General features: G+C 43.7%; 1 protein-coding gene across 1 annotated transcript; it reads right to left on the bottom strand.

Annotated features, from left to right (window-relative positions):
- Nucleotides 1-43,217: 43,217 nt before the first annotated feature.
- Nucleotides 43,218-44,573, bottom strand: LOC127346766 (uncharacterized). The gene has a single exon (XM_051373037.1). The coding sequence runs from the start codon at nt 44,404-44,406 to the stop codon at nt 43,411-43,413; it is 996 nt and encodes a 331-aa protein (XP_051228997.1). The 5' UTR covers nt 44,407-44,573; the 3' UTR covers nt 43,218-43,410.
- Nucleotides 44,574-72,089: the final 27,516 nt, after the last annotated feature.

The raw sequence follows: 72,089 nt of genomic DNA, 5'->3' as shown, positions 1-72,089 counted from the left end.
ATAAAATCACGCAAAACATGGTTCATCAGTCATTACTAACCACTCATATAAACCAAATTTTGTTTTAAAGGCGGTTTTCCACTCATCCCCTTCTTTCATCCTAATTTGATGATAACCACTACGCAAATCAATGTTAGTGAAAATAGCAGCACCACTCAATTCATCTAACATATCCTCTAAACGGGGAATAGGATGACGATATCGAATAGTAATGTTATTTATTGCTCTACAATCTACGCACATACGCCATGTACCATCTTTCTTAGGAACAAGAATAACAGGAACAGCACAAGGACTAAGTCTTATGCGGATATAACCTTTGTCGAGTAGCGCTTGTACTTGCTTCTGTATCTCCTTCGTCTCTTCGAGGTTCGTTCTATATGGTGCCCGAATGGGTAGCGAAGCTCCGGGAATCAAGTCGATTTGATGCTCAATACCTCGCAATAGTGGAAGTCATGTGGGTACCTCGTCCGGAAACACGTCACCAAATTCCTGCAAAACATTAGAAACACCAAAAGGAAGAGGGGTCATGTCGTTAGAAACCAAAACCGTACCCCTGTACAAGAGCACAAGAGGCATGGTTGTAGGATCCTCACTAAATTCTCTCATGTCTTCTTTGGTGGCTAATGAGACTAAGGAATTCACTCTCTCACTTTTCGTTATATCACTCACAACATTACAATTCTCTCGCCTATCTAAAGAAGCATCCTCCAAGTTAACTTCAACTTTCTGACGAGACTCATTGACAATTTGCTGTGGTGTCATAGGCTGTAAATTGATTTTCTTGCCCTTGAACTCCAAGTGATATGTATTAGCACGGCCATTGTGTTGCACAGAACGGTCATAGAGCCAAGGCCGTCCCAATAGTAGGTGACACACCGTCATAGGAACGACATCAAAATCAATGCAATCCTTATACGGTCCAATAGCAAACTCAACACGCACCATGTGGTTTACCTTCATCTCACCATTGTCGCTCAACCACTGAATATAGTATGGGTGCGGGTGCGGTAGATACTTCAACTTCAGCTTGGTACATAACTCCTTGCTTGCTAAATTGCGGCAACTCCCGCCATCAATAATGACCTTGCAAGCCTTGTCAGGACCAACTAAAGCCTTTGTTTGGAACAAATTGCAGCGCTGAGTAGATGCACTAGGCAACACATTAAGAGCACGCTGCGACACAACAATGGTGCGAGCATCAGACGGATATGCATCTTCACCATCAGTGTCATAGTCATCATCTTCTGGAGCATTAGGATCAACATCATCTCCAGTCTCATATTCATTGTCCTCATTGATAATCATGATTTTGCGGTTAGGACAATCTCTCTTAAAGTGACCCTTGCCACCACATGTATGACAAATCATATCACGGTTACGCGCAGTAGACACATTAGAGCCACTCGTACTTGCGGCAGATTCGGACTTCTTTGTGTTAGACACATTGGAGACCGGCTTACTAGGCGGAGTAGAGTAAGGTGCGGAGCGCGTCGAAGGCGCCGGCGCCGAAGATGGTGCCGCGCGGGGTGTGAAACGCCCAGCTCCTGTAGTTCGACCTTTGATCTTTGCTTCGTCAGCCAACTGTGATTCAACTTCTCTTGCATGATGTAACAATTGATTCATATTGGTGTAGCTGTAGTGATGAACAATGCCTTTGATATCATACTTCAAACCGTTGAGAAAATGCTGCATTGTCATCTCAAGAGACTCACGGACACGGCCACGCTACATAAGCATCTCCATCTCCATGTAGTATCCATCCACAGTCTTCACACCTTGTTGATGTCTACGGGTGCTTCTATTCTTGTAGACAGTGTTGGGCCTCCAAGAGCAGAGGTTTGTAGAACAGCAGCAAGTTTCCCTTAAGTGGATCACCCAAGGTTTATCGAACTCAGGGAGGAAGAGGTCAAAGATATCCCTCTCATGCAACCCTGCAACCACAAAGCAAGAAGTCTCTTGTGTCCCCAACACACCTAATAGGTGCACTAGATCGGCGAAGAGATAGTGAAATACAAGTGGTATGAATGAATATGAGCAGTAGTACGGCGCCAGAAAAGTGCTTGCTGGCGTGCAGTTGATGGTAGTAATACTGCAGGAAGTAAAGATGCAGTAAAACAGTAAACAAGCAGCGATAGCAGTATTTAGGAACAAGGCCTAGGGATCATACTTTCACTAGTGGACACTCTCAACATTGATCACATAACAGAATAAATAGATAGATGCTAGACTCTACACCCTCTTGTTGGATGATGAACACCACTAACTGTGTAGGATTACACGAACCCTCAATGCCGGAGTTAACAAGCTCCACAATATTCAATGTTCATATTTAAATAACCTTAGAGTGCATAACAGATCAACATAACCAAACCAAGTACTAACATAGCATGCACACTGTCACCTTCACACTACGAAAGGAGGAATAGATCATATCAATACTATCATAGCAATAGTTAACTTCATAATCTACAAGAGATCACAATCATAGCCTACGCCAAGTACTACACGATGCACACACTGTCACCATTACACCGTGCAGGAGGAATAAACTACTTTAATAACATCACTAGAGTAGCACACAGATAAATTGTGATACAAAACACATTGCAATCATAAAGAGATATAAATAAGCACTTCACTATGCCATTCATAACAGTGAATAAGTATTCTGTGAAATATAGCCTAAGAGACCCACACGGTGCACACACTGTCACCTTTACACATGTGGGACAAGGAGTCTCCGGAGATCACATAAGTAAAACCCACTTGACTAGCATAATGACATCTAGATTACAAGCATTATCATATGAATCTCAATCATGTAAGGCAGCTCATGAGATTATTGTATTGAAGCACATAGGAGAGAGATTAACCACATAGCTACCGGTACAGCCCCGAGCCTCGATGGAGAACTACTCCCTCCTCATGGGAGACAGCAGCGTTGATGAAGATGGCGGTGGTGTCGATGGAGGAGCCTTCCGGGGGCACTTCCCCGTCCCGGCGGCGTGCCGGAACAGAGACTCCTGTCCCCCAGATCTTGGCTTCGCGATGGCGGCGGCTCTGGAAGGTTTCTCGTACCGTGGCTTTTTCCGTCTCGTGTTTTAGGTCAGGGACCTTTATATAGGCGAAGAGGCGGAGTCGTAGGGCTGACGAGGCGGCGACACAGTAGGGCGGCGCGGCCCACACCCTGGCCGCGCCAGCCTGGTGTGTGGGGCCCCCAGGGCTCCCCTCTGGCGGCTCTCGGGTGTTCTGGAAGCTTCGTGGGAAAATAGGATGCTGGGCATTAATTTCGTCCGATTCCGAGAATATTTCCTTACTAGGATTTCTGGAACCAAAAATAGCAGAAAACAGGAACTGGCCCTTCGGCATCTCGTCAATAGGTTAGTTCCGAAAAACGCATAAAAACGATATAAAGTATGCATAAAACATGTAGATATCATCAATAATGTGGCATGGAACATAAGAAATTATCGATACGTCCGAGACGTATCAGCATCCCCAAGCTTAGTTCCTGCTCGTCCCGAGCAGGTAAACGATAACAAAGATAATTTCTGGAGTGACATGCCATCATAACCTTGATCATACTATTGTAAGCATATGTAATGAATGCAGCGACAAAATAATGGTAATGACATGAGTAAACAAATGAATCATAAAAAAAGACTTTTCATGAATAGTACTTCAAGACAAGCATCAATAAGTCTTGCATAAGAGTTAACTCATAAAGCAATAAATCAAAGTAAAGGTATTGAAGCAACACAAAGGAAGATTGAGTTTCAGCGGTTGCTTTCAACTTATAACATGTATATCTCATGGATATTTTCAAGGTAAAGTAATATAATAAGTACAATATGCAAGTATGTAGGAATCAATGCACAGTTCACACAAGTGTTTGCTTCTTGAGGTGGAGAGAGATAGGTGAACTGACTCAACATAAAAGTAAAAGAAAGGTCCTTCAAAGAGGAAAGCATCGATTGCTATATTTGTGCTAGAGCTTTTATTTTGAAAACATGAAACAATTTTGTCAACGGTAGTAATAAAGCATATGTATCATGTAAATTATATCTTACAAGTTGCAAGCCTCATGCATAGTATACTAATAGTGCCCGCACCTCGTCCTAATTAGCTTGGATTAACACGGATTATCATTGCATGACATATGTTTCAACCAAGTGTCACAAAGGGGTACCTCTATGCCGCCTGTACAAGGGTCTAAGGAGAAAGTTCGCATTGGATTTCTCGCTTTTGATCATTCTTCAACTTAGACACCCATACCGGGACAACATAGACAACAGATAATGGACTCCTCTTTTAATGCTTAAGCATTCAGCAGTTAATATTCTCATAAGAGATTGAGGTTTTATGTCCAAACTGAAACTTCCACCATGATTCATGGCTTTAGTTAGCGGCCCAATGTTCTTCTCTAACAGTATGCATACTCAAACCATTTGATTGTGAAAACCGCCCTTACTTCAGACAAGACGAACATGCATAGCAACTCACATGATATTCAACAAAGAGTTGATGGCGTCCCCAGGAACATGGTTATCGCACAACAAGCAACTTAATAAGAGATAAAGTGCATAAGTACATATTCAATACCACAATAGTTTTTAAGGCTATTTTGTCCCATGAGCTATATATTGCAAAGGCGAATGATGGAAATTTAAAGATAGCACTCAAGCAATTTACTTTGGAATGGCGGAGAAATACCATGTAGTAGGTAGGTATGGTGGACACAAATGGCATAGTGGTTGGCTCAAGGATTTTGGATGCATGAGAAGTATTCCCTCTCGATACAAGGTTTAGGCTAGCAGGGTTATTTGAAACAAACACAAGGATGAACGGTGCAGCAAAACTCACATAAAAGACATATTGTAAACATTATAAGAATCTACACCGTCTTCCTTGTTGTTCAAAACTCAATACTACAAATTATCTAGACTTTAGAGAGATCAAATATGCAAACCAAATTTTAGCAAGCTCTATGTATTTCTTCATTAATAGGTGCAAAGTATATGATGCAAGAGCTTAAACATGAGCACAACAATTGCCAAGTATCAAATTATTCAAGACATTTTATCAATTACTACATGTAGCATTTCCCGATTCTAACCATATAACAATTAACGAAGCAGTTTCAACCTTCGCCATGAACATTAAAAGCTAAGAACACATGTGTTCATACGAACCAGCGGAGCGTGTCTCTCTCCCACACAAGCATTTATTCAGAGAATGAAAATAACAAAACGAAAATAAAAGCACACAAACGCTCCAAGTAAAGTACATAAGATGTGACCGAATAAAAATATAGTTTCAAGAGAAGAAACCTGATAAATTGTTGATGAAGAAGGGGATGCCTTGGGCATCCCCAAGCTTAGATGCTTGGGTCTTCTTAAAATATGCAGGGATGAACCACGGGGGCATCCCCAAGCTTAGACTTTTCACTCTTCTTGATCATAGTATATCATCCTCCTCTCTTGACCCTTGAAAACTTCCTCCACACCAAACTTTAAGCAAACTCATTAGTGGGTTAGTGCACAATCAAAAATTCACATGTTCAAAGGTAACACAATCATTGCACAAAACTTCTGAAAGTTAATGGAACAAAGAAACTCATTCAACTTAACAAAAGCGGTAATGCGAAATAAAAGGCAGAATCTGTAAAAAACAGAACAGTCCGTAAAGACGAACCTGGAAGGGGCACTTAACTTGCTCAAACGGAAAAACTCAAAACTAATGAAAGTTGCGTACATATCTGTGGATCACACACGTAAATTTGCAGATTTTTTTGATTTTTTTACAGAGACTTCTGCGCGAATTCGTGACAGACAGCAAATCTGTTTCTGCGCAGTAATCCAAATCTAGCATCAACTTTACCATAGAGACTTTACTTGGCACAACAATGCAATAAAATAAAGATAAGGAGAGGTTGCTACAGTAGTAAACAACTTCCAAGACTCAACAAAATAAAAGTACTGTAGCAAAATAAACTCATGGGTTATCTCCCAAGAAGTTCTTTCTTTATAGCCATTAAGATGGGCTCAACAGTTTTAATGATGCAATCGCAAGAAATAGTATTTGAAGCAAAAGAGAGCATCAAGAGGCAAATTCAAAACAAATTTAAGCCTAACATGCTTCCTATGAAAAGGAATCTTGTACACAAATGAATTCATGAAGAACAAAGTGACAAGCATAAGAGGATAAAACAAGAGTAACTTCACAATTCTCAACATAAAGAGGGGAAACTTAACATTATTAAGATGCATACAACCATGTTTCCCTCTCTCATAATAACTTTCAGTAGTGTCATGAACAAATTCAACAATATAAGTATCACATAAAGCATTCTTATCATGAGTCTCATGCATAAAATTATTACTCTCCACATAGGCATAATCAATTTTATTAGTTGTAGTGGGAGCAAATTCAACAAAGTAGTTATCATTATTATTCTCATCAAGTGTAGGAGGCATAGTATTATCATCATAAAAATTACTCTCCATAGTAGGCGGCACTAAAAGACCAATATCATTATAATCATCATAAATAGGAGGCAAAGTATCATCAAAGTAAATTTTCTCCTCAATGCTTGGGGGACTAAAAATATCATGCTCGTCAAAGCCAGCTTCCCCAAGCTTAGAATTTTCCATATTATTAGCAACAATGGTGTTCAAAGCGTTCATACTAATATGTTCCATAGGTTTTTTAATTTTCGCATCAAACCATCCATGTCTTAAATCAGGAAATAGAATAAGAAGCTCACTGTTGTCCATTATGCCAAACTAGTGTAAACAAGAAACAAAAAGATGCAATTGTAGGATCTAAAGGAAATAGCTTCGAGCACACACACAACGGCAACAGAAAAGTACTTTACCTGGGACCGGAGTATGAGTGCCTTTTACCTTTCCTCCCCGGCAACGGCGCCAGAAAATAGCTTGATGTCTACGGGTGCTTCTATTCTTGTAGACAGTGTTGGGCCTCCAAGAGCAGAGGTTTGTAGAACAGCAGCAAGTTTCCCTTAAGTGGATCACCCAAGGTTTATCGAACTCAGGGAGGAAGAGGTCAAAGATATCCCTCTCATGCAACCCTGCAACCACAAAGCAAGAAGTCTCTTGTGTCCCCAACACACCTAATAGGTGCACTAGTTCGGCGAAGAGATAGTGAAATACAAGTGGTATGAATGAATATGAGCAGTAGTACGGCGCCAGAAAAGTGCTTGCTGGCGTGCAGTTGATGGTAGTAATATTGCAGGAAGTAAAGATGCGATAAAACAAGAAACAAGCAGCGATAGCAGTATTTAGGAACAAGGCCTAGGGATCATACTTTCACTAGTGGACACTCTCAACATTGATCACATAACAGAATAAATAGATAGATGCTAGACTCTACACCCTCTTGTTGGATGATGAACACCACTAACTGTGTAGGATTACACGAACCCTCAATGCCGGAGTTAACAAGCTCCACAATATTCAATGTTCATATTTAAATAACCTTAGAGTGCATAACAGATCAACATAACCAAACCAAGTACTAACATAGCATGCACACTGTCACCTTCACACTACGAAAGGAGGAATAGATCACATCAATACTATCATAGCAATAGTTAACTTCATAATCTATAAGAGATCACAATCATAGCCTACGCCAAGTACTACACGACGCACACACTGTCACCATTACACCGTGCAGGAGGAATAAACTAATTTAATAACATCACTAGAGTAGCACACAGATAAATTGTGATACAAAACACATTGCAATCATAAAGGGATATAAATAAGCACTTCACTATGCCATTCATAACAGTGAATAAGTATTCTGTGAAATATAGCCTAAGAGACCCACACGGTGCACACACTGTCACCTTTACACACGTGGGACAAGGAGTCTCCGGAGATCACATAAGTAAAACCCACTTGACTAGCATAATGACATCTAGATTACAAGCATCATCATATGAATCTCAATCATGTAAGGCAGCTCATGAGATTATTGTATTGAAGCACATAGGAGAGAGATTAACCACATAGCTACCGGTACAGCCCCGAGCCTCGATGGAGAACTACTCCCTCCTCATGGGAGACAGCAGCGTTGATGAAGATGGCGGTGGTGTCGATGGAGGAGCCTTCCGGGGGCACTTCCCCATCCCGGCGGCGTGCCGGAACAGAGACTCCTGTCCCCTAGATCTTGGCTTCGCGATGGCGGCGGCTCTGGAAGGTTTCTCGTACTGTGGCTTTTTCCGTCTCGTGTTTTAGGTCAGGGACCTTTATATAGGCGAAGAGGCGGAGTCGGAGGGCTGACGAGGCGGCGACACAGTAGGGCGGCGCGGCCCACACCCTGGCCGCGCCAGCCTGGTGTGTGGGGCCCCCAGGGCTCCCCTCTGGTGGCTCTCGGGTGTTCTGGAAGCTTCGTGGGAAAATAGGATGCTGGGCATTAATTTCGTCCGATTCCGAGAATATTTTCTTACTAGGATTTCTGGAACCAAAAACAGCAGAAAACAGGAACTGGCCCTTCGGCATCTCGTCAATAGGTTAGTTCCGGAAAACGCATAAAAACGATATAAAGTATGCATAAAACATGTAGATATCATCAATAATGTGGCATGGAACATAAGAAATTATCGATACGTCGGAGACGTATTACTTGTCTCAATAGAGTCAGCTTATCATATATATTCCGCAAGTAATTTGTAGGCACAAAGCGAGAAGTCATCGCCTCCTTCATGGCACGCCATGTGCGTATAGGTTGCTCACCATCCTCGTCTCGGTTACGAACAAAAGCATCCCACCAACGCAAAGCGTAGCCATCAAATTCGGAAGAAGCAAGCTTGATCTTCCGGTCTTCGGTATAATGTGGATGTAAGCTCCACAACTTCTCAATCTTCAACTCCCAAGTGAGGTATTCTTCAACATCAGCTCCTCCTTCAAACTTGGGTATAGAAAACTTGGGCTTACCCAAACCATCTTCCTCATCTTGTCCACGACCATTGCGGCCAAGTGGAGCCCAACTGCGAGGACGATTACCACGTGGCGCACCACGAGCATTGTGTGCGTCATCTTGAAGCTCAGGATCTTCGTCATCGTCTTGTTGTTGTTGCACGGTCAAATTCTCAACAGCTAAGCGCAAATCAGCAAGACTGCGTTGTACATCCGTCATTTGATCTTGCATTGCAGTGACGGTCACATGAGTAGCATCCAGCTTTTGGGAGATCTCTTCAACCTTCCCATTAAGCACATCATCCTGAGCGCGGAATTCACGTCGCATCTCATTACGAAGAGCCTCATACTCCCTCCATGTGATGATATCTGCAGCACTCTTGTTTTCCTGGTTAACAAGTTTATGATCACTAGTAGACATCGTTAGTAGATTAGTGCACTAAATCAAAAATATATGGTGGTACTCTCACAACTCACTCAAAACTGATAAGAAAAGTAAATCTTACCGTTCCAAAGTAAATTAGTGTTGCTTACCACTTGTAGTAACAACTAGTGCACGGATGTAGCGAAGTGAATATCAAGGGTATAAGAACAAATCACACGACAAAGCAGGGTATATGTGGGGCTGTAGGTGGCTACCTATTTGCACCAATAACAAGCTCTAGCGCTGACCGTAGACAACCAATGATACTCACACAAGGCGATATAATGGGGCAATGCAACTATTTGTAGGAAAGGTTGCAATGCACTAGAGAGACGCTAGCAAAGCTCAACGAGACAGGCACAAGATTGCTCAACTACGGGTGCAGTAAAGTAAACTTAGGCCTTCACTTGATTCAACTAGCACTTCACTTTTCTTTTTGGATTTTTCTATTGTATAACACACGCAGCTATGTAGCTCTTTTTGCTTCTTTTCAATTTTCTCTTTTTTTTTTGATATATGACACAACTCCTTGATAACACGGCCAACAGAAATATGCAAAGCACCGATAACCTAACGAGCAGCCTGTCGAGCGGTAAACTAGTCTCTTCTGGGAAAGTTCCTAGTCACTTTATATCGATAGGCTGTGTCTATGGTTGGGAACAAGCACACTGTACGCTATGTGGACTCGGAGTAACAAAACTGACACCACTAGATAAAGTAACACAAGATGATAGAGTAAACTCAAACCCTAAAATACTAGATAGAAAGAAAAGATACGCAAAAACAACTACGAAAAGCAACTAAAACTCGAAATTAGTGCAATCTAAGGCTATGGCAAACCCTAACCTAACTTTTTATTGCTTTTTCTGGATAGGAAACACTCACAACTCAACTATGGGGTGGATTGTGGATGGCTTACCGAGGAAAACTGGAAATCTGATACCAAGATGATATGCGGTGGCCCGATCTTCTCAGTAAGCAACGGTGGTGATGATGATCACGGGGAGATGGCAGCAGAGGAATACGACGATGAAGTGGATGATAACTTGTATGACGCAACGAGATCTCTCGATTGGTCCCTGTCGCCAATGCAACAGCTCTCAACCCTGCAAGATATTCGCAACTCCACACACTTGCGCACGTAGCCGCCGACCACGAAGCGGTAAGTTGCAACCGTCTAATTCCCAATGGAACAGCAGATCACACAAGACTTTTTCAGGATCTACACAATATCAAGCAATATGGTGTAGGGATTCAATAGTTTTGCTAGAGCAAACAACTAAGAACTAGGGTTTATCTTAAACGTGGTCTAAAGCAGCTAGGGGGGCGTCCTGGGCACTTATATAGGTGTCCGGGACGAGTTCTGGTCGAAAAGATACAAGAATAACCGACCCAGAATAGATCTGGTCGAGACAGACTCGGACGAATCCGGTCTGGAATCCGGTCAACCGGGCCAGGGACCGGGTCGGCCGGTCTGGCGTCCGGTCAACCGGGCGGCAACCGGAAACCTCGCAACTTTACGGTTTTTGCCCGGTACGATGCGTCCCTTCCGGTTGGCGACCGGTTGGCGCCCGGTCAACCGGGCCAGGGACCGGACTGGCCAGTCTGGAGGCCGGTCTGACCGGGTGCTGGACCGGCCTGGACATCGTCTTCTCCTCTCGCGCATGCCTCCCGCTCCTCCCTCGCGCGACCATGAGATATCTTCATGTCCAGCTCCATGTCCAACTTCACGTCTATCTTGACGTCCGTCTTCATGTCCAGCTGCTCCTCTACTCCTCGTGCGATGCTCGTCTCCTCTTGATACCTGATGATACATAAGTAATAGGACTTAGGCAGTATAAAGTTCTCATCAATCAAAGTACCGTTTAGAAACAAGTTCACCTGTTGTTTAAGTAGCTTCACACGAGCCCTTGTAATTGGTCCAATCCGAACTTCATTGGACTTGAGCTTCACAGCAAGTTCATCTTCATTAATCAATGACGGAGGTAGTGGTGTAGTAGGGATGTCCGCATCAGGTACCATGTGACTCAATTGGTCTCCGAATTCCGGGATCGGGAACCACATTTGCTAGATAGAACATTTCCTGAACATTTGCCTACAACGATGAAAATAAAAAAACTATGAGGAAACAAACTAGACATATATGTATCAAAACTAAAGACAAATGGGGGAAATACAACCTCTATGCGTGCCCTCTTGCGTGCTTCTTCTTCTGCTGCCTCAGCAGCCTCCTCTTCTTCAATCCAGGTAGCCAGATCAGCCTCGTCGCTGGAGTCCATCGAAGGAGGCCGCCGGGTCAAGCAGAGATGAGGGAGAGCGTAGTGCCCAGTGCCGCAGCGCCGTGGAGAGGGGCGGGGGGGCGAGCAGAGGATGGGCAGCCGTGCGCGGCGACGGTCAGGGACGGGCGGCCGTGGGCAGCGGTCGGGAACGGGCGCACTGGCCGACGACCTGAGGGCGGCGGCCGGGATCGAGGCGTGGCGGCGCGTGCTGGAGCGAGCGAGGGCGACGAAGTTGGGGATTTAGGTCGGGGCGTTGGGCTTTCGTTCGTGCGGGGCAGGGAAAGAACGATCGTGATTTTTTTCTCCAAAAAACAAGCTGGGTCGGTTGCCCAGGCTCGACCCGGTGTTGGCTCCGCCAATGCTCTCTACTGATGTTGTTGCCACATGCAATGTCAAAGCTAGTGTAATAAGGCGGTAGACCATGAAAATGTCAAATGATATATTTTCTGAACCAACTTGAGAGCAAGATCACTCAAACTATCATAAGCTATGAATTCAGGAGTTCTCTTCATGACATCAACATATATGTTCAGTTCATCAACCAATAGACAACAATCATGTGAAGAGAAATCAGTAGAGTATATGGTAGCAAGCTCAACTATCATATCATTGTCAAAGCTGTTGAATGAGTCTCTAGGATCAAGGCATGAAGTGCATAATAATAGGCGTGTAGAAGTTTCCGAAAATATATGATTCATCTCAACTATGTTTTTGTCAAACACCTCAATAAAGATTTGTACCTTGTAATGATGCAAGCAAGTAACCATCTTGTGTGAGCTCCTTGGTAACCCCTAGCTGCAATGTTATCATATATATTCGGTACCATAATTTTGCGTGCACCACAAAAGTTAGTAGTAGCAAGCAATAGAGGCTCCATCCATCATCTCTCAATTTTTGCAATGCACTTTTCACTGAGACAATCATATTCATAGCACTCACTATGTTCTGATCCTTGGCTTGCAATGCATTTGACAAACCATTTGTTATACCAAGCAACCGAATCGTCAAATGCAAGATAAGAACAAATTTAAAGGTTTCCATGTATATGATATAACCTGAAGCCACACCTTTCTCCTCGGCATCTCTCCCATCATGAGAAACACTACATAGTGCTTTAACCACATCATACCACATTACTTGAATCTGAACTAGAGTTTTATGGTGTGACCCCCAACGAGTATCACCTGCTCTTGCTAAACTTGTCTCTTGATTTTGGCCTCTTCCCGACGAGATCTCCCCACTCTCTAGTTGTGCTACCCCTTTCACAACCGCCACAACCACCAATTGTAGTTGGTGGGCAAAACAATGCACATAAAAAGCATAAGGTTTGTCGGCCAATACCAATGTTTTTAAACCATGTAGCTCTCCACGCATATTAGAGGCACCATCATATCCTTGACCTCTTAAGCTAGACATGGACAAATTATGTTTCACAAACATTGCATCTAGATGTCTTTTTAAAGAAGCCGATGTAGTATCAAGAACATGCTCAACACCAAACAATATTTCCATGATCTCTCCTTTTTGGTTCACAAACCTACAAGCAATAACATATGAGAATTGTGAGAGTATGATAATTGAGTTGTGGGAGTATGAGAATGAATTGTGAGAGTATGACTAACCTCACCATCACAACCATTTGCTCTTTAACAGATACATCACGAGACTCGTCAACAAGTAGAGAGAAACAAGCATTTCCGAGCTCACTCATAATGACATGTGTAATCTCTTCTGCACATGCTTGCACTATATCTTTTTGGATATCAGGAGATGTTAATTGGCAATTGCCAGGAGCATTCTCATTGATCACATCAGCTACATCCTTGCATCTTGCACCATACCAATCCAATATCTCACGGAAATTGCCCTTGTTCAAGGAAGTGCTAGACTCATCATGCCCACGAAAAGCTAAACCTTGGTCAAGTAGAAATCTGACAACACCCACAACATCCCTCAAACGAAACTCATATTCAATATGCAATTTTTCTTCATGAAAAACAAGAGCATATGCAACACTTTGATTTTTTTTCTGAAATCTTCACAACGATTTCTTGCATTGTTGTGAAAGCTTGTTGGTCCATTTACATGACCCCTGAAATTTTCCGATGCTTTCTTCCAATTCTTAAACCCCGACTTTGTGAAAACATCCGATCCAAAGTGGTTACCATTGTTTGAAGATTTGAAAAGAAAACAATGGAAACAAAATGCATCATCCTTCTCCACACTATACTCTAACCAATCATACTTGCTATACCATGCATCTAGAATTGATCACCTATCCAGATTTTTGGGAAAACTATGACCAACTAAATGATTACGACCTCTCGACAAATATGCCCATCGCATTTTATCTCTAATTTTAGGGGTACCATATGAATCAATTGGTCTCCGAATTCCGGGATCGGGAACCACATTTACTAGATCAAACATTTCCGGAACATTTTCCTACAACAATGAAAATAAAGCAAACTATGAGGAAACAAACTAGACATATAAAAACTCAAGACAAATGGGGGAAATTCAACCTCTATGCGTGCCCTCTTGCATGCTTCTTCTTCTTCTTCAGCTGCCTCAGTGGCCTCCTCTTCTTCAATCCAGGCAGCCAGGTAAGCCTCGTCGCTGGAGTCCATCGAAGGTGGCCGCTGGGTCAAGCAGAGATGAGGGAGAGCGCAGTGCCCAGTGCTGCAGCGCCGTGGAGAGGGGCGGGGGAGAGCAGAGGACGGGCGGCAGTGCGTGGCGGCGGTCAGGGACGGGCGGCCATGGGCGGCGGTCGGGAACGGGCGCACTAGCCGACGGGCTGAGGGTGGCGGCCGGGATCGAGGTGTGGCGGCGCGTGCGGGAGCGAGCGAGGGCGACATAGTTTGGGATTTAGGTTGGGGCATTGGCCTTACACTAGTAGGAAAAGCCTTATAGGTGAGATCTTATTTTTGTGGCGCACTGGACGAATATGCGGCACAGAAAGTTCTTTTGTGGCGCACCTATTTTTGGCGCAGCAAAAATAGGTGCGCCACAGAAACAAGAAGGGGCCCACACCCTGCCACCCCTAATCATAGATTCCACTATTTCTGTTGCGCACAGGCGGGGTGCGCCACAGAAATAAATTGTTCAGTGGCGCACTCGGTGTGGTGCGCCACAGAAATAACTCGTTCAGTGGTGCACTAGTTATGGTGCGCCATAGAAATAGTGGAACTTATATCATGCCCCGTACCCTCCCCACGTCTGTTCACCTCCGCGTGCCCGTACACCTCTCCCCTCTCCTCCGATCCCTACCGCCGCGCGCCGCCATGGTGAGCGTTGGCGTCGCCGTCGCCGCCTCCTTCCTCCGCGAGGGCCGCATGCCGCCACGCTCCTCCCATCCCCGCCACCTGCAGCACAAGTTGCTGCTACGGCGAGGAGGTGCCGCCGCATCAAGGTGGAGGAGGGGCCGGCGTCGCGTCATGGTGGAGGAGCCGCCGCGTCCTCCTCCTCCTCCACCCCTGCCGTCATCTTCAACCTCCTCCTCCACCCCTGCCGTCATCTTCAACCTCCTCCTCCACCCCTGTCGTCGGTGAACTCTCTCCCCTCCCCTCCCCTCCCTCTTAATTCCTCTCCCGCGCGAGCACAAGGTACTCGACGAAATGCTCGTGTGCTATTGCTGTCATTGTTGATGTCATTGTCCTGGTGAACTACTGTTGCTAGCTTGCTGTCATTGTCCTGGTGAACTACTGTTGCTATTGCTTGTGTGTGCATGCTCTAAATGGTCAAATGATCATCATGTGCTAGTGATTTACTTACTGGCTCATTGTCATGCCTTTTACTTAATGTCCTATGCTATTGCTATGTCTCTGTAGCTTCTCACCATGTACTGGTGACCTGCCTTGATGCTTCCATAGCATCCTGGTATGATTGTTGTTGCCTAATTCAATTATCTGAAAAGGTTTTCTTTATTGATGTCAGATAATTGGATGAGCTCCTTATGTAGTAATGATTCCTTTGATGTGTTATTGAAGCTTGGATGGAAGCCAACTAGTGTTGGGTACCCTAGCTTAGTTTTGAACTCAACTGAGTAATGATAAATTTCTAATTCTTGTTGGCTTGGATGAATTTATGGTTGATGTAACCTCAGCAGTGGTTCACTGGTGTGATTGCTTGTGCTGTGATGTGACCTCATTAGCTCTTGCTACTGCCATTGGTTGCATCTCATAGTTGGATAATTGGTGAAAATAGAGATATTCACAGTAGGGAATCATGTAAATGAATGCCACTATCGTATCCTTTGAAGAAAATGGGAAGTTTCTGATGGTTTAAAAGACTAGGTGATGCTAGGTTATTAAGTTGGCTGTAAAGGTTGGTTTTATCTGGTTAACTTGGATAGGCTATGTGTTCTTGCTTACTTATGCATATCCATCTCTACTGGATTGACTAGCTCAGGCTTGGCCTCTCTCTTGCCAGCATCACTTGGTTACTACCAAGTGATGAGTAATCCCTTATGGTACCCCAGCTTTGTTTTGAACTCAATTGAGTAATGATAAATTTCTATTTCTTGTTTGCTTTGATGAAAATAGAGATATCCATAGTAGGGGATCATGTAAATGAATGCCACTGTGTTATCCTTTGAAGAAAATGGGAAGTTTCTGATGGTTTAAAAGACTAGGTGATGCTTGGTTATTAAGTTGGCTGTCAATGTTGGTTTTATCTGGTTAACTTGGATAGGCTATGTGTTCTTACTTACTTATGCATATCCATCTCTACTGGATTGACTAGCTCAGGCTTGGCCTCTCTCTTGCCAGCATCACTTGGTTACTACCAAGTCATGAGTAATCCCTTATGGTACCCCAGCTTTGTTTTGAACTCAACTGAGTAATGATAAATTTCTCTTTCTTGTTGGCTTTGATGAAAATAGAGATATCCACAGTAGGGGATCATGTAAATGAATGCCACTGTGGTATCCTTTGAAGAAAATGGACTGTTTCTGATGGTTTTAAAAGGCTAGGTGGTGCTAGGTGCTTCAGTTGGCTACCAAGACTTGTCTCATCTGGTTAGCTGAGATATGCTATGTGTTGTTGCTTGTTTAGGCATATCTCTCACTTACTGGATTTACTGGTTCTTGATTGACCTCTCTTTTCCCAGAATCACTTGGTCTATATACCAAGTGATGAATAATCTCTTTGGAGCATCTGCTCCATGCATGCTATGTGTGTTTGAGCATCTTGACTTATGTCACCATGGTTGCTGGTTTAGTGGTGTTTTTGTACTTGCCGATGATTAGATGGTTGGTCGATCACTCGTACACTCGGGGGTGGAGCAAGTGAGCCTGGTGTGATGGCACAAATATCAATATCTTGTGCATCCTACCTGGCCTCACTTACTCCATCCCTGAATGTTAATATTTGTTTCGACCAACAAAGTATGAGGCATTCCATTTAGTTCATACTATTCAGTTGTCTATTATTTGAGTTGGCACTTCTTAATTGCATTGGCCGATGATTAGAATGTTTGGTCACTTGTACACTCAGGGGTGGAGCAAGCGAGCCTGGTGTGATGGCACAAATATCAATCTCTTGTGCATCCTACCTGGCCTCGCTTACTCCATCCCTGAATGTTAATATTTATTTTGACCGACAAAGTATGAGGCATTCCATTTAGTTCATACTAGATACTTCTTAATTGCATTGGCCTTTCTTCCATTTTAGTGCCGATGATTAAATTGTTTGGTCACCTGGGGTGGGGCCAGTGAGCCTGGTGCGATGGCACAAATATCAATCTCTTGTGCATCCTACCTGGCCTCGCTGACCCCATCCCTGAATGTTAATATTTGTTCGGCCAACAAAGTATGAGGCATATGATATCTAGTTGAGATACCACTTGGCTCTTTCTTCCATTTTAGTGCCGATGATTAGAATGTTTGGTCACCTATACGCCGCAATATACTTTGTAGACGGGCCCCCCTTTTCCCGGCCGCCGTTCCGTGAACGAGTCCTTGACGAGACAACAACGCCGACCTGCCTCTCCGGCGTAGAACCACGCCATTCCCAGTAGCCTCCCTTGTGGCCGCGTCTCCTGCGCTATGCGCTTTTCTCCATGGCCGGAACACGATTGGACACACCGAGGGAATAATGATAATCGCCATCACCACTATCGTCAGACTCCACAGGTGAGAGTACTTTGCAGCAGATGCCACTTTTCTTCTCTCGCCGTTCAGTGAACGAGTCCTTGATGCAAAGACCGTGCCAGCCTCCCCAGCATCATGCCGACCCTGTTGCCGCGCTTCAGGCCGTGTCTCCTGCGCCCTGCACTCTTCGCCTTCTTGCCCGGTGAACCAATAGACTGATCGTTGGACTAAGGAAACCGATGATGGCCGATCGCAATCTAATCTTCCGACCGGCCGTCGTCGGTTTCCTTATTCCAACGATCAGTCTATTGGTTCACCGGACAAGAAGGCGAAGAGTGTAGGGCGCGGGACACACGGCCTGAAGCGCGGCAACACAGGCCGGCATAATGCTGGGCAGGCCGGCACGGTCTTTGCATCAAGGACTCGTTCACTGGACGGCGAGGGAAGAAAAGTGGCATTTGCTGCAAACTGCTATGCACCTGTGGAGTCTGACGATAGTGGTGATGACGATTATCATTATTCCCCCGGTGAGTCCAATCATGGTCCGGCCATGGAGAAGAGCGCATGAGACGCGGCCACAAGGGAGGCGGCTGGGACTGCCGTGGTTCTGCGCCGGAGAGGCAGATCGGCGTTGTTGTCTCGTCAAGGACCCGTCCACGGAACGGCGACCGGGGAAAGGGGGGCCCTTCTGCAAAGTATACTGCGGCGTATACTGCAACTATGGTTTCTGACCATAGTATTTGTGTTGACCAACAATGTATGAGGCATTTATTCCATTTTGTCTTGTGCATCGGACTTGTTGGTCTCACTTTCTTCCATTTTAATTATAGTAGGAACCGGATGAAGACCCCGATGCAAGCGAGCCTGGTGGGTAGAGAGGAGGGAGCAAAGGAGGAACCGGATGAAGACTACTTTGTATCTCGAAATTGTGAAATTTGTATGAATTAAGAGTTGTATGCAAAACATTTGACACTTGCCACTATATATGTATCTCGATCGGGCTGTAAGTAATGTGATGATGATGTCTACATTATATCAGGGCAATGTACATGCTATTTATATTATATCTGCATATTTCTGTATGTTGATGTATATAACTTGTATATTGCTGTCTATAACCTGTATATTGTTGTCTATAAACTGCATGTGTATAGCAGGCAGCACAAAATCGTGTATAATACAAGCAAATTCTGTGGCGCACTGAAAATACATTCTGTGACGCACGCTTTTCTATGGCGCACCAGAGCACACGTGCGCCACAGAAACCTTAATTCTGTGGCGCACAGGCCGGTGCGCTACAGAAACCTTATTTTTGTGACGAAGTTTCTGTGGCGCAGCCCACATGCGCCACAGAATCGATTTTCGGTGCGCCACTGATGAGGCTTTTCCTACTAGTGTTACATTCGTGCGGAGAAGGGAAAGAACGATCGTGACTTTTTTCCCCAAAAAACGAGCCGGGTCGGTTGCCCAGGCTCGACCCGGTGTTGGCTCCGCCAATGGTTTTATCTATTGGAATCCCGAATGTAATATGGATAATTAAAATTGTGCTGGGAGAAATGGCAAAAATAAAATTTTCCAAATGAAACAAATCGAGATATTATATTGATCATGAGTTTTAGAGCTTGTGTAAGAAAAAAAAAAAGGGTTTCAGTGTTTACATTTTGCTATTCCAGAGCATCGATATCCGTGTTTTAGTTCACTAACGAAGAAAAAAAAGGTTCATTTTTATGGAAACAAAATACAACCACATGAAAGATATGAATATTTAACAATTTGTATGTAACATTTCTCCTTGTTAAAATTATTCAATCATTCTTATGAATATAGTGCCGAGAACACAATCTCGGGTGAGTCCCCTGTCCAATGTTATTGACTTGAGCTCGATTGTTCGGCTAATATAAATTGCAATGTGTTTCATTTATTCCGTGCAAAGGAATTCCTAGCTAGCCGTAAGAAGTTGTCTCCGCATAGTGCCTTTGTAGTTTTGGTGTGGATCTTTTGCAATCTTTTTTACGTTAACAAAATGCGACCTCCTATCGGCTTAAACAATGCGGAGTTACTACCTCCATCCCAAGTCTTAAGGTCTATATTTTTTTAGAAAGTTAAACTATATCAAATTTGACCAAGATTTTATAAAAAAATATTAACATGAAAAATACAAAATTAATATCATTAGATAGATAATGAACTATATTTTCATGTGCTATCTACAAAATATCTTATTTGTTGATAGATTATTCTGAAATTTTTATCAAATTTTACTTGCTTTGACTTTCCTAAAAAAAAAAAGCCTTGAACCTTGGGATGGAGATAGTATTATTCATGGCATGCATGTTATGAGTAGCCCAGTGTCGCGTTAATTATAACCGATCATAGGGAGTATACGGTTACTTCAAGAAACGTAGTGCGGACGCCCTGATCTATCTTGTGGCAGACTCATATCATTTTGTGATATGTTTATAACTATTACTCTGTCTGTTTCCAAATATGAATCATTTTAGCACTTTAATTCGAACTGACACAACGTCTTATATTAAGAAACTGAGGTAGTAATTAAATGTTTGATTCAACTTCTCAAATTCCAGGGATCGATGTGCTTCCGGTAAGAATATCGCAGTAGATAGAAAATCATGGCATACATGCAAACTAGTCATCAAGAAACGCAACTAGTACCAAGGAATATACGCGACATGCATATGAGAAATATATATGTGGCAGCACACGCACATACACCGCATGTTCTCTGACGCAGAACTCGATCTGTGGTGAGTTGATAATTAAGCAAGCAGAGTGGTAATTCACACAGGTAGCAGTCCAAACATCATACACAAGATCGATCCTGGCGTAGAATGTTGAATGTAGATGGGCTGCAGCCTAGTAAGGCAGCCCATGTAGTCTACAATTCCTGAAATCTCAATGCCCATTACGTTGGCAGCTTGGGACAATCTTGGAGGACAAAGTTTAGTCCCACATTACTAGTTGGGAGAGAGTTGGAGTGGTATATAAGGGTTGCTGTTCTAGTCATTCCAAGTGAGTGAGAATAGAAAGAGCCATCGCGCACTCCTCCTCCTCCGCCCGCCTCGCCTCGCCTCGTCACGCACGTCGCGTTTCGTGACTCGAGTTCGAGTTCGAGACACACTCAAGGAAGACTAAATTTTTGCTTGGTGCACCAACTGTGTTGGGTACGTGTCAGCCTGAGACAGATCAGATCTAGAGAAAGACACAGTTCTCAGAACTCTGTAGTCCATCTCTCTCACGAAGTTCCTTTTGCTGCGCTACTCTCTAGTCTTCCCCATCCCGGCGACTGCGTGCACAGCCATCCGGGAGAGCAGGCCTCCGAAATTCCGTCCGTTGAGATCCTGCATCGGGATACGGGCGATAAGGTTTTTGGGGAGCGTCTCGGCGCGACTGCTCGCTACTGTCCGTCTTCTTCTTCGACGATCCGGCTGCTTCATCGACAGATCCGACTACACCATGGGTGACATCAACAATACCCATGGTGGTGGTGCTGCTGGTGCGACCTTCCCGGTCGCTATGTACGTCTTTTTCCTCTCCTACCTTGCACTGGTACTTGTTCCATGTTCAGATCTGATGCATGTGCTTAGTCTGATGCATGTGGTTAAGTATGCTTGTGCATCTGTAATGTTGTTTTTGGTAATTAATCTCATACGGAAATTGCCTAATTCTCCAACAATCCAAAAACCTTATGTGCTTAGGCAATTTTCACCGTCTGGTTTTGCTGCTGCGCTGAAACCGAGCCCGTTTACGGGTTCTCATTTCAAGAGATGGCAGAGTAAGACCCTCTTGTGGCTCACTTCTATGGGCGTGCACCGAGTTGCGGAAGGTACTCCCAGAGGTCCGCTTACACCTGAAGAGGATAAAGCGTTCGGGGATGCCACCGTAATCTTTGTGGGTGCCGTCCTAAGTGTGCTTGGAGACAAGTTGGTTGATGCTTATCTGCACATACGAAATGGGAAGGAACTGTGGGATGCACTGGACGCTAAGTTTGGTGTTGCCGATGCCGGAGGTGAACTGTATGCTATGGAGCAGTTCAATGACTACAGAATGGTTGAGAACCCGATCTGTAGTAGAACAGGCTCATGAGATACAGATCATGGCAAAGGAACTCGAGCTCCTCAAGTGTGTGCTACCGGACAAGTTTGTCGCGGGATGCATTGTCGCTAAGCTTCCCCCTTCATGGAGGAACTTTGCCACTTCTCTGAAACATCAGAGGCACGAGTTCTCTGTTGAGAATATCATGGGCTCTCTGGATGTTGAGGAGAAGGCGAGGGCAAAAGACAAACACACTGGAGGAACCGAGGGACGTTCTGCTGCCAATATGGTGCAGAAAAATGCCCACAAGTCCAAGGGAAAGAACAAGGGAGTCTCCCAGACTACCAACTTCAAGAAGAAGGGGAAAACAGAGAAGAAAGATCCTTGCTGGGTGTGTGGTGAGACTGGCCATTGGGCTAATCGTTGTCCACAACGCAAAGGAAAGAAATGTCAAGCTGGACAGAACTCAAATTCTGCCAGCATGGTCATTGGCAATACAGAGGAAGGAACTACAGGGTATGGTAATATGTTACCTACTGTTCTTTCGGTGTTTCAGCCCACGGAATGGTGGGTTGATACGGGTGCCAATGTTCATGTGTGTGCTGCCATCTCAATGTTTACCTCTTATCAGGCCCGAGGTTCCTCAGTAATAATGGGGAATGGGTTACATGCTACTGTTCGTGGTGTTGGCACGGTAGATCTGAAGTTTACTTCGGGAAAGATCGTGCAACTGAAGAACGTGCTGCATGTCCCTTCTATCAAGAAGAATCTCGTTAGTGGCTCCCGTCTTATGAAAGATGGGTTTAAGTTGGTGTTTGAGTCCAATAAAGTTGTACTGTCTAAGTATGGAACTTTTGTTGGAAAGGGATATGAATGTGAGGGAATGTTGCGTCTCTCTCTAGAAGACTTCTGTGATAATGTTGTGAACCATGTAAGCACTAGTGTTAATGAAACTAATGTTTGGCATTCACGACTTTGTCATGTTAATTTCGGTTGTATGATGCGGCTTGCTAATATGAGTTTAATTCCGAAATTCACCTTTGTCAAAGGCTCTAAGTGTCATGCTTGTGTGCAAGCAAAGCAGCCTCGCAAGCCTCACAAGCCTGCGAAGGAAAGAAACTTGGCACCACTAGAGCTCATACATTCAGATCTATGTGAGATGAATGGTGAGTTGACAAAAGGTGGAAAGAAATATTTCATGACTTTGATTGATGATTCCACTAGGTACTGTTATGTGTATCTCCTGAAAACTAAAGATGAGGCTCTTGATTTCTTTAAAATCTATAAGGCTGAAGTTGAGAACCAACTTGAAAGAAAGATAAAAAGGGTTCGGTCCGATCGTGGTGGAGAGTACTTTTCTAACGAGTTCAATTTATTCTGTGCGGAACATGGTATAATCCATGAGAGGACGCCTCCCAATTCCCCACAATCCAATGGGATTGCGGAAAGGAAGAACCGTATTCTAACAGATTTGGTTAACACCATGTTAGATGTTTCGGGTTTATCCAAGGAATGGTGGGGGGAGGCTATATTGACTTCGTGTCATGTCCTAAACCGTGTTCCAACCAAGAATAAAGAGATTACCCCATATGAGGAATGGGAAAAGAAAAGACCAACACTCTCCTACCTACGAACTTGGGGCTGTTTGGCTAAAGTGAATTTGCCAATCACCAAAAAGAGAAAGCTTGGACCAAAAACCGTGGATTGTGTCTTTCTTGGCTATGCTGCCCATAGCATTCCTTATAGATTTCTTGTGGTAAAATCTGGAGTGGACGACATGAATGTTGGCATCATCTTTGAATCTAGAGATGCTACATTATTTGAGGATATATTTCCTATGAGAGATATGCATGGCATGTCTAGTTGGGAATCTGATCCAATACATGAAACTCCTATGGAGTCTGATGAGGAATCTGATGATGAGAGTTCAGATTCTGATGAAGATGACAATGAAGCTCCCACAAGGAGTAAGAGACAAAGGACTGCAAAGTCTTTTGGTAATGATTTCATTGTGTATCTTGTGGATGATACTCCCACTACCATTTCAGAAGCTCTCGCATCTCCTGATGCAGACTACTGGAAGGAAGCGGTTCAAAGCGAGATGGATTCCATCTTGGCTAATGGAACGTGTGAGTTAACTGAGCGTCCTTATGGGTGCAAACCTGTAGGATGTAAATGGGTATTTAAGAAGAAGCTTCGAGCTGATGGTACCATTGAGAAGTACAAGTAGCCAAAGGCTATACCCAAAAGGAAGGCGAAGATTTCTTCGATACCTACTCACCTGTGGCGAGATTGACCACAATTCGAGTACTACTGTCATTGGCTGCCTCACACGGTCTTCTCGTTCATCAAATGGACGTTAAGACGGCTTTCCTAAATGGAGAGTTGGACGAGGAAATTTACATGGAACAGCCTGATGGTTTTGTACTACAAGGTCAAGAAAGAAAGGTGTGTAAATTAAAGAAATCTTTGTATGGCCTTAAACAAGCACCCAAACAATGGCATGAGAAGTTTGAAAGAACTTTGACATCTGTGGGCTTTGTTGTCAATGAAGCCGACAAATGTGTGTTCTACCGCCATGGTGGGGGTGAGGGGGTTGTCCTATGCTTGTATGTGGATGACATACTAATTTTTGGGACAAGTCTCAAAGTGATTGAGGAGGTAAAAACCTTCTTATCTCAGTGTTTCGAGATGAAAGATCTCGGAGAAGCTGATGTTATATTGAACATCAAGTTATTGAGAGATGGGAATAATGGGATTACACTTGTGCAATCTCATTATGTTGAGAAGGTGTTGAGCAGATTTGGTTATGTTGATTGCAAATCTTCTCTCACACCTTATGATCCTAGTGTCTTGCTTCGAAAGAATGAAAAGACAACTAGAGATCAATTGAGATACTCTCAAATCATTGGTTCACTCATGTATTTAGCTTGCGCTACGAGGCCTGATATCTCGTTTGCTGTGTGCAAACTTAGCCGGTTTGTGGCCAACCCGGGAGATGATCATTGGCATGCTCTTGAGAGAGTGATGCGCTATCTAAAGGGAACCATGAGTTATGGAATTCATTATACCGGGTATCCGAAAGGACTTGAAGGGTATAGTGATTCCAATTGGATTTCTGATGCTAAAATGAAGGCCACAAGTGGATATCTTTTCACTCTTGGTGGTGGCGCTGTTTCCTGGAAGTCTTGCAAGCAGACCATCTTAACTAGGTCAACTATGGAAGCAGAACTCACAACATTAGATACAGCTACTGTCGAAGCGGAATGGCTTCGTGAGCTCTTGATGGACTTGCCTATGGTTGAAAAACCAATACCGGCCATCCTCATGAACTGTGATAATCAAACTGTGATTGTCAAAGTGAAAAGTTCTAAGGATAATATGAAAAGTTCCAAACATATCAAGAGGAGATTGAAGTCTGTCAGAAAACTGAAGAACTCCGGAGTGATAGCATTGGATTATGTCCAAAGTGCTAAAAATCTGGCAGATCCTTTCACAAAAGGACTATCAAGAAATATGATAGACCTTGCATCGAGGGAGATGGGTTTGAGACCCACTTGAGTTGCCGAGGGGGTAACCCAACCTATGTAATCGGAAATTCCGTGAAGTAGGACCTGGGAAAACAAACCGGAGTAACTGAGTTGAGAGAAAATTAATACTCCCACTCCGCTGTAGATGCAATTCTCTCATAGCTACTGTAAGGCAGGTTGACAATGTCTTAATGTGTTCTGAGCGGCTCTTGATGAGCGAAGACGCCGTCCTACAGGGCGATCTTTTGAAGAACACACCTATATGAGTGACACTACTGGTCATAGTGTAGGAGATTTGGGTGAATCTCTAGTAAGCTCATGAAAGGCCGAGGAGTATGACTTATAAGCTGCACCCGAGGGGAAGGCTATGGTAGCCTAGTACCGTGCCGGCATTGAGCGAAACTTGCTGCACAAAGACTGACAATTCAAGGCATAGTCCATTGTTCAGTTGTAGTCAAGCGTAGCACCTTGCCTAAGTGGAAGTTCAACTTAATAGTCTCCACTGAAGTGCAGGTATATTAAACAGTAAATGGAACTAATGTATCATCTGATGTGCATATGAGATCTGGTGGGGGATTGTTGAATGTAGATGGGCTGCAGCCCAGTAAGGCAGCCCATGTAGTCTACAATTCCTGAAATCTCAAGGCCCATCACGTTGGCAGCTTGGGACAGCCTTGGGGGACAAAGTTTAGTCTCACATTGCTAGTTGGGAGAGAGTTGGAGTGGTATATAAGGGCTGCTGTTCTAGTCATTCCAAGTGAGTGAGAATAGAATGAGCCCTCGCGCACTCCTCCTCCTCCGCCCGCTACGCCTCGCCTCGCCTCGCCTCGTCACGCACGCACGTCGCGTTTCGTGACTCGAGTTCGAGTTCGAGACACACTCAAGGAAGCCTAAATTTTTGCTTGGTGCACCAACTGTGTTGGGTACGTGTCGGCCTGCATGTGCATGCTTGCCGCGTGTCCCTGACTTCCTACGCGTGTCAACGCGGTCGGGTCGGGTCGGCTTCCCAGGCTATACAAGGAGACAGATCAGATCTAGAGAAAGACACAGTTCTCAGAACTCTCTAGTCCATCTCTCTCACGAAGTTCCTTTTGCTGCGCTACTCTCTAGTCTTCCTCATCCCGGCGACTGCGTGCACAGCCATCCGGGAGAGCAGGCCTCCGAAACTCCGTCCGTTGAGATCCTGCATCGGGATACGGGCGATAAGGTTTTTGGGGAGCGTCTCGGCGCGACTGCTCGCTACTGTCCGTCTTCTTCTTCGACGATCTGGCTGCTTCATCGACAGATCCGACTACACCATGGGTGACATCAACAATACCCATGGTGGTGGTGCTGCTGGTACGGTATGTACGTCCTTTTCCTCTCCTACCTTGCACTGCTACTTGTTCCATGTTCAGATCTGATGCATGTGCTTAGTCTGATGCATGTGGTTAAGTATGCTTGTGCATCTGTAATGTTGTTTTCGGTAATTAATCTCATACGGAAATTGCCTAATTCTCCAACATAGAAGAGAACGTAATTAGTACTTTACTACTACCTTGGTTCTAGAAGAAGCTGGCAGCTATGCAGGCTGCAGATGACTCCACCTGCACCTCCACTCCATTGTCGCCGTCGACGCGTCGAGCCGCCGCGCACTAAAACGAGTGGTGGTTGTCCCACAAGACCAGGTACACCGCGGGCTGCGTTACCTGCATCACCATCATGACCGTCCACTGCACCGCGCTCGACGCCGTCCCAAAGGCCAGCAGCTTGGACGAGGAGGCCGCCGCCAGCACGGCCACGGGCACGACGCACAATCCGTCGAGCAGAGCCAGGGCGGCAGCCCCCGCGTAGAAGTTGCCGGAGCCGACGAGCGCGAGCCTCCTGCGCATGGTGACGCCAAAGCGGATGACGCCGGCATCCTTGAGGACCGGCACCGCGCAGACGCGGTGGAAGAAGGCGGCGTTGAACACCGTCGCTGCCAGGAATGCGGCACCGCCGCCCAGCAGAACGAACGGCAGCTCGCGCTCGCCCAGAACGTCGAGTAGTCGGAAGGCGGACGGGATCACCGCCACGTAGGCTCCGGCAGTGACGACCGCCTTGAGGAAGAAGGAGAAGAGGTGACAGGCACGGGCCGCTTGCGCAGGCTCACCAACATGTCCTTGGCGTGGGCGCGGCCGCGGAAGACGCCGGTGCGGTACAGTCTGGCGAAGGAGGTCACAAGCCTGGTGCTGTAGATCTGGGTGAGCAAGGCATCGACGAGGACGTGGCCGAAGGAAAATGAGAAGAAGAGACAGGGAAGGCCGCTGGAAACGCCGGCGCCAGAGACAAGGCGGGAGACGAGAAAGGCGTCTGCCCGGATTTTACATACGCCACATTCCGTTTCAAAAATCAGGTCCAAACCCGGCCCAACGTGTAAGCCCAACCCATGATTTCCGGGCAGCGCTGCCCATGTCTAGTTTTTTTTTTTTGAGAAACACAGTACAATGTAGACGCTCATATTCACGCGCATACACTCACCCCATGAACGCACACACGCACACCCTACCCATATGAGCACCTCCGAAAGACTGAGCCGGCGGGGATCTTGAAATTGACGAAGTCACCTGTGGCGGCTCGCTGTCGACGCGAACGTCGTCTCCCACTGAAAGAATATTCCACTTTAATGAGACACACGGATGTAAAACCTGGGACTTGAACTCTGGTGGGCTAGGGGTACAACCACCCTCCTAACCAACAAACCTCAGGTTGGTTCTCGCTGCCCATGTCTAGTTGTACCCCAATGCTACACCTACTTGGATTTCTTACGGACAGGAGACCACTAGATGGCGTCTGAATAATGTATAATGTGACAATTTGATACGGATGGATAATCAAAATACTAGGGTTCAACATTCAAGAGTAAATCTCATAGTTTTAGATGAAATCTTCAAAGAGTCCGGCTTTGAACTCATAAAACCATGAACGGCCTAGCACGTCATACAATAGTAAAAGAATATCAAAAGAATGGAAGAACGGAACTTGGGCACTACTATCGAAAAGACTACTTGTGGCGTACCATATCCGCCTACTGGTGACATGCTGTCCACGCGCAGCTGGTAATTGTTACCCGTGGCGTACCACCTTATGCGCCACGGGTATTGCACATACCCGTGTCGCACCACGTCAGTGCGCCACCGGGATATATACGTTTTTTTCTTTAAAAACGTTCTCCCTTTCTATTTGTCTCAAAATTAAAATATATTATTTTGCTTATGTTTGGTATATAAAAACTATTTGGAAATAGCAGTTTTGCCATTAGCCCCCGTGGCCCACCTATTTCCCACCCCGGTAGAAAACCAAATCCTAACAGATCCCGTGGCAGTTTTTCCATTAACCCACCGCCCCACTGGAAGTTTTTGCCATCAGGTCCTCATCGCCGTCGGGAGGTAGTAGGAGCAAGAGCCGGTGACGGTCAGCCGAGGTGGCGGCATTTCTCGAAGTCCATGACAAGGAGCTACACAAATGGGAGTGTGTGGACGAGGTCGGTGCCCTCAAGGAGGAGAAGGAGCACAAGGCTAGGGCAGCTGACGACAAGGGCCGGCGTGACACGAACATGGGTGCGGTCTAGGGGCCAAGTACGAGGAGCGCAATGACGAGTTAAGATGTAGCCGGGGCAGAGTAGGGTACCAGTGGCAGAGGAACTTGAGGCGGTGGCGTGCTTGCAGGAGCAGCACCTGGCGGGGACAAGCAACGATAGAAGGACGTGGGACACGCTCGGTGGAAGTGCGACCGTGGCCACTCGGGTCAGGGCTTGGAGCAAGGTTCAGTTGAGGAAAGAGGAGGCAAGGAAGAAGAGAGAAGGGCGGGTGAGAGGGAGAGAGACATGATGCCTGGATGCCTCGACCAATAAAATGTGTGCGTGAAAGAGTGATACGTCTCCGACGTATCGATAATTTCTTATGTTCCATGCCACATTATTGATGGTATCTACATGTTTTATGCATACTTTATGTCATTATTATGCGTTTTTCGGAACTAACCTATTGACGAGATGCCGAACGGCCAGTTGTTGTTTTCTGCTGTTTTTGGTTTCAGAAATCCTAGTAAGGAAATATTCTCGGAATTGGACGAAATCAACGCCCAGCATCTTAGAATCCCCGGGAGCTTCCAGAACACCCGAGAGCCGCCAGAGAGGGGCCACAAGGGGCCCACACATGGTGGCGGCGCGGCCCAGGAGGGGGGCGCGCCGCCCTAGTGTCTGGTGGCCCCAGGCCCCTTCTGACGCCGCCCTTCCGCCTACTTAAGGTCTCCGTCGCAAAAACCCTATCACGTTCGACGAAACCAGAAAAAACCTTCCAGAGCCGCCGCCATCGCGAAGCCAAGATCTGGGGGACAGGAGTCTCTGTTCCGGCACGCCGCCGGGACGGGGAAGTGCCCCCAGAAGGCTTCTCCATCAACACCACCGCCATCTTCATCAACGCTGCTGTCTCCCATGAGGAGGGAGTAGTTCTCCATCGAGGCTCGGGGCTGTACCGGTAGCTATGTGGTTAATCTCTCTCCAATGTGCTTCAATACAATAATCTCATGAGCTGCCTTACATGATTGAGATTCATATGATGATGCTTGCAATCTAGATGTCATTATGCTAGTCAAGTGGGTTTTACTTATGTGATCTCCGGAGACTCCTTGTCCCACGTGTGTAAAGGTGACAGTGTGTTCACCGTGTGGGTCTCTTAGGCTGTATTTCACAGAATACTTATTCACTATTATGAATGGCATAGTGAAGTGCTTATTTATATCCCTTTATGATTGCAATGTGTTTTGTATCACAATTTATCTGTGTGCTACTCTAGTGATGTTATTAAAGTAGTTTATTCCTCCTGCACGGTGTAATGGTGACAGTGTGTGCATCGTGTAGTACTTGGCGTAGGCTATGATTGTGATCTCTTGTAGATTATGAAGTTAACTATTGCTATGATAGTATTGATGTGATCTATTCCTCCTTTCGTAGTGTGAAGGTGACAGTGTGCATGCTATGTTAGTACTTGGTTTGGTTATGTTGATCTGTTATGCACTCTAAGGTTATTTAAATATGAACATTGAATATTGTGGAGCTTGTTAACTCCGGCATTGAGGGTTCGTGTAATCCTACACAGTTAGTGGTGTTCATCATCCAACAAGAGGGTGTAGAGTCTAGCATCTATCTATTTATTCTGTTATGTGATCAATGTTGAGAGTGTCCACTAGTGAAAGTATGATCCCTAGGCCTTGTTCCTAAATACTGCTATCGCTGCTTGTTTACTGTTTTACTGCATTTATACTGCCTGCAATATTACTACCATCAACTGCACGCCAGCAAGCACTTTTCTGGCACCGTTACTACTGCTCATATTCATTCATACCACTTGTATTTCACTATCTCTTCGCCGAACTAGTGCACCTATTAGGTGTGTTGGGGACACAAGAGACTTCTTGCTTTGTTGTTGCAGGGTTGCATGAGAGGGATATCTTTGACCTCTTCCTCCCTGAGTTCGATAAACCTTGGGTGATCCACTTAAGGGAAACTTGCTGCTGTTCTACAAACCTCTGCTCTTGGAGGCCCAACACTGTCTACAAGAATAGAAGCACCCGTAGACATCAAGCTATTTTCTGGCGCCGTTGCCGGGGAGGAAAGGTAAAAGGCTCTCATACTCCGGTCCCAGGTAAAGTACTCTTCTGGTGCCATTGTGTGAGTGCTCAAAGCTATTTCCTTTAGATCCTATAATTGCATCTTTTTGTTTCTTGTTTACACTAGTTTGGCATAATGGACAACAGTGAGCTTCTTATTCTATTTCCTGATTTAAGACATGGATGGTTTGATGCGAAAATTAAAAAACCCATGGAACATATTAGTATGAACACTTTGAATACCATTGTTGCTAATGATATAGAAAGTTCTAAGCTTGGGGAAGCTGGCTTTGATGAGCATGATATTTTTAGTCCCCCAAGCATTGAGGAGAAAATTTACTTTGATGATACTTTGCCTCCTATTTATGATGATTATAATGATAGTAGTCTTTTAGTACCGCCTGTTATGGAGGATAAATTTGATTATGATTACAATATGCCTCCTATATTTGATGATGAGAATAATAATGATAGCTACTTTGTTGAATTTGCTCCCACTATTACTAATAAAATTTATTATGCTTATGTGGAGAGTAATGATACTTTTATGCATGTGAATAAGAATGCTTTATGTGATACTTATATTGTTGAATTTGTTCATGATGCCTCTGAAAGTTATTATGAGAGAGGGAAACATGGTTATATGCATCTTAATAATATTAAGTTTCCCCTCTTTATGTTGAGAATTTTGAAGTTACTCGTGTTTTATCTTCCTATGCTTGTTACTTTGCTCTTCATGAACTTGTTTATTTACAAGATTCCTATGCATAGGAAGCATGTTAGGCTTAAATGTGTTTTGAATTTGCTTCTTGATGCTCTCTTTTGCTTCAACTCTTATTTCTTGCGAGTGCATCATTAAAATTGCTGAGCCCATCTTAATGGCTATAAAGAAAGCACTTCTTGGGAGATAACCCATGTGTTTATTTTGCTACTGTACCTTTGTTTTATATTTGAGTCTTGGAAGTTGTTACTACTGTAGCAACCTCTCATTATCTTTATTTTATTGCATTGTTGTGCCAAGTAAAGTCTTTGATAGCAAGGTTGATACTAGATTTGGATTACTGCGCAGAAACAGATTTCTGTCTGTCACGAATCTGGGCAGAATTCTCTGTAGGTAACTCAGAAAAATCTGCCAATTTACGTGTGTGATCCTCAGATATGTACGCAACTTTCATTCAATTTGAGCATTTTCATCTGAGCAAGTCTGGTGCCACTTTAAAATTCGTCTTTACGGACTGTTCTGTTTTGACAGATTCTGCCTTTTATTTCGCATTGCCTCTTTTGCTGTGTTGGTTGGATTTCTTTGTTCCATTGACTTCCAGTAGCTTTGGGCAATGTCCAGAAGTGTTAAGAATAATTGTGTCACCTCTGAACATGTGAATTTTTAATTATGCACTAACCCTCTAATGAGTTTGTTTCGAGTTTGGTGTGGAGGAAGTTTTCAAGGGTCAAGAGAGGAGGATGATATACTATGATCAAGAAGAGTGAAGAGTCTAAGCTTGGGGATGCCCCGGTGGTTCATCCCTGCATATTTCAAGAAGACTCAAGCATCTAAGCTTGGGGATGCCCAAGGCATCCCCTTCTTCATCGACAACTTATCAGGTTTCTTCTCTTGAAACTATATTTTTATTCGGTCACATCTTATGTGCATTACTTGGAGCGTCTGTGTGCTTTTATTTTTGTTTTGTTATTTTTCATTCTCTTAATAAATGCTTGTGTGGGAGAGAGACACGCTCCGCTGGTTCATATGAACACATGTGTTCTTAGCTTTTAATGTTCATGGCGAAGGTTGAAACTGCTTCGTTAATTGTTATATGGTTGGAAACGGGAAATGCTACATGTAGTAATTGATAAAATGTCTTGGATAATTTGATACTTGGCAATTGTTGTGCTCATGTTTAAGCTCTTGCATCATATACTTTGCACCTATTAATGAAGAAATACATAGAGCTTGCTAAAATTTGGTTTGCATAATTGGTCTCTCTAAAGTCTAGATAATTTCTAGTATTGAGTTTGAACAACAAGGAAGACGGTGTAGAGTCTTATAATGTTTACAATATGTCTTTTATGTGAGTTTTGCTGCACCGGTTCATCCTTGTGTTTGTTTCAAATAACCTTGCTAGCCTAAAACCTTGTATCGAGAGGGAATACTTCTCATGCATCCAAAATCCTTGAGCCAACCACTATGCCATTTGTGTCCACCATATCTACCTACTACATGGTATTTCTCCGCCATTCCAAAGTAAATTGCTTGAGTGCTACCTTTAAAATTTCCATTCTTTACCTTTGCAATATATAGCTCATGGGACAAATAGCTTAATAACTATTGTGGTATTGAATATGTACTTATGCACTTTATCTCTTATTAAGTTGGTTGTTGTGCGATAACCATGTTCCTGGGGACGCCATCAACTACTCTTTGTTGAATATCATGTGAGTTGCTATCCATGTTCGTCTTGTCTGAAGTAAGGGCGGTTTTCACAATCAAATGGTTTGAGTATGCATACTGTTAGAGAAGAACATTGGGCCGCTAACTAAAGCCATGATTCATGGTGGAAGTTTCAGTTTGGACATAAAACCTCAATATCTTATGAGAATATTATCTGTTGTTGAATGCTTAAGCATTAAAAGAGGAGTCCATTATCTGTTGTCTATGTTGTCCCGGTATGGGTGTCTAAGTTGAAGAATGATCAAAAGCGAGAAATCCAATGCGAACTTTCTCCTTAGACCCTTGTACAGGTGGCATAGAGGTACCCCTTTGTGACACTTGGTTGAAACATATGTTATGCAATGATAATCCGTGTTAACCCAAGCCAATTAAGACAAGGTGCGGGCACTATTAGTACACTATGCATGAGGCTTGCAACTTGTAAGATATAATTTACATGATACATATGCTTTATTACTACCGTTGACAAAATTGTTTCATGTTTTCAAAATAAAAGCTCTAGCACAAATATAGCAATCGATGCTTTCCTCTTTGAAGGACCTTTCTTTTAATTTTATGTTGAGTCAGTTCACCTATTTCTCTTCACCTCAAGAAGCAAACACTTGTGTGAACTGTGCATTGATTCCTACATACTTGCATATTGCACCTGTTATATTACTTTACATTGACAATATCCATGAGATATACATGTTATAAGTTGAAAGCAACCGCTGAAACTTAATCTTCCTTTGTGTTGCTTCAATACCTCTACTTTGAATTATTGCTTTATGAGTTAACTCTTATGCAAGACTTATTGATGCTTGTCTTGAAGTACTATTCATGAAAAGTCTTTGCTTTATGATTCATTTGTTTAACTCATGTCATTACCATTGCTTTGTCGCTGCATTCATTACATATGCTTACAATAGTATGATCAAGGTTATGATGGCATGTCACTCCAGAAATTATCTTTGTTATCGTTTACCTGCTCGGGACGAGCAGGAACTAAGCTTGGGGATGCTGATACGTCTCCGACGTATCGATAATTTCTTATGTTCCATGCCACATTATTGATGATATCTACATGTTTTATGCATACTTTATGTCATTATTATGCGTTTTCCGGAACTAACCTATTGACGAGATGCCGAAGGGCCAGTTGCTGTTTTCTGCTGTTTTCGGTTTCAGAAATCCTAGTAAGAAAATATTCTCGGAATTGGACGAAATCAACGCCCAGCATCTTACAATCCCCGGGAGCTTCCAGAACACCCGAGAGCCGCCAGAGAGGGGCCACAGGGGGCCCACACATGGTGGCGGCGCGGCCCAGGAGGGGGGCGCGCCGCCCTAGTGTCTGGTGGCCCCAGGCCCCTTCTGATGCCGCCCTTCCGCCTACTTAAGGTCTCCGTCGCGAAAACCCTATCACGTTCGACGAAACCAGAAAAAACCTTCCAGAGCCGCCGCCATCGCGAAGCCAAGATCTGGGGGACAGGAGTCTCTGTTCCGGCACGCCGCCGGGACGGGGAAGTGCCCCCGGAAGGCTTCTCCATCAACACCACCGCCATCTTCATCAACGCTGCTGTCTCCCATGAGGAGGGAGTAGTTCTCCATCGAGGCTCGGGGCTGTACCGGTAGCTATGTGGTTAATCTCTCTCCTATGTGCTTCAATACAATAATCTCATGAGCTGCCTTACATGATTGAGATTCATATGATGATGCTTGTAATCTAGATGTCATTATGCTAGTCAAGTGGGTTTTACTTATGTGATCTCCGGAGACTCCTTGTCCCACGTGTGTAAAGGTGAGAGTGTGTGCACCGTGTGGGTCTCTTAGGCTATATTTCACAGAATACTTATTCACTGTTATGAATGGCATAGTGAAGTGCTTATTTATATCCCTTTATGATTGCAATGTGTTTTGTATCACAATTTATCTGTGTGCTACTCTAGTGATGTTATTAAAGTAGTTTATTCCTCCTGCACGGTGTAATGGTGATAGTGTGTGCATCGTGTAGTACTTGGCGTAGGCTATGATTGTGATCTCTTGTAGATTATGAAGTTAACTATTGCTATGATAGTATTGATGTGATCTATTCCTCCTTTCGTAGTGTGAAGGTGACAGTGTGCATGCTATGTTAGTACTTGGTTTGGTTATGTTGATCTGTTATGCACTCTAAGGTTATTTAAATATGAACATTGAATATTGTGGAGCTTGTTAACTCCGGCATTGAGGGTTCGTGTAATCCTACACAGTTAGTGGTGTTCATCATCCAACAAGAGGGTGTAGAGTCTAGCATCTATCTATTTATTCTGTTATGTGATCAATGTTGAGAGTGTCCACTAGTGAAAGTATGATCCCTAGGCCTTGTTCCTAAATACTGCTATCGCTGCTTGTTTACTGTTTTACTGCATTTATACTGCCTGCAATATTAGTACCATCAACTGCACGCCAGCAAGCACTTTTCTGGCGCCGTTACTACTGCTCATATTCATTCATACCACTTGTATTTCACCATCTCTTTGCCGAACTAGTGGACCTATTAGGTGTGTTGGGGACACAAGAGACTTCTTGCTTTGTGGTTGCAGGGTTGCATGAGAGGGATATCTTTGACCTCTTCCTCCCTGAGTTCGATAAACCTTGGGTGATCCACTTAAGGGAAACTTGCTGCTGTTCTACAAACCTCTGCTCTTGGAGGCCCAACACTGTCTACAAGAATAGAAGCACCCGTAGACATCAAAGAGCACACGAATTGTGTGCTTCTCTGCAAACGCTGGGAGCAGTTGGATATAACAAGGATGTTTTTGCACAGCGCAATCACTGACTTATTGTCCACGAGAAGCTTGATCTTCCTTGGCTCTTCACCTCTTAATTTTTTTAGCAATCTTCCGAGCCAAACTGCCTGATAGGCAGCTGCTGAGGTAGCGATATATTCTGCCTCACAGCTTGACAGTGCCACTGTATTCGATCTGTTTCTGAGTTCTCCATGTAATTGCACTCGATCCAAGGAGAAAAACCAGACTAGAGGTACTCTTGCGAGCGTCCAGATCACCTGCCAGATCATTGTCACTATGAACCACATCCTGCTTTGTACACACAGCCAAGCTTACAGTACCTTTTGTACATATTGAAGAATCTGCTTCAGAACTGCCTAGTGCTCCCTTCTAGGTGCCTCCATGAATCTGCTTACAATTACCACATAGTAGGTTATATTCGGCCTTGTGTTTACTAGATATGACTCCCAACAAGGTGCCTTCAGCTTGCAGAGCTTCAAGCGATTCTCCATAGGAAGGTGGCAAGGGTGCAATTTTCCATCCCTTCAAGCTGCAGGATCTTCTTAGCATAGCCGGACTGACTGATCATGATCTGATCCTTTTCTTGCTTGACCTCTATGCCCAAGCAATAGCACAAGGCACCTAGGTCGCTCATCTGAAATAACTCATGCATCTGTTGTTTTCTTGGATGCCAGAAAATCAATTATACATTCCAAAGCTTGGTGTTTGTCTTGTGCTTGTGATTATGCCCGCATTAAAATGACTGCATACTATTGCCAACATTACCATTTTCTGATAAATTGTATTTTGCAGGCAAGAAAAGTATGCAATCCTGCAACTTTTTATCGAAGAGAACCCATCAAATACATTACTAAGCTGATAAGATGTTTGCATCTTTCTTTACTATTTAATTTTTTCCATCTGGGATTTTCTCCCTTTTCCATTATAAGCATAACAGAAATACAAGATTCGGTTTTACTGACAACACAACAAAAGGGAAAGAGCAAGGTACCCAGCTAACAGGAGATATACGTTTTGGTAGGAAAACCCGCTGCTTGATCTCGACGTCGACAAACAAGCTACGGGGCAAAAAAACCTAACCCTATACTACATGATACAAAAGGAAACATCCACAAAACACATCCAGGAGAACAAGTCATAGCCACCAACAACAGCACAACCTAAAGAGGCCTCCAAACATCTTCTCAAGAACCGCCGTTTGTAATCATCAACACGTTCTGCCTGACCGAGGGAGTTGGTGGCGCCAACGGAACCTCTGCGTGCAGAGAAGAAGCACGCTGTAAGATTTGATCAGCTCCCGCCTTGATCTTATCGCCATCCTCCGCCCCATACAAACCTGCCCAAGAATACATAAAAGAGCAAATCGTCGCAATTGATGCCAAGGGAGAGCGAACCATAACATGTCCAAAGATAATTTTGTTCCTCACATTCCAAATGCCCCAATAGATAGCAGCAAGCAAAAACATATGAAATCTCTTCCCTTTTGGATACAACCGGCATAACCAAGTGATACTTGGCCAAAGAGATAAAGGGCAAAGATTAGTCCCTAAGATGCCTCCCAAATTACCCCAAACTACCTTGGCACTGGAACATTGGGAAAACTAATGCCTTGCTGTTTTGTTTTGAGCACAAAAGGAACAGAGAGGTGATCCAGACCATTTCCTCCTCTTTAGGTTATCTCTGTTCATGATGGAGTTTTGAAAAAGTTGCCACAGGAAGACTTTTATTTTCAAGGGATTTTTGGCTTTCCAAATCCACTTATTGTGTGAGCCGGCCAGGGGTCTCTCTAAGTGTTGATAAACTGATTTGGTAGAAAATCTACCGTTAGCATTTAAACTCCAGGAAATCTCATCAACAGAGGAATGGGGATGAGCTAAAGCACATGTTTTAATATGAGCCCATTGCACAACCATAGCAGGGGGCATCCTTCTCCTAAAAGGCACATCCATCCCGCAAGTGATGACTTTCTCAAACGTCCAATCCTACCCTTGACAGATATCAAACAAGGCAGGAACAGACTCAACCAAGGGAGTATCATTGAGCCAGGGATCAATCCAGAACCTCACCAAGTTCCCTTTGTTCAGGATAACTTTTCTCCCAACAATGTAATACTCCTTTACCTTCAATAAGTTTTTAACCGACACCACCCAGGAGAATCATGCGCCCTAGGTTTGACCGACACCACCGATTTATCACGAAGGTACTTGGCTTTAATAATATGTTGCCACAAACCATTTTGAGTCTCTAATTTCCACCACCATTTACACAAGAGACTAATGTTTTATTTGCTCAAATCTTTAACCCCAAGGCCCCCTTTCTTTTTGGAGCGACAAATTCTTGTCCATTTAACCATGTAATATTTTCTTTTCTTTGTTTTTTCAGCCCAAAAGAAACTTCTTCTATGTTTATCAAGCTTCTCCAAGAAGGTTTTTTTCAACAGGAACATGGACATGTAAAAGTAAGGGATACTAGATAAACTGGAATCCAATAAAACCAGGCGCCCACCCAGAGTGGCTGAGTCCCCTATCCACGAATCCAACTTTTTTAACACTTTGGCATCAAGAAAATCCCAATCCACATAAGTTGTAAAAGTTACTGGCATACCAAGATATTTCATAGGGATCGAGCTGCCCAACCTGGCAACAAAACAGATCCGAATAGAACTGCGTCACCTCATATCAACATTGATAGTGAAGATTTCACTTTTCGTGAAGTTTATTTTTAGCCCCGACATAAGCTCGAACATAAACAACAACAACTTGACGTTGACATCCTTTGCAGGGTTACACGACAAACAAAGGACCGTATCATCGGTGTATTGCAGAATAGCAACACCTTTATCGATAAGATCAGGAGCCAACCCCTCAAACAAATCATTTTGTTGAGCTTGTAAAACCATTTTTGTCAATGACTCTCCAACCATATTAAACAAAAAAAGGAGCCATAGGGTCCCCTTGTCTCACACCTTTTGCACTTTGGAAGTAGGGTCAAACCTCATTATTAATTTTCACACTCGCTGTCCCATTGTGCAAAGATTGTCTGACCCAAGAACACCCAAGGGGATTAAAACCTCCTGCCTCATGACAACTCATCGGGAAATCCCAATTGACTTTGTCGTACGCTTTCTCAAAATCAATTTTCAAAATAATGCCAACTTGTTTTTTAACATGCACATGATGCATGGTTTCATGCAAGGAGAAAACCCCATCCATCAAGAACCTATTCTTAATGAAAGCATTCTGCTGCACCCTGAACAACTTGGAAGCATAGGGGTCTAGCCTGATAGCCAAAGTTTTTGTAATCAACTTGTAAATGCATCTAAGCAATCAAATGGGCCTAAATTGCTGAATCTTGTTGGCATCAGCCATCTTTGGAAACAAGGTAATCACCCCATAATTTAGGCGTTGCACATCAAGAGAACCCTGGTAGAAACTATAAAAAAGATTCATAATATCATCCTTCACCACCTCCCAGCAGTGCTGGTAAAACTCCGTAGGAATATTATCCGGACCAGGTGCGCGGTTAATATCCATAGCAAACAACGTATTTTTTACTTCCTCAACAGTGAAGGGTCTAGTCAGGTCATTATTATCTTTCTCATTTAACATCTCCTCCTCACTCCACAAGTTAGGAGAAAGTTTGAACAAATTACCAGGTTACAATGGTCCAAAAAGGTTTTTGTAGTAGTCAGTAGCATGTGCTAAAAGTTCCTTTGTTCCCTCTACAAGAACACCATTGTTGTCAAGGGAATGAATAGTATTTCTTCTTTTTCTTCCATTAGCGATTCTATGAAAATACGCGGTGTTCTGATCACCATGCAACAACCATCTTGCATGTGATCGTTGGTGCCAATAGGATTCCTCTTCGGCGTGAATATTGAAAAGCTCGGCCATAATCTGAGTTTTTCACCACATCAATAGGGGACAACTCAGCTATCCCCTCCATTTGTTCCAGGGAATCAAGCTCTTTTCTTAAATCAGCTTTCTTTTTCTTCATATGACCAAACAAATTAGAACCCCAACCTTTAAAGTATTTTTAAAATCTTTTAAGATTGATGTTTAGTACATCAATAGGGTCACTACTGTTAACCGGCCACAACCAGATTTCAGAAACTCTCTCCAGGAATTCCTCATTTTGTAACGAGGTTGTATCAAACTTAAACTCCTTATTTCTAGGTAGCACAATATTATCACCCGTATCTAAAAGAAAAGGGCTATGTTCAGATTGGTTTCTTACTAGTTTTTTCACACTCACCAAGGGAAACAATAGCTCCCAATCAAGAGACATCAAAATCCTATCTAGCTTTTCTAGAGTAGAATTCTTTTGTTTATTCGACCAGGTATATAAACCACCCGACATATAGATCCCTCGGAGATAAAGAGAATGAATAATGGAATTAAAAACATCGGAAGAGTGAGGTAAAACACAAGGCTTATTTTTTTCTTGTGATGTCCCGCAAGATATTGAAGTCCCCGCCAACAAAATAAGGACAGTCAACAGCTTGGCAAAATAAAGATAGTTTAGCCAGGAAATCCTCTTTCCTATTTTTGTGAGCGGGCCCATATACCACAATGGCAGCCCATCTACACTTTTTGACTTCGTCCCACATATTCATCAAAAGCATGAAATTACCCAACTTTACAGATTGAACCTCAAGGACCTCATATCTGGCCCCACAAAGGATACCACCAGATTTACCGACAGATGGAATCGATTTCCAGAAGAAATTGTTTCCAGGGTCAATTCTTCTAAAGAAGCTTTGTTTATAATCTTTTTTCATTGTTCCCTGAAGACCAACAAAATCGAGTTTATAATCAGCAATAATGTCAGTGAGGCAGGAGCTAATCCCTTTCTTCCCTGCCCCTCTAATATTCCAAATGCCGGCTAACATTTAAATATATCAGGGTTTTTTTTTGGTTTGGACAGATCTGCCAGGAAGCTGGGCAGATATGTCACATCTCTTTTGACTTCTCGTCACAGGTTTCGACATAGTCACATTTCTTTTCGACATTTTTTTCCTAGATTTTCGAGAACTGACAACAGTAAAGGAATCGTCTAATTCATCTGGACTTAATCACGTGAGGCTTAAAGGAGTTTCTCTACTATGATCATGATGCACAACAAAGGAGGATGCAGGAATAGTATCATTTTTCTGTGACAAATTATTTCTAGCTTTTTCAAGTTCTTTTATCATCTCAATACTTTCAAAATTATTAGATGGCACATCAATTCCCATCAAAGAAGCTCTAGACATAATCTCCAAATTACAAAGCACCTCAAAGGAATTAGTAGAGGGGGAAGTAGATGGAATACCTTCTAGATTCCTCTTCCTTGACATGGCCTCAGCTTGCTCCAATGTAGATCCCATCCTTCCTTCAGGGTTGCAGAGAATGTTCCTCATATCATTTCCAGGGAGCACCACATTTTTCTCACGGGGCAAATCAGGTCTATCAGCAGAAGGAGGCGACTGAACAAAATAGTCAGATTGAGTATCTCCCATATTAACGCCGTTTCCAACTTCAGTAACCACAGGTTCAGATGTCCAACCAGGACCAGTCATAGCAGCAACATAGGACTCAACCATTTTCATATTTTTTCCATTGACAGTTGAAACAACTTCTTTTTCGACCACTGGAGTAATGAGGGCTAAAGGAGACACAACATCAGGGAGGGCTTTGCCCACCCTAGGAGACACATGTCCAACCAAAGTACTATCCTCTTCAAAAGTAGCATCATGAATCTCAGCATTTTTTAGTCTCCTCTCTCTTGCAATAGTATCAATAAGAATCTAATTGTAACCTTCACTTTCTTCATGAGAATCTCGTTCAGGAACAGTTTCAAGAACCTGAGTGTGGGATCTGCCGATTCCCGTCCCAACAGACTGACTGTTATCACCAGTTTGACCATCACCCGAAGCAGCAGAGGCAGCAGAATAAGAACCAGTTCTGGCACGTTTAGGAGAAGACGGTACAGAAGTATTTGTAACGGTTACATCATTTCGCATCACAGGTGGTCGTTGAGCAACAATAGTTTCAACTTCATAGGAAAAGATGTAGAAATAATCTCCCAACACACTCTCTGCTGTTTCAGGAAGGTTATTGATATCTCTATATCCCAGGAGAATCCTACAGTACTCAGGTTTGTGTAACGTAGCTTGATCAACCTCCAAGGTAACTCCAACTAGAGAACCTGCATAAGCTGCATGATCATCACAACGCTTCTCAGGAGGAATATTTCGGACTCTCACCCATGCTTTGTTTAGCATTCCCGAAGCTCCGATAGCAGCAGACCAGGGAGATAAATTCAGAACAGCATCAAAGGTTTTCATCTGATTTTTTTTTTGCCCCAGAACAAAGCACGATTCACCTCATTAGGATTCGGAAAACACATAATGAACTGAGAGGAATCGATAGGCCTAGCCGTACATCTCCAACTCGAACCCAAGTACACTCTGGAAGTTGGATTACCCTCAAGAACAGTTATCACAATACTCGAAGCACGATCCTTAACTTGCCTATTTGAAGATGAATCAGGAAAGTAAAAGAACTTGACCAGGGGACTGAAATCCACACATAGATGATGTACATTCCTAGGGTAATTTTGGCTGACAAATCTGATTGATATGCCCAAGTTTTCCACATCTCTCACATCTAATAGTAGGACAACGAGCAGTAAAGTGCACCTTACTCCCGCAATTGAGACATGAGGGATCAGGTTGAGGAAGATTTTGCTGCGCAGCCCTGGAGCTTCCACTGACTTGAGCAATAGCTTTGTCCTTCCCGATGGTTTGAGCGGATACCGCGCCCGCTTCCCAGCATCCAGGTTGCGGTAGAGGTTGCTGCGTGGCCCTGAGATTCCCACCACCTTGACACTTATTTGGAACAGCGGAAGTACTTCAAAGCGTATGGGTAACAATACTTATACCGATTACAGCTTAATATTGTTGTTGTTAATTTCAGAGTCAAAGATATATATTTTCGGAAAATTAAATGAACAAGCTTGATGCAGGAGCCCACTTGTACGCTTCATGCATCCAAGAGGCACGCATTAGTAAACTGGTACTTCAACAATTATACTTACCGGTAGACAGAAGTATATATTTACAAGAACCAAGCATGCTATAATACCGAGTTTCATACGAATGCTAATATACCCAAGCTGCTGCAGCAACTTACTAACTCAAATCTTCTTGGAAACTAATCTCGGTATAAGTAATGATCAGTAGATTCAGTAGTCAGTACTAACTGCCGGCTGGGGCCTGGCCTGGGCTCTGCGTCGTTTCAGCGATCTGCACTGTCACGGGCTGCAGCTCCACGCCATCGACGGCGAGCTGCTTGTACTCTCCGGCGAAGTTGAGGTGGACATTGTCGGCGACCTCGTTGTGGTGGTTCTTGCACACCAGGTACACCACCGGCTGCGCCACCATCGTCAGAACCACCACCGCCCACAGAGCCACGGCCATGGCCGCCCCCGCGGCCACCTGGAACCAGGGGCCGAGACCCAGTGCGTCGTCAAGAACCAGCTCCAGGAAATACATCTGCAAAGCCACGAAGCATCCATCGAGCGGGACGAAGACGCCCGCCGCCGCCCAGAACTTGCCGGCGAGGAGGGAGCGGCTCTTGCCCACGGCGCCGAAGAGGACGGCGTCCTCTAGCACCGCCACCACGCATGACATATGGAACACCACGGAAACATACGCCGCGCCGGCGAGGAACGCGGCGCCGCCGAGCAGCTGCAGCGGCAGGACGACGACCTCGTCGGAAGTGTCAAGCTGCGGAAGCTCGAGCCAGGCGAGGGTGGATAAGGCGATGTAGAAGATGGCAAGGGGGACCACACTGATGAAACTGTGGATGAGCCGCTCCTTGAAAGTGAGGATACGTTTGGTGGCGCCGGAGTCGCCGTCGGTGCAATAGAGGGTGGCCACGCAGAACGGCAGAACACCGTAGATTGCGTTGCAGACTAGCGAGATCAGGAGGAGGAAGCACAAACAGAGGACCTCGGAGATACTGTAGGTGACTGCTTGGGCGATGAGAGAGGTGAGGTCGAAATCGGTGGCGACGATCCAGGAGAGGATGGCGCGGTTGGCGGCGATGTGCGCGAGGAATAGCGCGGAGAGAATGGCCGCGCCAGGGCCGCCGCTGCTCCTGATGGCGTGGAGGAGCACTCGGTAGGTCTCCCGGCAGATGCCGGCGAACCCGAGGGCTCCAAGATTCTGCTGCACCGGTTCCCAGTCCATTGGTCTTGCACGGGACGGTGGTCGTGAGACGTGAGGAAGGAGCTCGTACAATTTAGAACGGTAAGGCCTGATCTTGGTTCCAAGGCTGGAGGGTTGGGAACTGAATCAGCAGTAGCATGTTAAAGTGATTTATGATGGCATCGTCCCTGAAGCTTCTTGCACAGGGATCGAACCTACTTTGCTTTACCAACATCTTCTCTTCTTTACTAAGGCAATCATATTCTGATTCCTCTTTGATAAATTTTTTTCTTCGAAAATGGGCACTTTATTACTTGCGCCTTTTTGATAAACATATGGCGCCGGTCGGCCGGTCCAACTTTCTTAGTATTAACAATAACTCAATAACAATAACCTTCTCCTTTATCATGCTTAATTACTGGTTAGATTTTCTGTATCAGAGACAAATGAAAAGGGAGTGGAAAATTCTGTTCTTTTGTGGTGATGACAGCATGTAGAAGAAAATTTGGTAAAAGCTGGGTGTTTTTATTGTCTAATGACAGCTTTCAGAAAATGGATTCGGCGAGGTAATTAGAAATTCAATATTGCATGCAGTGTGACGTGGTTTGGCATAAGCTTATAGTATCCGTGCTACCTACTTGTACGGTTGTGCCAGACTTATGGTCTATCCACGTCACTCGTACGTGTTACAAATTCGTATACACATGGAGAAATGTATGATTGGTCAAGGATGAGTTCTTAGGGCATGTACAAAATGCTCAGCGCTAACATGAGCGCTTAAGGTGCAGAAAAATATAGCAAGATATCAGATTTGTCTCTAAGCGCTCTTGGCTCCAACGGTAGGCCCTTTTCACGGACGTAGAACTGCCTGGCTGATCTACGCATGTGTTGCCACCAGGTTTATTCGTAAGCATCAGCGCTTTCTCTTGCGTCGACGCGACGTAGATGCTAGGATTATCTGCTGTAACTGCCGGTCGACTGGGATTATAATCCTGGCGCCCGTCTCTAAGAGCCCGCGCTGGGGATGCCCTTAGTAGAAGTGGTGAAACATGTGTCCGCATGTTGTGTTGGTTAGTGCTATGGACTATGGTGAAAAATATTCAGATCACTTGCATGTAAATTGTACGTGTGCCTTAGAAATTAGTGGAGAACGCCCCGTGGTCATAATTTTGTTTCAAAGACGCTTAAACAAAGAGACTTTAGCCCAGAAATGCACATTTGAACTCATATGCTCCTCCTTCAATGATCTGTTTTTTTATAAAATGAACATGAGAATGTGTTCTAACTAGAAGCAACACTGTGGTTAGAAATGACATGTTTGGTGGTCTATGCAAAAATAACAAAAAATGGTGTTGATTATGAGCTAATTATCCTTTGGTTCATCCCACATAGTTTCCTGTTGAATCACTCCATAGATTATTTTGTGTTTACTTTTTTCTTTTGACCTCGGCTGATTTGCTGGCAGCGTGCCCGGCTCATCTACTAGCTCGGAATGCCCCATCCCGCCTTCCTGATTCGGTCGTCAATACCTGCATGGCTAATTTGGCACTAGTAGGAAAAGGCTCGTTAGTGGCGCACCAAAAAATGATTCTGTGGCGCATGGGCGGTACGCCACAGAAATTTCACCACAAAAATAAGATTTCTGTGGCGCACCGGCCCCTGCGCCACAGAATTAAGGTTTTCTGTGGCGCACTACGGACCCTGCGCCACAGAAATAAGGTTTCTGTGGCACACCTGCCCGTGCGCCACTGAATTTTGTTCTGGTGCGCCACAAAATAATGTCCAGGTATACTCGATTTTGTACTGTCTGGTGTATTATACAGGTTTTATACACAGTATAGAGATTATATACAGATATAATATAGACAGATATAATATGGACATATATAATATAGCAACATTATACATCATCATCACATTACTTAGAGCCTGATCGAGTTATACATATAGCTCCATACAACTCATAATCCATGCACACATTAAGTTCATCATCTCTAGATACAAATGAAGTGACACCGGCCGCCGCCTACACTAGGTTGAAATAGAGTACCGCCGCGACGATGGTGAGCAAGAGCGAGAGCACAACGAAGGTCTTCATCTTCATCTTGCTCTTGTTCGACTGGTGTTTCCTCCACTTGGCAACCGCCTCGTGTCTAGTCGGGTACCCTTTGTAGCAGTTGCCGCTGAACTTGTGCACCTGTTTTTTGCAGTCCTCCCACTCGTCGTACACTCCTGGAACCCGCTCCTCGAACACGACGTAGTACGTCATCTCTATAGACACAAGGCATATTAGTATTTAATGCAATGGAAAGAGTTAGAGGGTTCACATGCATACATATTCACAAGAATTAAAGCAAGGAAATAATTATAAACCTAAAAGACATATAGCATCGGTATCACATAAGTAATCAAGTTCAACGACAACGACTACAATAGTAATTGAAGTCCAACAACAACGACCGTTTCGAGCAAATTAAGCAAGTTTAGTTTACAACACAGTACACATTGTCCATCGATTCTAAGTAATGCTAGACACATCGACCTCGGTCAACGAGACGTCTTCTTGAGCGGCTCCGGGAACGGTTTGTACAAGCCCTTCGTCGTCCACGTCCTTCCATCACCCTGCCTATGTAGGCATTCTTTGATATCCCTCATACACAACCCTCTGAGTTGGTGTAAGATCCCCGATGAGTTGGATACATCTTGTATGACAATTTCTGATAGCTTTACTTGGATGCGATGGAAGTCTTCTCTAAGATCATCATCGTTGATCTCCCCCGATGACATTTTACTGTGGTCTCGCTTACTAGGTGGCAGACTCATCATCTCTGCATCCTCGACAAACCCTTTAAGGTGATGGAGGACATAGAAGGCCTCCTTAATGCTGCCAGCTGGCTGCTTGATGCAAGGGAAGTCGATCACGTGCTTGAACCCGAGCTTTTCAGTGTCCAGCCTGACAAATTTCCCCTTCTTGTCGAAGGTTCCTCCATTTTTGGAGTAGCCAAGGATAGCCTCATCGAGAACACCCCTTATTCTCATGTAGTCTTTCTTCGTCGTCGTATTCGAAGAGTCGAAATACTGGGCTAGTGACAACTCCGGGCAAAGGATGACGAGTGTGCAGTATTTGTCCCTGCTCAACACAAGCAATTGACATGGAATATTGGAAAGGATCGGCAATGGAAGAAATATATAAGAAAGCATAAGTTACGACGGCCGTGAGCGGATGTGTACTTACTCGGGAAAGACAGGCAGAAGAATGGTGTTCTTCTCTTTGTTCATGAGCATGAAGCTCTCGAGGTACCGCACCGCCTTGGTCCATGTGCTTGAGCCGTCCTAGAGCTGGCTATCGCGCATGTAGTAGGGATCCGCTACCGCGATGTGGTGGGGGGTCTCTCTCTGTTGATCTTCATCTGAAGATTGATCGCGTATAGGCGGACCAAGTTATAGTCGAGCCGTTTCCAGTGAAATAGATTGAAGACGTCCTCGAACGCTATGAAGAAGATATTTGCGGGGTCTTCATGGACGAAGTTCGGGTCTTCTGGCACCTTGGCCGAGAACACCGGGTAATTTGGATCCTTCTCTTTAAGAAGGACGCCCTCTAGATAATGAATAGTGTGCTGCAAAGGGATCATTGGTCCACTCGCGAGGTGTTCCATGTCCTTAGGCAGTATAGGTTTACCAGCTTCATGACACCGGGGCAAGCCATCCGGTGTCGGTGGTACCACATCGTCAGCCCGGATCCTCTTAGGAGGAGGCTGGCTCGAAGATGCGCCCTTCTTGGCTCCTCTCTTCCTTGCCTTCTTCACCTAACCTGCTGGGGGTGCTTCGGGTGCTGGTGGTGCTGATGGTGGTGCTTCGGGTGCTGCTGGGGTCGGTGCTGGTGGCGCTTGTGGGGTTGCTTGGGTTGCTGCTGGGGTTGATTTGGGTGGCTCCCCGACGATCGTCTTACGTAGCGTGTTAGGGATGAAAACGGTAGCAGGCTTGACTTGAGCTGGATTGCCAGCCTCCGGAGGAGTGTCTTGAGAAAAAACCGTGAAGGTCAGGCGCTGCTTCGTGACTGTGTTATCACCAGAATTTGACCAAGTCAGAGGTGGGCCACGATCAAGATGGGCTTGAAGATTATATACGGAGAAAATACGTAGATCGGCCTTATATGCAAAGTTGGGCTAGATTGCCCATATATCTGTAATATAATAGATCGTATCTTAGATAGAGTTTTACCCGTGCACGGTTAGGTGCACGCCTAAATTAGAAAGTCCGCTGGACTATAAATATGTATCTAGGGTTTATGGAATAAACAACAACCAACGTTCAACCAAACAAATCAATCTCGGCGCATCGCCAACTCCTTCGTCTCGAGGGTTTCTACCGGTAAGCGACATGCTGCCTAGATCGCATCTTGCGATCTAGGCAGCACAAGCTCCACGTTGTTCATGCGTTGCTCGTACTGAAGCCTTGTTGATGGCGAGCAACGTAGTTATCATAGATGTGTTAGGGTTAGCATAGTTCTTCGCGTAACATGCTATCGTAGTGCAACCCTTGCATGTCTAGCCGCCCTCACACCTATCTTAGGTGTGGGGGCGGCACCCCGCTTGATCATTATTTAGTAGATCTGATCCGTTACGATTGCTCCTTGTTCTACAAGGATTAGTTTAATATCTGCAATAGTTAGGCCTTACAAAGGGGGGGAGGATCCAGCGGCACGTAGGGTGTCGTTCGCTAGTCCTAAACAGGATGTTCCGGGGATCAACTTCGTGTTGGTTTTTAGGCCTTGTTTAGGATCGGCTTACGATCACCGTGCGTGGCCGCGAGGCCCAACCTGGAGTAGGATGATCCGATTATGCGGTGAAAACCCTAAATCGTCGTAGATCTAATTAGCTTTATCTTGATCAAGCAGGACCACCATATATTCGTGCACCTCGTACGAATCATGGGTGGATCGGCTCCTTGAGCCGATTCACAGGATAACCTGAGAGCCGATCGAGGCTCGTATTTAATGTTTACGTGTATGCCATGCAGGAAACTAAGCGAGGCATCTCCATCACCTTCCTGACCAGGTATAGGTCAGGTGGCACGCCCTTGCAATCAGCATCGGACGTGTGACCAGAAGGCTTTGCGGGCCGTCGCTCGGAGGGACCTCAGCCAGCCGCAGCTCTAGGTTGTTCCCGGCTCTACGGTGTTGCCCGTCGCTGCCCGTCGGTGGGTTTCTGACGACAACAGACTGTAGTGGGACGACCAAGTTGATCGCCTAGAGTGTGGAAGGCTTCTTCATCCATAGGAGGCATGTATATATCTTGGCTGCAGGCGCAAGTGTTGATGTAGGCATCGATGTCGTCATCATCATCTCCATCGTTGCCATCAAGTGGCGCCATGTCCTGGACCTTAGGTGATGGCGGTTGCGATGCCGCCGCTTGGCGTACCATGCGTCTGGTCGACGGTCGTTGCGGTAGCGCTCCCAACAGGTGTTGGTGGCGTGTGGTGGTGGTGGCGATCGCCGGTTCCTTCAGGGTGGCGGCGGAGATCGCCGGTTCCTTCCGGGTGGCGGCGGCGACCGTTGGTTCCTTCAGGGTAGTGGGGGGCGGCGACCGCCGTTTCCTTAAGGGTGTCGTCGGCGCGGGCGATCTTGGGCCGGATGATAGGGGAGGTGGCGCTGGTGCTGTTCCTAGCACTCGAAAGACCCCCCCCCCCCCAGATGAATCTGGTTCTTCGGCCATTTCATAAGCCATGAGGTGCAATCCCCAAGGGCCAAAACGTCGCCCTCGTCTGTGCCCGGAGGTTGATAGAGGGGATGATGTAGCGGTACTCCGGCACTACCAGTACCAACTTGACCTTCACCACGTCTTCCGCCAATCTAGCGATGTGCATAACGCGGGAAGCCATGACAAGGCCGCTAGCAACTTCCACCAACTTGTCGCCGGGCTCCACCGTATGCAGGAGTATGCATTGTTCATCCTGAGTCAGGGGCGCCATGTTGGGCATTGTGAGATGGAAGTCACGAAAAGCATATATAGTTAAAGAAGATGACAAGAAGGACTAAATAATGAGTTTACCTTCTTGATGGCGTCCTTGCGTCGCCCCCGAACCTAGGGAAGGCGATGTCCAATTCTTCCCACTGGCCAGCTGATGACGCGTAAAGCACACGCTCGTTGGGAACCCCAAGTGGAAGGTGTGATGCGTACAGCAGCAAGTTTCCCTCAGTAAGAAACCAAGGTTTATCGAACCAGTAGGAGTCAAGAAGCACGTTGAAGGTTGATGGCGGCGGGATGTAGTGCGGCGCAACACCAGGGATTCCGGCGCCAACGTGGAACCTGCACAACACAACCAAAGTACTTTGCCCCAACGAAACAGTGAGGTTGTCAATCTCACCGGCTTGCTGCAACAAAGGATTAACCATATTGTGTGGAAGATGATTGTTTGCAGAAAACAGTAAACAAGTATTGCAGTAGATTGTATTTCAGTAAAGAGAATTGGACAGGGGTCCACAGTTCACTAGAGGTGTCTCTCCCATAAGACAAACAGCATGTTGGGTGAACAAATTACAGTTGGGCAATTGACAAATAAAGAGAGCATGACCATGCACATACATATCATGATGAGTATAGTGAGATTTAATTGGGCATTATGACAAAGTACATAGACCGCCATCCAGCATGCATCTATGCCTAAAAAGTCCACCTTCAGGTTATCATCCAAACCCCTTCCAGTATTAAGTTGCAAAGCAACAGACAATTGCATTAAGTATGGTGCGTAATGTAATCAACAACTACATCCTTAGACATAGCATCAATGTTTTATCCCTAGTGGCAACAGCACAACACAACCTTAGAACTTTCTCACATCGTCCCGGTGTCAATGCAGGCATGAACCCACTATCGAGCATAAATACTCCCTCTTGGAGTTACAAGCATCTACTTGGCCAGAGCATCTACTAGTAACGGAGAGCATGCAAGATCATAAACAACACATAGATATAACTTTGATAATCAACATAACAAGTATTCTCTATTCATCGGATCCCAACAAACGCAACATATAGAATTACAGATAGATGATCTTGATCATGTTAGGCAGCTCACAAGATCCAACAATGATAGCACAATGGGGAGAAGACAACCATCTAGCTACTGCTATGGACCCATAGTCCAGGGGTAGACTACTCACACATCACACCGGAGGCGACCATGGCGGCGTAGAGTCCTCCGGGAGATGATTCCCCTCTCCGGCAGGGTGCGGAGGCGATCTCTGGATCCCCGAGATGGGATCGGCGTTGGCGGCGTCTCTGGAAGGTTTTCCGTATCGTGGCTCTCGGTACTGGGGGTTTCGTCACGGAGGCTTTAAGTAGGCGGAAGGGCAAGTCAGGAGGGGGCACAGGGGCCCCACACCATAGGTTGGCGCGGCCAGGGGGGCCGCGCCGCCCTAGGGTTTGGCCACCCTGTGGCCCCACTTCGTTTCGTCTTCGGACTTCTGGAAGCTTCGTGGAAAAATAGGCCCCTGGGCGTTGATTTCGTCCAATTCCGAGAATATTTCCTTACTAGGATTTCTGAAACCAAAAACAGCAGAAAACAGCAACTGGCACTTCGGCATCTTGTTAATAGGTTAGTTCCAGAAAATGCACGAATATGACATAAAGTATGCATAAAACATGTAGATAACATCAATAATGTGGCATGGAACATAAGAAATTATCGATACGTCGGAGACGTATCAGCATCCCCAAGCTTAGTTCTGCTCGTCCCGAGCAAGTAAAACGATAACACAGATAATTTCTGGAGTGACATGCCATCATAATCTTGATCATACTATTTGTAAAGCATATGTAGTGAATGCAGCGATCAAAACAATGTATATGACATGAGTAAACAAGTGAATCATATAGCAAAGACTTTTCATGAATAGCACTTCAAGACAAGCATCAATTAAGTCTTGCATAAGAGTTAACTCATAAAGCAATAATTCAAAGTAAAGGTATTGAAGCAACACAAAAGAAGATTAAGTTTCAGCGGTTGCTTTCAACTTGTAACATGTATATCTCATGGATATTGTCAACATAGAGTAATATAATAAGTGCAATAAGCAAGTATGTAGGAATCAATGCACAGTTCACACAAGTGTTTGCTTCTTGAGGTGGAGAGAAATAGGTGAACTGACTCAACATTGAAAGTAAAAGAATGGTCCTCCATAGAGGAAAAGCATCGATTGCTATATTTGTGCTAGAGCTTTGATTTTGAAAACATGAAACAATTTTGTCAACGGTAGTAATAAAGCATATGTATCATGTAAATTATATCTTATAAGTTGCAAGCCTCATTCATAGTGTACTAATAGTGCCCGCACCTTGTCCTAATTAGCTTGGACTACCGGATCATCACAATGCACATGTTTTTACCAAGTGTCACAAAGGGGTACCTCTATGCCGCCTGTACAAAGGTCTAAGGAGAAATCTCGCATTGGATTTCTCGCTATTGATTATTCTTCAACTTAGACATCCATACCGGGACAACATAGACAACAGATAATGGACTCCTCTTTTATGCATAAGCATGTAACAACAATTAATGATTTTCTCATTTGAGATTGAGGATATATGTCCAAAACTGAAACTTCCACCATGGATCATGGCTTTAGTTAGCGGCCCAATGTTCTTCTCTAACAATATGCATGCTTAACCATAAGGTGGTAGATCTCTCTTACTTCAGACAAGACGGACATGCATAGCAACTCACATGAAATTCAACAAAGAGTAGTTGATGGCGTCCCCAGTGAACATGGTTATCGCACAACAAGCAACTTAATAAGAGATAAAGTGCATAATTACATATTCAATACCACAATAGTTTTTAAGCTATTTGTCCCATGAGCTATATATTGCAAAGGTGAATGATGGAATTTTAAAGGTAGCACTCAAGCAATTTACTTTGGAATGGCGGAAAATACCATGTAGTAGGTAGGTATGGTGGACACAAATGGCATAGTGGTTGGCTCAAGTATTTTGGATGCATGAGAAGTATTCCCTCTCGATACAAGGTTTAGGCTAGCAAGGCTTATTTGAAACAAACACAAGGATGAACCGGTGCAGCAAAACTCACATAAAATACATATTGAAAACATTATAAGACTCTACACCGTCTTCCTTGTTGTTCAAACTCAATACTAGAAATTATCTAGACCTTAGAGAAACCAAATATGCAAACCAAATTTTAGCATGCTCTATGTATTTCTTCATTAATGGGTGCAAAGCATATGATGCAAGAGCTTAAACATGAGCACAACAATTGCCAAGTATCACATTACCCAAGACATTTATAGCAATTACTACATGTATCATTTTCCAATTCCAACCATATAACAATTTAACGAAGAAGAAACTTCGCCATGAATACTATGAGTTGAAACCAAGGACATACTTGTCCATATGCTACAGCGGAGCGTGTCTCTCTCCCATAAGGTGAATGCTAGGATCCATTTTATTAAAACAAAACAAAAAACAAAAACAAACCGACGCTCCAAGAAAAAGCACATAAGATGTGATGGAATAAAAATATAGTTTCAGGGGAGGAACCTGATAATGTTGTCGATGAAGAAGGGGATGCCTTGGGCATCCCCAAGCTTAGACGCTTGAGTCTTCTTAATATATGCAGGGGTGAACCACCGGGGCATCCCCAAGCTTAGAGCTTTCACTCTCCTTGATCATGTTGCATCATACTCCTCTCTTGATCCTTGAAAACTTCCTCCACACCAAACTCGAAACAACTCATTAGAGGGTTAGTGCACAATAAAAATTAACATATTCAGAGGTGACACAATCATTCTTAACACTTCTGGACATTGCATAATGCTACTGGACATTAGTGGATCAAAGAAATTCATCCAACATAGCAAAAGAGGCAATGCGAAATAAAAGGCAGAATCTGTCAAAACAGAACAGTTCGTATTGACGAATTTTAAAATGGCACCAGACTTGCTCAAATGAAAATGCTCAAATTGAATGAAAGTTGTGTATATATCTGAGGATCATGCACGTAAATTGGAATAATTTTCTGAGTTACCTACAGGGAGGTGGACCCAGATTCGTGACAGCAAAGAAATCTGGAACTGCGCAGTAATCCAAATCTAGTACTTACTTTTCTATCAACGGCTTAACTTGGCACAACAAAACACAAAACTAAGATAAGGAGAGGTTGCTACAGTAGTAAACAACTTCCAAGACTCAAAATAAAAACAAAGTACTGTAGGTAAAAACATGGGTTGTCTCCCATAAGCGCTTTTCTTTAACGCCTTTCAGCTATTCGCAGAAAGTGTGTATCAAGTATTATCAAGAGACGAAGTGTCAACATCATAATTTGTTCTCATAATAGAATCAAAAGGTAACTTCATTCTCTTTCTAGGGAAGTGTTCCATACCTTTCTTGAGAGGAAATTGATATTTTATATTACCTTCCTTCATATCAATAGTAGCACCAATAGTTCGAAGAAAAGGTCTTCCCAATATAATGGGACAAGATGCATTGCATTCAATATCCAAGACAACAAAATCAACGGGAACAAGGTTATTGTTAACGGTAATGCGAACATTATCAACTTTACCCAAAGGTTTCTTTGTAGAATGATCAGCAAGATTAACATCCAAATAACAATTTTTCAGCGGTGGCAAGTCAAGCATATTATAAATTTTCTTAGGCATAACAGAAATACTTGCACCAAGATCACATAAAGCATTACAATCAAAATCTTTAACCTTCATCTTAATGATAGGCTCCCAACCATCCTCTAGCTTTTTAGGAATAGAGGCTTCGCGCTCTAGTTTCTCTTCTCTAGCTTTTATGAGAGCATTTGTAATATGATGCGTGAAAGCTAAATTTATAGCACTAGCATTAGGACTTTTAGCAAGTTTTTGCAAGAACTTTATAACTTCAGAGATGTGGCAATCATCAAAATTCAAACCATTATAACCTAAAGCAATGGGATCATCATCCCCAATGTTGGAAAAAAATTCAGCAGCTTTATCACAGGCAGTTTCAGCAGTTTTAGCGCTTTCAAAGGCGGTTTCTCGCTTTGCATTAGAAGTGGAAACATTGCTAACACCAATTCTTTTATTAGTATTAGTAGGAGGTGCAGAAACATGTGTAGCATTAGCATTACTAGTGGTGGTAATAGTCCAAACTTTAGCTACATTCTTCTCTTTAGCTAGTTTTTCATTTTCTTCTCTATCCCACCTAGCACGCAGTTCAGCCATTAATCTTATATTCTCATTAATTCTAACTTGAATGGCATTTGCTGTAGTAACAATTTTATTATGATGATTCTCATTAGGCAAAACTTTTGATTTCAAAAGATCAACATCAGCAGCAAGACTATCGACTTTAGAAGCAAGTATATCAATTTTCCCAAGCTTTTCTTCAACAGATTTGTTAAAAGCAGTTTGTGTACTAATAAATTCTTTAAGCATGGCTTCAAGTCCAGGGGGTGAACTCCTATTATTGTTGTAAGAATTCCCATAAGAATTAGCATAACCGTTACCATTATTATAAGGATATGGCCTATAGTTATTACTAGAATTGTTCCGGTAAGCATTGTTGTTGAAATTATTATTTTTAATGAAGTTTACATCAACATGTTCTTCTTGTGCAACCAATGAAGCTAATGGAACATTATTAGGATCAATATTAGTCCTATCATTCACAAGCATAGACATAATAGCATCAATCTTATCACTCAAGGAAGAGGTTTCTTCGACAGAATTTACCTTCTTACCTTGTGGAGCTCTTTCCGTGTGCCATTCAGAGTAGTTGATCATCATATTATCAAGAAGCTTTGTTGCTTCACCAAGAGTGATGGACATAAAGGTACCTCCAGCAGCTGAATCCAATAAATTCCGTGAAGAAAAATTTAGTCCTGCATAGAAGGTTTGGATGATCATCCAAGTAGTCAGTCCATGGGTTGGGCAATTTTTAACCAGATATTTCATTCTTTCCCAAGCTTGAGCAACATGTTCAGTATCTAATTGTTTAAAATTCATTATGCTACTCCTCAAAGATATAATTTTAGCAGGGGGATAATATCTACCAATAAAAGCATCCTTGCATTTAGTCTTGAATCAATACTATTCTTAGGCAGAGATAGCAACCAATCTTTAGCTCTTCCTCTTAATGAGAAAGGGAACAATTTTAGTTTGATAATATCACCATCTACATCTTTATATTTTTGTATTTCACATAGTTCAACAAAATTATTAAGATGGGCAGCAGCATCATCAGAACTAACACCAGAAAATTGCTCTCGCATAACAAGATTCAGTAAAGCAGGTTTAATTTCAAAGAATTCTGCTGTAGTAGCAGGTGGAGCAATAGGTGTGCATAAGAAATCATTATTATTTGTGGTTGTGAAGTCACACAACTTAGTATTTTCAGGGTTGGCCATTTTAGCAACAGTAAATAAAGCAAACTAGATAAAGTAAATGCAAGTAACTAATTTTTTTGTGTTTTTGATATAGCAAACAAGATAGCAAATAAAGTAAAACTAGCAACTAATTTTTTTTTGTATTTTGATTTAGTGCAGCAAACAAAGTAGTAAATAAAACTAAGCAAGACAAAAACAAAGTAAAGAGATTGAGAAGTGGAGACTCCCCTTGCAGCGTGTCTTGATCTCCCCGGCAACGGCGCCAGAAATTTAGCTTGATGACGCATAAAGCACACGCTCGTTGGGAACCCCAAGTGGAAGGTGTGATGCGTACAGCAGCAAGTTTCCCTCAGTAAGAAACCAAGGTTTATCGAACCAGTAGGAGTCAAGAAGCACGTTGAAGGTTGATGGCGGCAGGATGTAGTGCGGCGCAACACCAGGGATTCCGGCGCCAACGTGGAACCTGCACAACACAACCAAAGTACTTTGCCCCAACGAAACAGTGAGGTTGTCAATCTCACCGGCTTGCTGTAACAAAGGATTAACCGTATTGTGTGGAAGATGATTGTTTGCAGAAAACAGTAAACAAGTATTGCAGTAGATTGTATTTCAGTAAAGAGAATTGGACCGGGGTCCACAGTTCACTAGAGGTGTCTCTCCCATAAGACAAACAGCATGTTGGGTGAACAAATTACTGTTGGGCAATTGACAAATAAAGAGAGCATGACCATGCACATACATATCATGATGAGTATAGTGAGATTTAATTGGGCATTACGACAAAGTACATAGACCGCCATCCAGCATGCATCTATGCCTAAAAAGTCCACCTTCAGGTTATCATCCGAACCCCTTCCAGTATTTAGTTGCAAAGCAACAGACAATTGCATTAAGTATGGTGCGTAATGTAATCAACAACTACATCCTTGGACATAGCATCAATGTTTTATCCCTAGTGGCAACAGCACAACACAACCTTAGAACTTTTCATCCGTCCCGGTGTCAATGCAGGCATGAACCCACTATCGAGCATAAATACTCCCTCTTGGAGTTACAAGCATCTACTTGGCCAGAGCATCTACTAGTAACGGAGAGCATGCAAGATCATAAACAAAACATAGATATAACTTTGATAATCAACATAACAAGTATTCTCTATTCATCGGATCCCAACAAACGCAACATATAGAATTACAGATAGATGATCTTGATCATGTTAGGCAGCTCACAAGATCCAACAATGATAGCACAATGGGGAGAAGACAACCATCTAGCTACTGCTATGGACCCATAGTCCAGGGGTAGACTACTCACACATCACACCGGAGGCGACCATGGCGGCGTAGAGTCCTCCGGGAGATGATTCCCCTCTCCGGCAGGGTGCCGGAGGCGATCTCCTGGATCCCCCGAGATGGGATCGGCGTTGGCGGCGTCTCTGGAAGGTTTTCCGTATCGTGGCTCTCGGTACTGGGGGTTTCGTCACGGAGGCTTTAAGTAGGCGGAAGGGCAAGTCAGGAGGGGGCACAGGGCCCCACACCATAGGTCGGCGCGGCCAGGGGGGCCGCGCCGCCCTAGGGTTTGGCCACCCTGTGGCCCCACTTCGTTTCGTCTTCGGACTTCTGGAAGCTTCGTGGAAAAATAGGCCCCTGGGCGTTGATTTCGTCCAATTCCGAGAATATTTCCTTACTAGGATTTCTGAAACCAAAAACAGCAGAAAAAAGCAACTGGCACTTCGGCATCTTGTTAATAGGTTAGTTCCAGAAAATGCACGAATATGACATAAAGTGTGCATAAAACATGTAGATAACATCAATAATGTGGCATGGAACATAAGAAATTATCGATACGTCGGAGACGTATCACCAGCGTCTGAAGGGTGTGTCAGCATATAGCCCATCTCCGGATCTTCTTCAGGCTTCTCCCTTTCCACGTGCCATTGCATGAGCTTTGCTTCCTTAGGGTCCACGAAATACCGCTTCAGACGGGGAGTGATAGGAAAGTACCATACCACTTTTCGAGGTACCTTCTTGTTCCCAACCTTGTACTGTACGTGGCCGCACACGGGACATGTGGTTCTGTCCTTGTACTCGCCCCGATAAATCACGCAATCATTGATGCAGGCGTGGTATTTTTTGTGCGGTAGGTCAAGAGGGCACACGACTTTCTTGGCCTCCTCGGTACTACTTGGCAATGTGTTCCCCTCCGGGAGACGATCGTGCCAGAATTTCAAGTTCTTGCTGAAGCTGGAGTCGGTCCACTTGTACTGCGTCTTCATCTGCAGATAATCAAGTGTTACATGCAAGCGTGTATCCTGCGGACGGCACCCAGAAAATATCAGAGTCATCCCGTCTTTCTCCATTTGCGACAGTTTGGCTCTCTCTCTGGTTGCAGCTCTGTCATTGCTCGTCTCCTGGAGGAGCAGATCTTGAACATGAGAGTCATGTGATACGTCCCAAACGTATCTATAATTTCTTATGTTCCATGCTACTTTTATGATGATACTCACATGTTTTATACACATTATATGTCGTTATTATGCATTTTCCGGCACTAACCTATTGACGAGATGCCGAAGAGCCAGTTGCTGTTTTCTGTTGTTTTTGGTTTCAGAAATCCTAGTAAGGAAATATTCTCGGAATTGGACGAAATCAACGCCCAGGGTCCTATTTTTCCACGAAGCTTCCAGAAGACCGAAAGGGAAACAAAGTGGGGCCACGAGGTGGCCACACAATAGGGCGGCGCGGCCCAGGTGCTGGCCGCGCGGCCCTAGCGTGTGGGCCCCTCGTGATGCCCCCTGACCTACCCTTCCGCCTACATATAGTCTTCGTCGCGAAACCCCCAGTACCGAGAGCCACGATACGGAAAACCTTCCAGAGACGCAGCCGTCGCCAATCCCATCTCGGGGGATTCAGGAGATCGCCTCTGGCACCTTGCCGGAGAGGGGAATCATCTCCCGGAGGACTCTTCATCGCCATGATCGCCTCTGGATCGATGTGTGAGTAGTTTACCCCTGGACCATGGGTCCATAGCAGTAGCTAGATGGTCGTCTTCTCCTAATTGTGCTATCATGTTCGATCTTGTGAGCTGCCTATCATGATCAAGATCGTTTATTTGTAATCCTACATGTTGTGTTTGTTGGGATCCGATGGATATTGAATACTATGTCAAGTTGATTATCGATCTATCATATATGAGTTGTTTATGTTCTTGCATGCTCTCCGTTGCTAGTAGAGGCTTTGGCCAAGTTGATACTTGTAACTCCAAGAGGGATTATTTATGCTCGATAGTGGGTTCATGCCTCCATTAAATCTGGGACAGTGACAGAAAGTTCTAAGGTTGTGGATGTGCTGTTGCCACTAGGGATAAAACATCGATGCTTTGTCTAAGGATATTTGTGTTGATTACATTACGCACCATACTTAATGCAATTGTCTGTTGCTTGCAACTTAATACCGGAAGGGGTTCGGATGATAACCTGAAAGTGGACTTTTTAGGCATAGATGCATGCTGGATGGCGGTCTATGTACTTTGTCGTAATGCCCTGATTAAATCTCATAGTACTCATCATGATATATGTATGTGCATTGTTATGCCTTCTTTATTTGTCAATTGCCCAACTGTAATTCGTTCACCCAACATGCTATTTATCTTATGGGAGAGACACCGCTAGTGAACTGTGGACCCCGGTCCTATTCTTTACATCTGAAATACAATCTACTGCAAAACTTGTTCTTTACTGTTCTTCGCAAACAATCATCCTCCACACAATACGGTTAATCCTTTGTTCACAGCAAGCCGGTGAGATTGACAACCCCACTATTACGTTGGGGCAAAGTACTTTGGTTGTGTTGTGCAGGTTCCACGTTGGCGCCGGAATCCCTGGTGTTGCGCCGCATTACATTTCGCCACCAACAACCTTCAACGTGCTTCTTGGCTCCTACCGGTTCGATAAACCTTGGTTTCTTACTGTGGGAAACTTGCTTCTATACGCATCATACCTTCCACTTGGGATTCCCAACGGACGTGTGCTTTACGTGTATCATCCTGCAAGGCCGAAATTGGCGGGGTCGCGCCGGAATCTTCTTCTTCATCATGATGATCTTCTCCGCCGGCATCTTATTCTTCATGATGATCTTCTCCGCCGACTTCTTCTTCATGATGATAGTCTCCGTCGACATGTGGTGCTTCGTCGTCTCACTCGCCATGGTCTTCATGCGCACCATTTGATGGGGCCAGCCGCGCCTGGTTGTCTTGCATGAAACCGCGCCTCAGCAGGTGCTCCTCCAGTTGTCTGGAATCAGGGTTGATCCAGCGCTCGAGTTTGCATGATCGACACGGACATATTATCTAGCGCCTATTGTTCCAAATCATGTCCTCCTTCACGTCTGTCTTGTATCTAGAGATTCGAGCGGAACTCATCGAGAGGACCATGCTTGCCTGCCAATGGTATACATAGAACAGGACATTAGAACCGCAACAGATGCACACACATGCATGGGCCGTACCTTCCTAAAGGTATACATGGAGCGGAAAAATTCGGCATGACCTCTCCTAAAGGTAGGACATATGGGTAGTGCAAAAATTTACCGAAACGGAAATGAATCAACATTTCGGCAAACATCCATGCACCACACCGGCACACACACACAAGCCCTTCTTCACCTGCAACAAGCATACATACACACGACGGCCACACAAGATCTACAAGCATATGCATGTCTTCTCCAAGCATATGTATGTCTCCTCCAACTACTCACCTTATAAATTCGATACCGAGACGAGACCGCGATCGATGAGTTGGAGAGGAGGAGAGAGTATGGAGAGCCTTCTCCTCAACACCAATTATGTATCAACCAAAGTAAGTGCAATAAGTACCCAAGCAAGTGAAAAGTATGGCCAAAATGGGATAAGAGAGAAGGGGGGCCGAGCTAGATGGAGGAGGAAGAAGAATGGGCTGGGTAGTGTGGTAGGTGGGAGGTTGGCACTTTTTTAGATCTGGTTCGCTAATTCTGTGGCGCACCATACACAGTGCGCCACATAATCTCTTATTTATGTGGCGCACCAATGATGACCCACAAGTATAGGGGGTGTATCGTAGTACTTTCGATAAATAAGAGTGTCGAACCCAACGAGGAGCAGAAGGTGTTGACAAGCAGTTTCGATGAAGGATTCACTGTAAATGCTCAAAGACAAGTATTCAGGGGGTTTTCATAAAGCAGATAAATAAAGTACGAGTAAGTAAAATGCGAGAGAAATAATTGCAGCGAGTGGCCCAATCCTTTTTAGCACAAAGGACAAGCCGGTTTGTTTACTTATAATGACCAAACGTTCTTGAGGACACACGGGAATTTAGTCTAGTGCTTTCGTTTCACATAGCTGATTAATCTTCATTGTTTTGATAAGTGTCGTGTGGGTGAACCTATGCTAATGAACCGCCCTTCCTAGGACTAATACATACTTGTGATTATACCCATTACAAGCATCCGCAAATACAAGAAAGTAATTAAGATAAATCTAACCACAGCCTTAAGCTCTGAGATCCTGCTATCCCTCCTGCATCGATATACCAACGGGGGTTCAGGTTGCTGTCACTCCGGCAACCCCGCAATTAGCAAACGAATACAAGATGTATTCCCCTAGGCCCATAAAGGTGAAGTATCATGTAGTCGACGTTCACATGACACCACTAGAAGAATAACACCACAACTTAAATATCATAACATTGAATATTACCCAACATAATTCACTACTAACATTTAGACTTCACCCATGTCCTCAAGAACTAAACGAACTACTCACGAGACATCTTATGAACATGATCAGAGGTGATATGATGATGAATAACAATCTGAACATAAACCTTGGTTCAATGGTTTCACTCAATAGGATCAATAACAAGTAGAAATCAATACCGGGAGAGTTTCCCCTATCAAACAATCAAGATCCAACCCTAATTGTTACAGCGGTGACGAGGTGCAGCGGTGGAGATGATGGTGATGATGATGGAGATGATGGTGATGATGATGGAGATGATGTCCAGCTCGATGACGGTGACGATGGGGTCGATTTCCCCCTCCGGGAGGGAATTTCCCCGGCAGATTCCTGCCCGCCGGAGAGCTCTTTTCTCTCTGGTGTTTTCTGCCCCTCAGAGGCGGCTGTGTCTCCTCGCGACTATCCCCTGGAGCTTAGGTTTTCGGGACGAAGAAGTACGCGAAGGAGAGGAGGCCAGAGGGGGTTGTGGGCCCCCTCCCCACAAGGCGGCGCGGCCAGGGCAGGGCCCGCGCCGGCCTATGAGGGGGGGCCATGGTGGCCCTCCTCGGCTCCTCCTTTTGGCTCTCTTCGTCTTCTGGAAAAATAGGATTTTCCGTATAATTTCCGTCAATTGCTGATCTTCCGAAATATTGCATTCTGACGGTGCTTTTTCCAGCAGAATCCTGACTCCGGTGCGCGATTCTCCAATAATCATGAAACATGCAAAATAGATGAAATAACATAAGTATCATCTCTAAATATGAAATATATCAATGAATAACAGTAAATTATGATATAAAATAGTGATGCAAAATGGACGTATCAACTCCCCCCAAGCTTAGACTTCGCTTGTCCCCAAGCGAAACTGAACTCAGTAAACAAGACCACTTGTTTATGGAGTGAAGAGTCGATAAATAAAATACGGACAAGAAGCATCATATTAATTCACACAAGACATTCTAGTGAACAACTTCCCAACATGATTCAACTTGAAACAGGTAAAAGGAGATCACAAATAAAGGTGCATAGGAAATCACAATTGGTGATGGCAAACTTTGTTCTTGGTCAGAGAACATTTAACAGATTGTACTTATTTATCGAGCAGCGCTCTTATATTAAAGCTTATAGCAAAACTTGCATATTCAATCATAATAATCTCCTCATAATCATCGATGATCTTCAAAGCTATATTCATTCAGATGAAACTTGTACTAAACAAGGAAGAATAAAAGCATGATTAAATAAATCACAATATAGATGGTTGGATCACAACAACTCAATTGCTTGCTTAAGATGGAGGGAAATAGGTTTACTGACTCAACATGAAAATAAAAGATATGCCCTTCGCAGAGGGAAGCAGAGATTAAATCATGTGCTAGAGCTTTTCAAATTTTGAAATCATATAAAGAGCATAAAAGTAAAGCTTTGAGAGGTGTTTGTTGTTGTCAACGAATGGTAGCGGGTACTCTGACTACCTTATCAACCAGACTTTCAAGAGCGGCTCCCATGAAGGATGTTATCTCTACCAGCAAGGTAGATCATCCCTCTACTCTTTTGTTTACACATGTACTTTAGTTTATTTAAGGATGACACTCCTCCCAACCTTTGCTTTCTCAAGCCATGGCTAACCGAATCCTCGGGTGCCTTCCAACATTTCACATACCATGGAGGAGTGTCTATTGCAAAATTAAGTTGCTTACTGATGAATCAGAGCAAAACATGTGAAGAGGATTATTAATGAGAGTTAGTTAATTGGGCCTGGGAACCCCGTTGCCAGCTCTTTTTGCAAAATTATCGGATAAGTGGATGAAGCCACTAGTCCACTAGTGAAAGCTGCCCAACAAGATTGAAAGATAAAACATCACATACTTCCTCATTAGCTATAAAACATTGACACAAATAAGGGATGATAACTTTTGAATTGTTTAAAGGTAGCACATGAAGTATTTACTTGAGATGGCGCAAAATACCACTTAATAGGCAGTTATGGTGGACACTGATGGCATAGGTTTGGTCTAAGGGTTTGGATGCACGAGAAGCATTCCCTCTCAGTACAGGTCTTTGGCTAGCAAGGTTGATTAGCAAGCATAAGAGTTGAGGGAAACAAACAAATATACATGTGATAGAAGCAATCATGCATCTTCCTTGTAAGCACAAACAATTTTAACTTCGGAATACTAAGCTCATAGTTAACAAGAAAGAAAGATAATGAAACAACATATCTACATGTATTTCTTCTTCCCTACTTAAACTCAAAGTGTTGTTGCTATTGACCAATGCTAAGTTTGCCAAAACAAAATAGATTTAATAAATGCTCCCAAAGTGATACCAATACTAACAACAAGATCAATCACATAATAGAGATTGCAAACTAAAATAAGGTGTGTAATATGTAAATGATAAGACTTCTCATTAATATTCCATAACGATAACTCACACCAAGGGATACATAGATAACCAACTAAAGAGAGATACTTCCATACCGCAACACATCTTATATGATAAGTTCCCTACTCATGATATGACACTACTTGATAATAAAAAGGTAAAAGGTAGTGATGATGTGATACCGCGGCACTCCCCCAAGCTTGGAACAAACCAAGGGGATGCCAATACCGATGACGAATTACTCCTTCGGTGGTGATGGTGGTGGTCCGTTCCTGCGATCCTTAAAGATCTCCTTCAGCTTCAGCTTCTCAGTTTGGCAGTTCTGCACTAAGATTCGAAGAGATTCATTGTTATCTGAAAGTGGCGGTGGCAGCCTTGTGATAGGAATTGAGTAATATTCCAGCATTCTGCGAAGTCGGTGGTTCTCCTCAAGAAGTATCTCCACTTCCCTTCTCAGCACACGGTATTGATCACAAAACTCATCGGTAACCCATAGTGCTTCCTCCACACAAGGGAAAGAGTTGAGGCTAAGAGCAGGCGGTAGAGGTCCCTGCAGGTTATGAGAAAAAGAACGTCCAGTGTAACCGATCCCACCAAGATTGGCTTACTCCCCACAGTTTGCCGCTTCCTTTTCATTGATGACATCTCCTTTACTTCCTCCAAAGGCTCCTTGTCCTTGTTGTTGGAGACCATGGTGCTTTTAGATCAAAACAGATCCTGGCAGAAAACAGCTCGAAACAAAACACGTCGAGAAAACGATATACAGACCTCCAGGGGTCCGGGGGATTATATAGCGGAAATTTCCACGACAGAAGGAAAGTACCAGGTCGAACAAGAGTCGGAGGGAGACACCGAGGCGATGTCCTCATAGGGCGGCGCGGCCAGGCTGGGGCCCGCGCCGGCCTATGAGGGCACGCCCTCGTGCGTCTCCTCCACTCCGTTTCGATCTCATAATTTTTCATATTTTCCGAAAATAGCAAAAACATAGTTCGGAAAGTTAAACGCGGACTTTTTATTACCAGTACTGTTACCTATTCAAAGTCGAACTCTGTAGAACTGTCAATTTGCCCTTTGATGAAAACTTCCGGAGTCACCACTTGGATAACATCAACATCTTCATTATAAGAATCTCCAGAAATATAGTGCTTGAGTCTTTGTCCATTCACTACTTGTGTGGCATCACCTTGCAGAGAACTAATTTTAATTGCCCCTGAACGATACACCTCCACAATGACATATGGTCCTTCCCATTTTGAGAGTAATTTCCCTACAAAAAATCTGAGACGAGACCGATACAATAGGACTTTATCTCCACATTAAATTCTCTTTTGATAATTCTTCAATCATGCCATTTCTTAACTTTCTCTTTAAAGAGTTTAGCATTTTCATATGCTTCACTTCTCCATTCATCTAAAGAACTCAATTGTAGCAATCTCTTCTTACCGGCAAGTTTAGGATCTTTATTTAGTTCTCTTACAGCCCAATAAGCTGTGTGCTCTAGTTCTAAAGGTAAATGACAAGCTTTTCCATAAACCATTTTATAAGGTGACATACCCATGGGATTTTTATAAGCAGTTCTATAAGCCCATAGTGCTTCCTTCAATTTAATAGCCCAGTTCTTTCTAGATTTATTAACAGTCTTTTGCAAGATAGATTTAATCTCTCTATTTGATAATTCTACTTGCCCGCTAGTTTGAGGATGATAAGCAGAAGCGATTCTATGATTAATACCATACTTAGCAAGAGTCTTTCTAAAACCACCATGAATAAAATGAGAACCTCCATCAGTCATAATATATCTAGGTACTCCAAATCTAGGAAAAATAATATCTAAAAGCATTTTCAATGAAGTCTCACCATCAGCACTTTTTGTGGGTATAGCTTCCACCCATTTAGTAACATAATCAACAGTGACAAGTATATGAGTGTTACCTTCTGAAGAAGGGAAAGGACCCATGAAGTCAAATCCCCAACAATCGAATGGTTCAATAACAAGAGTATAATTCATAGGCATTTCATTGCGTCTGGAGATATTACCAACCCTTTGACATTCATCACAAGATAAAATAAACTTCCTTGCATCTTTGAAGAGAGTTGGCCAATAGAAACCTGATTGTAGAACCTTTTGCGCAGTTCTATCTCCGGCGTGATGTCCTCCATAAACACTACCATGACACTTACTCAATATCTCTTGTTGTTCATATTCGGGAACACATCTTCGCATAATACCATCCACTCTCCTTCTTTATATAAGTGTGGGTCATCCCAAAAATAATGCCTCAAGTCATAAAAGAATTTCCTCCTTTGCTGAGCTGAAAAGGTTGGAGGCAAGTACTTGGAAACAATAAAGTTAGCATAATCAGCATACCAAGGACTATCTCGCGAGCTCACCTTTACTACAGCCAATTGTTCATTTGGAAAACTATCATTAACAGGAACAGGATCATAAGCAATATTTTCCAATCTAGATAAATTATCAGCAACAGGATTATCAGCACCTTTCCTATCTATAATATGTAAATCAAATTCTTGCAAAAGAAGCACCCATCTAATAAGCCTTGGCTTAGCATCTTTCTTCGTCATAAGGTATCTAATTGCAGCATGATCAGTATGAATCGTGACTTTTGAATCAACAATATAGGATCTAAACTTGTCACAAGCAAATACTACAGCTAATAATTCTTTTTCAGTTGTAGCATAATTTCTATGAGCAGCATCAAGAGTTTTGCTAGCATAATGAATAACATTTAATTTTTTATCTACTCGCTGTCCAAGAACAGCGCCTACAGCAAAATCACTAGCATCACACATAATTTCAAAAGGTAAGTTCCAATCAGGAGGTTCAACTACAGGAGCAGTTGTTAAGGCTTTCTTTAAAGTTTCAAAAGCTTCCTTACAATCATCATCAAAAACAAAAGGTACATCTTTTTGAAGAAGATTAGTAAGAGGCTTTGAAATCTTGGAGAAATCTTTAATAAATCTCCTATAAAACCCAGCATGACCAAGAACACTACGAATACCTTTAACATCCCTCGGGTAAGGCATCTTCTCAATTGCTTCAACTTTAGCTCTATCCACTTCAATACCTCTCTCGGAAATTTTATGTCCCAATACGATTCCTTCATTAACCATAAAGTGGCATTTCTCCCAATTAAGAACAAGGTTAGTTTCTTCACATCTCTGCAAAACTTTATCAAGGTTTCGCAAGCAATTATCAAAAGAATTCCCATAGACAGAAAAATCATCCATGAATACCTCTACAATATTCTCACAAAAGCCATGAAAAATAGCAGACATGCATCTTTGAAAAGTAGCAGGAGCATTACATAAACCAAAAGGCATACGTCTATAAGCATAAGTTCCATAGGGATAAGTGAAAGTGCTTTTCTCTTGATCTTTAGTTTTAACAGCAATTTGTGAAAACCCAGAATAACCATCAAGAAAGCAAAAATGAGTATTTTTAGACAACCTTTCTAACATTTGATCAATAAAGGGTAAAGGGTAATGATCTTTCTTAGTGACCTTATTAACTTTTCGATAATCAATGCACATTCTATACCCTACAACTACTCTTTGAGGGATGAGCTCATCATTATCATTAGGCACAACAGTCATTCCTCCTTTCTTAGGAACACAATGCACAGGACTAACCCATCTACTATCAGCGATAGGATATATAATACCAGCTTCAAGAAGTTTTAATACCTCATTCCTTACCACATCCTTCATCTTCGGAATTAGACGACGCTGATGTTCAACGACAGGCTTTGCATCATCTTCCATGTTGATAGCATGTTGGCAAATAGAGGGAGAAATCCCCTTCAAATCATCAAGAGTGTAGCCAATAGCTCCTCGGTGTTTCTTCAGTATTTCCAATAACCTTTCTTCTTCAAATTCTGAAAGCTTAGAACTAATAATAACAGGATATATTTTCTTGTCATCAATATGAGCATACTTAAGATTATCAGGTAGTGGTTTTAAATCAAAAACAGGATCTTCCTTTGGTGGTGGTGTTGTACCTAAATCTTCAACCGGCAAGTCATGTTTAAGAATAGGTTGACGAAGAAAAATTTCATCAAGCTCATTCCTTTCTTCCCTAAAGACTTCACTCTCACTATCCTCCAAATGTTGCTGCAAAGGATTATTAGGAGCAAGAGCAATAGACGCACATTGTTCAACTCTAAAATCATTATTAGGCAAATCAGCTTTATATGGTGTTTTGGCAAATTTAGAGAAATTAAACTCATAAGATTCACCAGCAAATTTAGTCACAATTTTTTCCTTCTTGCAATCTATAACAGCTCCACAAGTATTTAGAAAAAGTCTACCAAAAATAATAGGACAAGACTTACTAGCAGCAGAACCAAGTACCAAAAAGTCAGCAGGATATTTAATCTTACCACATAGAACTTCCACATCTAGAACAATACCAATAGGAGAGATAGTTTCTCTATTAGCTAGCCGAATAACCACATCAATATCTTCAAGTTCACAAGAACCAATTTCATGCATGATCTCCGTATAAAGCTCATAAGGAATGGCACTAATACTTGCACCAATGTCGCATAAACCATAATAACAATGATCACCAATTCTAACAGATAGCATAGGAACACTAGTTTTCCTAGACTTACTAGGATGCGAAACAATATTAGAAGCATCTTCACAGAAAATAATATGACCATCTTCTACATTTTCAGTTACAAGATCTTTAACTATTGCAACAGCAGGTTCAACCTTTATTTGTTCTTCTGGTTCTATAGGTTTCTTTGCACTTTTATTAACCGCACTAGTTATAACAGAATACTCCTTCATTTTAGCAGGAAAAGGAGTTTTTTCAATATATGCTTCAGGAAGAATATGATCAACAGTTTCAATTATAGCACATTTATTTATAGACGAATCAGTTTTATCTTTGTATGGTTCATGATACTTATCAAAATTCTTCCTAGGCAATTCAAAGTGAGAGACAAAAGCTTTATAAAAGTTTGCAATGACTTGAGAATCAAGACCATAAGTAGCACTCATATTACGAAATTTATCAGTCTCCATAAAAACTTCAATGCATTTATAATCATAGTTTATACCTGACTCTCTATCTTTGTCGTTCTCCCATCCTTCAGTATTCTCCTGGATCCGATCAAGAAGGTCCCTTTTAAACTCTTCTTTGTTGCGTGTAAATGATCCAGAACAATAAGTATCCAGCAAAGTCTTATCTTGAAAAGACAGTCTTTCATAGAAATTATCAATAATAATATTACCAGGAAGCTCATGAATGGGGCATTTGAGCATTAAAGATTTCAATCTCCCCCATGCTTGGGCAATACTCTCTCCATCATGAGGCCAGAAATTATATATGCGGTTCCGATCTTTGTGAATTTCACTTGGAGGATAGAATTTAGAATAAAATAGAGGCACAATATCCTTCCAATCAAGAGAATCACCATTCTTCAGCAATTTATACCAATGCGCCGCTGATACGTCCCAAACGTATCTATAATTTCTTATGTTCCATGCTACTTTTATGATGATACTCACATGTTTTATACACATTATATGTCATATTTATGCATTTTCCGGCACTAACCTATTGACGAGATGCCGAAGAGCCAGTTGCTGTTTTCTGCTGTTTTTGGTTTCAGAAATCCTAGTAAGGAAATATTCTCGGAATTGGACGAAATCAACGCCCAGGGGCCTATTTTTCCACGAAGCTTCCAGAAGACCGAGGGAGAGACGAAGTGGGGCCACGAGGCGCCGCCACAACAGGGCGGCGCGGCCTAGAGGGGGCCCGCGCGGCCCTAGCGTGTGGGGCCCCCGTGACTCTCCCGACTCCGCCCTTCCGCCTACTTGAAGCCTCCGTCGCGAAACCCCCAGTACCGAGAGCCACGATACGGAAAACCTTCCAGAGACGCCGCCGCCGCCAATCCCATCTCGGGGGATTCAGGAGATCGCCTCCGGCACCCTGCCGGAGAGGGGAATCATCTCCCGGAGGTCTCTTCATCGCCATGATCGCCTCCGGATCGATGTGTGAGTAGTTCACCCCTAGACTATGGGTCCATAGCAGTAGCTAGATGGTCGTCTTCTCCTCATTGTGCTATCATGTTCGATCTTGTGAGCTGCCTATCATGATCAAGATTGTTTATTTGTAATCCTTCATGTTGTGTTTGTTGGGATCCGATGAATATTGAATACTATGTCAAGTTGATTATCAATCTATCATATATGTTATTTATGTTCTTGCATGCTCTCCGTTGCTAGTAGAGGCTCTTGCCAAGTTGATACTTGTGACTCCAAGAGGGAGTATTTATACTCGATAGTGGGTTCATGCCTCCATTAAATCTGGGACAGTGACAGAAAGTTCTAAGGTTGTGGATGTGCTGTTGCCACTAGGGATAAAACATCGATGCTTTGTCTAAGGATATTTGTGTTGATTACATTACACACCATACTTGATGCAATTGTCTGTTGCTTGCAACTTAATACCGGAAGGGGTTCGGATGATAACCTGAAAGTGGACTTTTTAGGCATAGATGCATGCTGGATGGCAGTCTATGTACTTTGTCGTAATGCCCTGATTAAATCTCATAGTACTCATCAGGATATTTGTATGTGCATTGTTATGCCTTCTTTATTTGTCAATTGCCCAACTGTAATTTGTTCACCCAACATCTGCTATCTTATGGGAGAGACACCACTAGTGAACTGTGGACCCCGGTCCTATTCTTTACATCTGAAATACAATCTACTGCAATTGTTCTTTACTGTTCTTCGCAAACAAACATCATCATCTACACTATACATCTAATCCTTTGTTTACAGCAAGCCGGTGAGATTGACAACCTCGCTGTTACATTGGGGCAAAGTTATGTGATTGTGTTGTGCAGGTTCCACGTTGGCGCCGGAATCCCTGGTGTTGCGCCGCACTACACTCCTCCGCCATCAACCTTCAATGTGCTTCTTGACTCCTACTGGTTCGATTAAACCTTGGTTTCTTACTGAGGGAAACTTGCTACTGTGCTCATCACACCTTCCTCTTGGGGTTCCCAACGGACGTGTCAACTACACGCATCAAGCAAATTTCTGGCGCCGTTGCCGGGGAGATCAAGACACGCTGCAAGGGGAGTCTCCACTTCCAATCTCTTTACTTTGTTTTTGTCTTGCTTTATTTTATTTACTACTTTGTTTGCTGCA

Source organism: Lolium perenne, chromosome 1 (genome assembly GCF_019359855.2).
Source record: "Lolium perenne isolate Kyuss_39 chromosome 1, Kyuss_2.0, whole genome shotgun sequence".
NCBI classification, from domain to species: Eukaryota; Viridiplantae; Streptophyta; class Magnoliopsida; order Poales; family Poaceae; genus Lolium; species Lolium perenne.
This window is presented reverse-complemented; position numbering and strand designations above follow the sequence as displayed.

Excerpts from the sequence above, each read along its gene's own strand:
- LOC127346766 (XM_051373037.1), bottom strand. The coding sequence starts at position 44,406 with ATGGACTGGGAACCGGTGCAGCAGAATCTTGGAGCCCTCGGGTTCGCC.